Below are 72,089 nucleotides of genomic sequence, written 5' to 3' on the forward strand. Positions count from 1 at the left end.
ATTAAAGCACCGAGAACAATATATTTCAGCAATATTAGTAAATGCTTCTGATCTATGTCACTTTTATTAAGAAAAAAAATAACCATGCCATAATTAACAGCAAAACTAAATGTGCAACAACCGTGATAGAAACAATTCAATTGCATAATTTTATCATTCATTAAGCCCTTCTCTGTTTTGTGGCAAAATATGGCAAAAATACTGTTTATTCAAATGTCTATATTTAAAATCACATAGAATCAGTGGTTTGAAACAAGGCAGCCTTTTGTAACAAGAGCCAATTTAGGGTAAATACATATAGGGATTCTATAGGGTAGCGTAATCCTAACTCTATATACTTTGTAGATTTTCAAGCTTGCTAATCTAAAGGCCAGATGCTCTCTTGTGCCCAAGATGTTTCCATTTAAATTCTTATGAAACATACTTATGAAAGAAGAAAAAGTGCTGGAAATAAAAGAGAAATATATACTTTTTATATTCTGCTGAGATATTGGGCTAAGCTATTGTATTACTATCTAGATGCCCTCCTGGGTTAAGTATAATTCTAGAATATATTAACAAAAACATAATCATTTATGTAAATATACTCATGGCTGTAAGAATAAACTTACTGGCAATATATAGGAAGTTAAACTTGGACAATATGCAGCAATTACCAAACAAACAGCATATACTTTAATATTTCCATTTGAGATCATTATAAAAAAATGCAGTATTTTCTTTTTACAGAATACAGTGGGACCTCCGGTGTCAACCGTAATACATTCCAGGACTTTGGTTGGCACCCAATTTGGTCATGACCAGAAGCAAGATTGACTACGCATGCATGCACACATGCACACACATACACAAATTGGTGTGGAAGGGGAAATCCATGTAGCTGGGAAAATCACCATGGCTGTGTTTATTCTGCACCCAAGGATGTGTTGGTGACCTGAGTGACACATTTATCGGATTTTTTGGTGAGCACCCAAATTGTTTGTGGTCTGAGCCATTCGGGACCTGAGGTCCCACTGCATCACAATTGCTTATGATAAAAATAGTACATTTTAGCAGGATGAATTTTTAGATTAATTAAAAATGTTACAATTTATTTTCCTTTTCTTTATTTTGTTTACTGTATCTTGTTCACAATTCAGTATTATTAAATTTCACTTAAGTCGCTTCTTGTTCAAATTTTAATCTTAATCATTTACTTATGTTCCAAGTAAAAATATGAATGAATATAAATATAAATATAATAAATATAAATATAATAAATATAAATATAATAAATAATATAAATATAAATATAATAAATATAAATATAAATATAAATAATATAAATATAAATATAAATATAAACATAAATATAAACATAAACATAAACATAAACATAAACATAAACATAAACATAAACATAAACATAAACATAAACATAAACATAAACATAAACATAAACATAAACATAAACATAAACATAAACATAAACATAAACATAAACATAAACATAAACATAAACATAAACATAAACATAAACATAAACATAAACATAAACATAAATAATATAAATAATATAAATAATATAAATAATATAAATATAAATATAAATATAAATAATATAAATATAAATATAAATATAAATATAAATATAAATATAAATATAAATATAAATATAAATATAAATATAAATATAAATATAAATATAAATATAAATATAAATATAAATATAAATATAAATATAAATATAAATATAAATATAAATATAAATATAAATATAAATATAAATATAAATATAAATATAAATAATATAAATATAAATATAAATATAAATATAAATAAATAATATAAATATAAATATAAATAATATAAATATAAATATAAATAATATAAATATAAATATAAATATAAATATAAATATAAATATAAATATAAATATAAATATAAATATAAATATAAATATAAATATAAATATAAATATAAATATAAATATAAATATAAATATAAATATAAATATAAATATAAATATAAATATAAATATAAATATAAATATAAATAATATAAATGTAAATATAAATATAAATATAAATATAAATATAAATATAAATATAAATATAAATATAAATATAAATATAAATATAAATATAAATATAAATATAAATATAAATATAAATATAAATATAAATATAAATATAAATATAAATATAAATATAAATATAAATATAAATATAAATATAAATTATATAAATATAAATATAAATTATATAAATATAAATATAAATATAAATATAAATATAAATTATATATAAGATAGATAGATAGATAGATAGATAGATAGATAGATAGATGATATAGATATAGATATAGATATAGATATAGATATAGATATAGATATAGATATAGATATAGATATAGATATAGATATAGATATAGATATAGATATAGATATAGATATAGATATAGATATAGATATAGTGACCAGACGTCCTGATTTTGGCGGGACAGTCATGATTTTCTACAATTTGTCCCGCGTCGTTATCAAAATGTCCCGATTTTTCATTTTTAATTTTGGCGCCTTCTCGCTCACTCACTTGCTCTCCCATTTTTGCCGCGTTGTAGCTCGCTCGCTCCACCGTCCACTTGCACTAAGGCAGCCCAGCCTGCCGCTCACTGATTGGCTGGAATCCAGACTCCAGCCAATCAGTGAGTGGGCTGGGGGCGGAAAAGTTTAAGTTTAAAAGTTTCACGCTGCTCGAGTCTTCCATTTCACCTTCGCCTTCTGCTGCTTCAGGTAAGCAACTCCGGTGGTGGGACTCAGGAGTCTTCGGGTGGGCAGCGGCGGCCTAGCCTTCGCAAGGGAAGGCCTTCGGCCACCGGCGCCTTGAGGAGCTGTGGCGCCGGTGCTGGGAACTTTGCGCGCTGGGCGAGCGGCTGGAAGAGGAGCGGCTGGCGCAGCAGGAGAGCCATGACACCCAGCTGGCCGAGTACCAGGGACTTCCGCGAGGCCATCCGCCATGAGGCCTTCCGCCGCGAGGCCGTTCGCCACTTCTACGGCCGTAGCTTCCGCATCTACATGCGGCAGTGCGGTGGCGGCGGGGCCGAGGAGAAGGCGGGCGGCGGAGGCTGTGGCTGCGAGGAGGAGCGCTGCTAGTGCCCGCTGGTCATGGAGCAGTTCCAGCAGCTCAACACCATCCTCCACAAGCTGAACCTGCTGGAGCGGGTGAGCGCTGACGCCATGACCCATGTGCTGCATGGGATGATCGAGGAGCGCGTGGAGTGGCACTGCCGGGGCGAATACAAGCGCTCCTTGCTCGCCGAGTTCCAAGAGTGAATCGAGAAGGTCATCGGCTGGCTCAGCAGGGTCTTCCTGCAAGAGAATGCTGGGGCGTCCCTGCCCAGCAGCCCCCTGAAGCGTTGGCTGGAGATTCTTCTACCACCTGTATGCCAGCTTGTGCATCGAGGAGCTCTACAGCATCATCTGCAATTTCCCGGAGTCGAAGCCTGCAGTGGAAGACCTGAAGTATTGCCTGGAAAGGACCAATCAGCGGCAGCAGCTCCCGACATCCCTGAAAAGTGCCTTGGAACTATGGCTGCTCCATCCTGGGGGTGAACACTTCGGACATCATCACCCTCTACATTTTGGCCATCAAAGCCCTGTGGGAGCTGGATCACCTTTGTTTTGCGGTCTCAAGAACAGCATTTTAACTAATGTGCTGAGTGTATGATTGTACGACTGTGAGAGTGAATGTGCCCACTTTTAATTTTATTAATTTAATTATTTTTATCACTGTATAGTATTTTTAATGACTACTGTGGGGTGCGTCAGTGCAGAATGTTTGTTGGGTGAACATGATAGGACTGGGGGTGTGACCTGGAGCCCCCTCCATTGAGTGCAGAAGCAGAAGTGGCTGGGGGCCCAGATCCGCCCCTCACCCTAGAGTGAATGGAATGTGTGGCCTGCTGGGAAGAATGGGGTCATGGGAGAGGGGGGTGGGTCAACATATTGGGGAGAGGGTCAGAGGATTTCGGTTATGACTGGGAGGGGCAGATATGACGGGAGCTGAAGTGCTAGCCATTACCGGGGAAGAAGGACTCACTACATTACAGCGATTCCTTGTTCCGGCCCCTCAGGCTCACCTCAAGAACCTGGTGGCAGAGGAGATCAGGGCCCTGGTCTCAGGTTGCTGCTGCTAAATGCCAGGTTTGTTGTGAATAAGACTTCCCTTGTCCGGGACTTAATATTAGACGGGGGGCAGACCTGGCATGTATAACTGAAACCTGGCTGGGCCGAGAGGGAGGAGTCCCCCTCTCAGAAATGTGCCCAGATGGGTTCCAGGTGCTCCACCAACCACGACACCAGAAAGGGGTGGGGGAGTAGTGGTGGTTGTCCAGGAGTCGTTAGTCCCTCGCAGGATCCCTGCCCCGGAGATTGTGGGGTGCGAGTCTCTTCTCTTGAAGTTGGACCTAGGGGTTCAAGTGGGATTGTTCCTGATGTACCTACCTCCCAGCTGTGTCACGACAGCCCTGCCTGTGCTACTAGAGGCAGTAGCCGGGTTGGCGGTAGAGATCTCCAGGCTAATGGTGCTGGGGGACTTTAATCTACTGTCTCTCGGCAAACACTCTGAGGGGGCACAGGAGTTCATGGCCTCCATGACAACCATGAACTTGACCCAAGTAGTTCAGGGTAAAACTCATAGAGCAGGACACACACTCGACCTTGCATTTCTCTTGGGGCAGTGGAGACGTGATCTGGAATTAAGAGGAATAGAGACCTCACCCTTGTCATGGTCAGATCACTCCTTGCTGAGGTTTGACTTCAGGACACTACTCCCTCACTGGAGGGAGGTGGAACCGATTAAGTGGTTCCGCCCCAGGCGCCTGATGGACCCGATGGGATTTCAGTGGGAGCTTGGAGAGATACCTGTCTCCCTTGCCTGCAATCTGACTGAATCCTTAGTCGCTGCCTGGAATGTTGCGGCGACTGAGGCACTGGACTGGATTGCGCCTTTGAGGCCTCTCCATGGCACCTTGGTTTACCGAGGAACTCCAGGAGATGAAGCACCAAAAGAGACACCTAGAGCGACTTTGGAAGACTAGTAACTCTGAATCTGATCGAACACTACTAAGAGCCTTTATTAGGACTTACCTAGTGGCGATACGGGCGGCAAAATGCACACATTTTTCTGCTCTTATTGTGTCTGCGGAATCCTGCCCAGCCGCCCTGTTCAGGGTGACCTGCTCCCTCCTGAAAGGTGAGGAAGGGGGGAACCCCTGCAGGGAAGAGCTGAGGAATTTGTTCAGTTTCTGTCGGATAAAATCACTCCGTTTCAGACAGACCTTGACTCTGCTTGGGCAATACCAGCCAAGATGCCAAGGGTAGGTCTAAGTGGGATTTCCTGGGATGAATTCGAATTTGTCACCCCTGAGGAAGTAGACAAGGCCATGGGAGCAATGAGTGCCTCCACCTGCTTACTGGACCCGTGCCCCTCCTGGCTGCTATCGACCAGCAGGGAGGTGACACGAGGCTGGCTCCAGGCGATTACCAATGCATCTTTGCAGGAGGGGTCTTTCCCGCAACCACTAAAGGAAGCGGTGGTGAGACCCCTCCTCAAGAAGCCTTTCCTGGATCCAGCTGTCCTGAAAAACTACCATCCTGTCTCCAACCTTCCTTTTCTGGGGAAGGTTGTTGAGAAGGTGGTGGCCCTCCAACTCCGACGGATCTTGAATGAAGCGGATTATCTGGATTCCTTTCAGTCTGGTTTCAGGCCTGGGTACAGCACTGAAACTGCTTTGGTCACACTGATCGATGAGCTCTGGTGGGCCAGGGATAGAGGGCATTCCTCTATCCTGGTGCTTCTTGACCTCTCAGCGGCTTTCGATACCATTGACCATGGTATCCTTCCGCGATGTCTGGAGGAGGTGGGAATGAGAGGCACTGTTCTATGGTGGTTCTCCTTTTACCTCTCCGGTAGGTCACAGTCGGTGTTGGTCGGGGGACAGAGGTCGACCTCCAGGCCCCTCAAATGTGGGTGCTGCAGGGTTCGGTCCTGTCCCCCCTCCTATTCAACATCTACATGAAGCCGCTGGGTGAGATCATACGATGGCACGGGATAAAGTACCATCAATATGCAGATGATACTCAATTGTATCTATCTGCCCCATGTCAGCTCAGTGTAGCAGCGGACGTGATGTGCCGATGCCTGGAAGCTGTCAGGATCTGGATGGGGATGAACAAATTGGTACTCAATCCCGATAAGACCGAGTGGCTTTGGATGTTGCCCCCGAGGGACAGTTCAGACAGTCCGTCCTTAATCCTGGAGGTTGAAAATTTATACCCCTCAGAGACGGCCCGCAATTTGGGAGTCCTCCTGGATTCGCAGCTGACACTTGAACACCATCTGTCGGCTGTGACCAGGGGGGCCTTTGCCCAGGTTCGCCTGATACACCAATTGCGGCCCTACTTGGACAGGGGGGCACTTCAGACGGTCACTCAGGCCCTTGTCACCTCAAGGCTCGATTATTGCAATGCAATGCTTGAAAAGCATTCGGAGACTACAGCTAGTCCAGAATGCAGCCGCGTGAGCAATATTGGGTGTACCAAGATACACCCATATTACACCTGTCCTCCGCGAGCTGCACTGGCTACCAATTGGTCTCCGGACGCAATTCAAGGTGTTGTTTATCCCTTTAAAGCCCTACATGGCTTAGGACCAGCCTATCTGCGAGACCGCCTACTGCCATACACCTCCCAACGGCCGATAAGATCCCACAGGGTGGGCCTCCTTTGGATACCGTCAGCCAGACAGCTGGCGGGCCCCCAAAGGAGAGCCTTCTCTGTGGCTGCTCCGGCCCTGTGGAATCAGCTATCGCCAGAGGTCCAGACCTTACCCACTCTCATGGTCTTCAGGAAAGCCATTAAAACCTGGCTGTTAGTGTTAAAGTCCAGCCCCGATTAGAACGTATGTGTGTTGTGAATTTTAAACTATTTTTTTTACTTATTTTGCTTTTCTTTTTTCTTCTTTCGTTGTAAGCCGCCTGGAGTCCTCCGGGATTGGGCAGCCTATAAATTTAATAAATGAAAATTTAATTTAATAATAAATAAATGAAGGCCTTCCTTAGCGAGGCCGCGGGCTGGAAGTAGCTGCCGCGGCCTAGCCTTCCCAAGGGAAGGCTTTCCCTAGCAAGGCTGCAAGCTGGCAGTAGCTTCCGTGGCCTAGCCTTCCCCCCGCCCCCCTCCACACCTGCTTAGTGACCCTAGCCTTGTTGTCCCTCCACAGTCCAGTCCAGTGTCTTACCTGTTCCTGCAGCTGCTGCCTCTCTGCCTGCCTGCTCCCTGTTGCTTCCATTCATCACTGCGAGGATCCATCCCATCGGAGTTCTGCTGATTAAAAAAAGAAAAGAAAAAAACCTGGCTCACTCACCAGCAGGCAGAATCAGAAGAACTCCAATGCAATGGATCCTCGCAGCATGGATGGAAGCAACAGGGAGCAGGCAGGCAGAGAGGCAGCAGGAACAGGTAAGACACTGGACTGTGGAGGGACTACAAGGCTAGGTCACTAAGCAGGTGTGGAGGGGGGGGAAGCTAGGCCTGCCTGCTCCCTGTTGCTTCCATTCATGCTGCGAGGATCCATCGCATCGGAGTTCTGCTAATTCTGCCTGCTGGTGAGTGAGCCGGGTTTTTTTTTTTTTTAATGTATTTTAAAATAATATTTTATTTATTGTGCATAGGATTTTTTAAAATAGTTTTATTTTGTATGGATTCTTTTTTTAAATTGTTTTAGACTATTTGAAAAAAGATTCTATCCAAAATAAATTGAAGTGAAACCATTTTTAAAAATTCTATACTCAATACTTTGAAATGTAATCTGCATAGAATTTTTAAAAATAGTTTTACTTCAATTTATTCTGTGTGGAATAGTTTGAAATGTTTTACTTCAATTTATTCTGTGTGGATTCTTTTTTTAAATTGTCTTAGGCTATTTAAAAAAAGATTCTATCCAAAATACAAAATACCAGCTGCAGTTATTCACTTAAGAACTGTGGCAAGAAAGGTGGTATAATGGGCTTAGTGACCAAAGTTACAATGGCATTGAAAAAAGTGACTGATGACCATTTTTCACACTTAGCGACCATTTTCACACTTAGCGACCGTTGCAGCATCCTCATGGTCACGCGATCAAAATTTTGAACAGCCAGTTTGAGAGATGGTGTATGTAGAATCTTTGTTCCTATTTAGCTATGGTGTCATAACTGGGTATTATATATTTTTAGAAATTGTAACTTTTAAGTTCATAAAACCATTCTGACCAATATACTGTTTATATATAATGCATTTTTTCCTCATCAAAAGGACAGCATTTCCTTGCTTACTTTCTTTACCGTCTTTTCATCTTTCTCTTACTACTCCATTTAGGGCAATTATACACACACCTAAACATACACACACTTTGAAGTTTTCTTCAGAAGGAAGAAACAACAATAACGCACCTCAGTTCTTATTTTTGAAAAAGGGAAAATAATATTTAATAGGCTACCTTTTGAATACCTATAAAATTTAAAAGTTTTGAAGAAAACATAAAACTAATACAAACTAGTACAAAATAGAGATAACAAAAAAGGAGAGAAAGAAACAGAAAAAAATACCAAACAAAAGAAACAGAATGAAGAAGCTTCCAATTACCTCTACAGCAAATATATACACAATTGCAATTAATGCTTACCCTATTTTTTTGTCATTTTTTCCTATCATAAGTACATTTTTCCTGTTTCATGAAAAAAAGTTTATAAAATATTTCCAGTTAACCATAAATGTAGGCATTGTCTTTTCTCTGATAAGAAAGTTATGTCTGCCATGTCTGCAAGCCATGTCTGCAAGTTCCATCATCCTCACCAACCATTCCTCCACTGTGAGTGATATCAAGCCTTCCGCCTTTTGAGCATATAATAGATTTGCTGCAGATTTTATGTATGAAAACAAAGTTTCATGACTTTTTTTCTAGTTCCTCATCTACTAGTCCCAAAAGAAAACTCTCTGGTTTCAGTTGTACTTTAATCTTTAAAATCTTCTAAATCAATGTAGGTATTTGTATGCATATTTTGGTTTTTAATGTCTACCACACATGGTTAAAATTTCCCTTCATGTTGTTCACATTTCCAGCAAACATTAGAAGCACCTTTATACATTCTAGACATAGAAAGAAAAATAGAATATATTGACAAAAGTCCTTAGTCTGGTCAGTTTCAGCACATAGGTTTGCTGGATTTGAGCGCATGTGCTTTTTATCTGTATATGTATTTCCAAGTGAGGCCCACACTGATTAACAATAACTTACAATCATTACAAACAATCATTTTTGAGGGCAAGTGAGAAGTCTATTTGGATCAAAAATGAATACACTTTCCTATCTAAACTCTATCTGAGATCATCAACCAGCATGATCAGTGCTATTTCTATTCTGGAAACTTGGAGCAGTAATACTAGCAAATTATCTGATCCATAGAAAAGTTGAAGGGCATACTTAAATGAGAAAATTCAAAGAAGATAGCCACAAAAAAGCTACATTCGGAGTATAAGACACACCCAAATTTTCAGCCTCTTTTAGGGGGTGGGAGAAAGTGCGTCTTATACTCTGAAAAATACAGTATGTTACAATTTATTTTCCTGTGGAGATTTTAAGTCCACTGTCAACAAGGCCCTGCAAGCCCACCCCTATCCGGTGCCAGTTGTCCAACATGTTTTACATGCCCTGGGAAAGGGAAAGATTTTTGCCAAATTAGATTTAGCGCAGGCGTATCAACAGCTGCCTGTTGATGACGCCTCCGCGGCTGCGCAGACAATCATCATGCACCGCAGGGCTTTTAAATGCCGCCGTCTGCAGTTTGGCATTAGCGTGGCCCCAGGCATTTTCCAAGGCCTCATGGAGCGCTTGCTCCATGGCATTCCTGGGGTCACCCCGTATTTTGACGATATCCTGATCGCCGTGGCGGACAGACCAGGACTCGTCAAAATACTGCGGACGGTCTTGCAGCGTTTCCGCGGCACTGGCCTCCATTTGAAGGCTTCCAAGTGCCAACTAGGGGTGCCTGCTGTTCCCTTCCTTGGCTATTGGATTGACCAGGCCGGCATTCATCCGGCCCCGTCCAAAGTTGACGCCATTCTAGCTACTAACAAGGTTGAGTTGCAGGCCTTCTTGGGCCTCCTCAACTTTTACTCTGCCTTCATCCCCCATAAGGCCACTCTCGCGGAGCTGCTCCACCAGCTGCTGGACAGCTCCACTTCCTGGGTTTGGACCAGCCGTGAGGTGCATGCGCTCATGGCTGTCAAACACTCTTTAACCACTCCGCCCGTCTTGGCCCAATATGATGAGCGCCTACCCTTGCTTCTTGCCTGTGACGCCTCCCCCTTTGGTGTCGGGGATGTGCTGAGCCACGCCTACCCTGATGGGTCGGAGGCTTCCCTTGCCTTTTACTCCCGCACCTTATCCAAGCCTGAGCGCAATTACAGCCAGTTGGATAAGGAGGCACTGGCCGCTGTTGCGGGAGTAAAGAGGTTCCACCATTACCTCTATGGCTGTCCCTTTACTATTTTCATGGACCACAAGCCCCTCTTGGGGATTCTTGTGGGCGACCGGCCGACTCCTCCTATCATTTCCCCCCGAATGTCTAGGTGGGCTGAATTCTTGGTGACCTATTCCTACTACCTTGTCCACAAGCCTGGCCGCCATATGGGTCACGGGGATGCTTTGAGCAGTAGCCCTTTGCCCATCTTGCTGGATAACCCTGCCCCTACTGACTCTATTTGTCTCATCGAGGACCTTCATCTGCCTATGTCAGCCTCTGACATCGTGCAGGCCTCCCTATCCAAACCTGTCCTCCCGGCTGTCATTGATGCCATCCGCCGGGGCTGGCTTGCCAGCTCTGCAGAGCCTTCCCTCCTTCCCTTCTTCCGCTGCTGCAGTGAACTCTCTGTTCTCCAGGGCTGCCTGCTATGGGGCACCTGTGTGGTAATCCCTGCCACCCTCCGCCGCGCCGTCCTCACCCGCCTCCATGAAGGGCACCCTGGCATAGTCCGCATGAAAAGCCTTGGGCGGAGCTATGTCTGGTGGCCCTCCATGGATGCGGACATCCCGGCTTGGGTGCAAGCTTGCCTGGCTTGCCAGAGGGTGTGGCCGGCGCCTCCCGCTGCGCCGCACAGGGACTGGGATCTTCCCCAGGCCCCTTGGAGCTGACCATGTCGACTTCCTTGGTCCCTTTGAAGGTCTCACCCTCTTTATCATTGTGGATGCCTGGTCCAAGTGGGTTGAGCTCTTCCCCATGAATGTGGTTATATGATCACATTTGAAGCATAAGGGAAACAGCTCACCTCTATCACAGATACCCCAAGATCATATGACCATAATTTGCAATTTTGGGGGCCAAAAAACATGTCAATTTGGAAGAGTGGGTTTACACTACAACTGCATTCACTTAACGACCGCAGATACTTGCTTAATGGGCATCACAAAAAAATCTATTCATGTGGGTGCCTCAAAGTTGCAATTATAATGACTAATAACCAGACGTCTGATCCCAGTTGTGATCACAAGCGAGGTATTCTAGTATTAATTTTTAAAAGGCCAGCAAGCAAAAAATCCAAAAAAGAACTGTGAGCAGTAAATGAATCAATATTTGATAGCAGGAAAAGAAAAGAAAGAGTCTAGTTGTCTGATAGCATTGTCTGCCTTTTTTCTACGAAGACTTTTGGAAGGAGGAAAACAAGTTGATGAAGCCAAGGTAGCACAGCTGGGTTTTATTTCAAGTGTAACTGTAGAATTGGCAAAATCCATTCTTGGCTTACCAAATAGATCACACACACAAGAACTGAAAAATGAAAGTGTTTTGGAGTCACTGATATGTGTGTTATTTAAAAGCACAAGAATTATGCTTTCTTTAAAAATCACTCACTGCTGAAAGGAAGGGTCAAATAGTCATTTCCAAATTATGTTTTATGGAGCCAGATGAAAGATGTGGTACACTTAGCCTAATCACTTAGTGGTTATAGCAATTAAAATACCTCTGTCTTATTACAGCAATTGATATTTTTCATTCAAACTCATTTTGTCCTTTATTGTGCTTCCTACTGATGAGATGATAAGTTCCTGGCTGATGCTTTCTCATCAAGACAACTGTTCACTTTCTCTCTCCCTCATCTTTGTTTTCTTTTTCTGCAAGTTGAAGGGTTTCCTAAGGATAAAAGTAGCTGTATATTTGCAAATGAACTGGTTTTACAAAGCTGGTATTAGTTTTAATTAGATCACTGGTACCTAGGTACATTCCACTGCCTAGCAATACATATCATTAAATTCAAAAATAATCAGCTGACCTTTTCAACAAGGCAGTCTCCATGTCAAAATTCTGACCTTCTTAGAACATGTCTTGAGCTTCTGGTACACTAATTGTCAAGTATACAATTAGGGTATATAATAAAGGCAAGGCTTATTATGTCTGAAGTGTTCCATCAAGTACTGACAACAAGGCCTGAAGTGTGTTAAAGGCTCTAATGTAAATTATTTAGATTTTCTGCATGATATGAGCACCTTTTATATTCAACCCTTTTGGCTTGAAGCAATTATAATAGGCAACAACACTGAAACAATCATAGGAGCAAAATTTGGTCATTTCATTATTTTACTATCATAGAGACATAATTAGGGCATATTTTCATTGTCACCATATTTTATAGCAATGCTTTAACCTTGTAGGTTGAAAGTAAGAATTCTTTTAAACATTGGAAAGAATGTTGCGAGGATTCTAGCAGATATATTATGAAGATAATTATCTGGTTTCAGAACAGTATAATACTAGAGCTACTTTCATCCATCATGGCTGCTAGAAAATCTCTTTTAGAGATATGAGCAGTGAATTAAATGCTTCACATTCACAAGAAACCATCTGTCCAAGATTTGCTTCACTGGTTTGTCAATGAGGGCTTCCTATAAATTTCTTAATGTGACATAGTTCACGAATCACAGATGTGAATATTACTACATTTTGAATGCTTTACCTAAAAGTTTGATGTTACCTGTTTTATTTTTAAAATCTAACTATCCCTGCTGTCTAAAATCTCTGTAAAGATACAAATATCTAATCAGCAATGTTCAGTGTTAAAAAAAGAAAAAGAAAAAACAGTAATAATAAGCACATCATAATAAGCAGGTTTTCAAAGTCAATGAGGAAACCACTTTTAATATGAATTAGAAAAGTGAAAAGGTTGTCTTAAAATATGTATTTGGTGAAAGGAATATATTCCAAGGAATGAAATGCAAATGACAGTTCTAAGAATATAAAAAGCTGCCATTGTGTCAAATCTTGTTTTTCTACCTTTTCTCTTCCTCCTCTTTGTTTAGTATGATGTTTTCTCCTTGGCAGTTTAAGAAATAGGCAGTGTTGATTATTTTAACCTAGCTACTATTTCAAAAAATAATATTTTTGCTGAAGCTGATTTAATGAGTCTGGTGATGTGCTAATTAAATTTCTAAAATTAGAACAAATGACAAATGTGATGTCAGAATTTCCTGGTCAAGGAAGAACTTGTAAGTTAATAATGATCAATGAACATTTCTGGCCTTTATGACATTGCACATTCATTTTCTAAATGTTGTCTTTTATCTGTTAATTATTACCATATTTTGAATCAGAATTAAGAGAACTTCTGTGTTTTCCATCCAGTAGGGATACCTATTCAAAAAGAATAAGTATCATTTTGTCAGCATTTTGTGGAAGTGGGTAATAAAACTTAAATAGCCTTTCTCATTCAAGATAGAGAAGTCATTGGAATAGGGAGCAATACCACTGCATGCAGTCATGGTATTAACATACTGTGTCCCCCCCCAATCTTAATAGAATTCAGTTTAGCATACATGAAAAAAGGGCTATTTTTGCTACATTGTGAGAAGAAATGAGAAAATTATTGTCAAGTGCTTTACATATTCAATGAGTCTGTGTTAGAAAAAAAAACCTCACAAAGCATGTTGGGGAGAATACAATGACCTTTTTATTAAAGCTAGCAGGTTATAGCAAGCTATGGATCTTTTGCTTTCTAATGTTTACAAGTAAGAAATATTTATCATTGACAATAAGTTTAACATTAACCTTCAAGTGATTAAAAGACATTAACATAAATCTTAATTTCAGCACAGGAGATACTTAGGGATATTTTATGGCAATTTAGTTATTTAACAGCACCACTTAATCAATTACTGCCTCCAATCCATGTTTAATATGGAGTGTTAACTCGATTATTTGGTGAATTGGGGAAAACATCTCTATGTGAATAAATTACAAACATGAACAAATATCTCTAAGAGAGAAATTCTAAGCATACCTTTCAAAAAGCAATCTTACCGTATTAAAAGGGACAAACAGAAATCATAGTCTCTGTCATAATCAGAAATGTGTTTATGGCATAGTGAATCACAAAATATTAACTGGAAAGAAGAAAATTTGCCTAAACATAGATTACTTTAGGGATGTCATAATACATTTTCTGTGAATAATTTTAATAGCAAATCTGTAATTATTTAATTCATGCTTATTGTTTTTTTTTTTTTTTTTTTTTTTTTTAGGAAATATATTTTATTCAATTTTCACATTCCATTTGCAATCATTTATATACAGGGTATTTACTATAAGAAAAGAAAAAAAAAAGAAAAAGGGAATAAAACGAACAAGTAAAAAGGAAACACAACTCATCATTCACAACCCCACCTAACCCTTGCGTCCTCCATACACCCCATCTACCCCCTCCAACTTTCCTTTCTCCCTCTAACACTCCCCTCCTACTTCCCTTTCCCCTCAAGCCTTCCTTCTCCCCTTACTCCCCAGACACCCTCCTTACATTCCCCTTACTCCTTACATTCCCCTTACTCCTTCCTTACTCCTCCCTCTTCCTTCCCTCTACCTTCCTCCTTGGTGTATGCCTTTATTCGAGTGTTGTTTGATCTGATAAAAGTAAAGTAAACCAAGGAAAATAATAATAATAATAATAATAATAATAATAAAAAAAAGGAACCACCGTATATAAATACATTCTTGTTCTTATTAAAACTATATTAACACCCCCCACCCCACCCCCCACAATCCCCATCCCTAATCCTCCCGACTTCCCAGGGTCCACACCTGGCACTACCTTCTATCTAAGATATCTTGTATACATATGGATTAAAAAATAAAAATAATATATCAAAAAAAAAAAAAAAAAAGAAAAGCAGAGAAAGAAAAAAAAAAAAAAGGAAAAAAAGAAAAGAGAAAAGAGAAAAAAGAAAAAAAGAAACCACTCTTTGTGTTGATCTCAGCCCCCCATCTTTATCTATGCTTAAATAGTATAAATCATTCTATCTATATTTTATTCTCATCTCTTACTTCTTTGCTATTTACCCCGACCTTCTGTAGACTCTCCCGTTCCCTTCCTAAACCTCATGATCCCTTCCAGTAAGATTTAAGCAGCGTAGTTTATGCCATATATTCAAATATAACTTTACAGACAAATAATCAAACTTTCCCATCTAATAAAATTTAAACAACGTAAATGATCTTTCTTTACCCCTTTTTCAAACAGTAATTCAAAATAATCTAACCCGATTTCTCCTTCTTAGTAAAGTTAAGCAGCGTAGATCAGATATTACTTTACACAGGAATCAATTTCTGTAATTCCAACCTACTTCCCCTTCTAATAGAATTTAAATAACTTAGTTCATTCCACATGTATTTTACCCTCATCCCCCACTTGTCTGATATTTACCACTATCAAATTTATACTACCATTTGTTTAAAATATAACTCAGAGCGATTTGTAGAATGAATCCTTCCACATATTCCAATAATACTTTCAGCAAAATTCAGTTAACCTTCTATTTTAAGGTAGTCGCTTCTAACAAAATTTAAACAACATAAATCATTCCACATTCTTTTTACAGTTATCTTAAGATAATCCCAAGCGGCTTCCTGTTCTAATAAGCTTTAAACAACGTAAATTTTGCCCTCATCCCTTGCTTGTCTAATATTTATCACAAATAACGTAGTACTACCATTTGTTTAAAATATAACTCAGAGCGATTTGTAGCATGAATCATTCCACATATTCCAATAATACTTTCAGCAAGATTCAGTTAACCTTCTATTTTAAGGTAGTCGCTTCTAACAAAGTTTAAACGACATAAATCATTCCACATTCTTTTTACAGTTATCTTAAGATAATCCCAAGCGGCTTCCTGTTCTAATAAGCTTTAAACAACGTAAATTTTGCCCTCATCCCTTGCTTGTCTGATATTTACCACAAATAACGTAGTTCATTCCACATGCATTTTACCCTCATCTCTTGCTTGTCTAATATTTACCACTATCAAATTTATACTAGCGTTTATTTGAAAAATAACTCAGAACTATTACAACCAACTTTCCCTTCAAATAAAAGTTAAATAGCATGGATCATATTCAAATAATGCTTTCAGCAAGAGTCAGTTAACCTTCTATTTTAAAATAGTCCCATCTAACAAAGTTTAAACAACATAAATCATTCCGCATTCTTTTAACCACTATCAGATTTATGCTAACGTTACTTTAGAATCTAGCTCAAAGTAGTTTCACCCAGCTTTCCCTTCTGATAAAAATTAGTCCACTTTTTCTACCGGAGAGAGGTCTCAAACCCCCATTCAGTCCTCAACTTTAGGAAGTCTTTTGAAGTATCTAAATTCTCGATCTGCGTTCTTCTGCTTCTCCGAGGGAGGAGGGGCTACCCCCTCCATCTTGCAGCCGCATGGCCAGCCGTTTGCTTTCTCCTTCCGCTTGTCTCTCCTCTCTTCCAAGCGCGTCAGGAAGTCCCGCCTTCAGAATCCTACAATAGAAATCTTGAGCTTCCGAAACAGAGTTAAGACGAAATCTTTGATTCTCAAATGTAACCGTGATGCCGGCAGGGGCCTCCCATCTGTATCGAATCTGTTGACTCCTAAGCTCTTTAGTTAAAAAGGCGTAATCCCTTCTTGCTCTCAACATTTGGAAAGGTATATCTTTGAAGACAATCACGTCCTGGTCATCAACTCGGAGACTGTTATTATGGAACTTTTGCACAATCGCGTTTCTAGATTCTTTTGTAGAGAAATGTATAATTATGTCCCTCGGGAGCTGTCGCTGTTCCGCTATCAATGAGTTCTGGCGATAGATTTTCCGAATCTGCCAATCAAAGTTAAGTCCCGGGCTTCCCAACGCATGGCTGAAGGCTTCAGCAAATGTCTGTTTCAAATTCTCTTGCTCCTTTTCACGGAATCCTCTGACTCTTATTGAAAATGCCTTCCTATCAAAATTTAGCGTCATAAGCTGTTTTTCGTTATTTCTAATTTTTTCTTGTAAAATTTGAATATTGGTAGTCAAATCAAAATTAGCCTTCTCCAGACTTTCCAATCTGTTCTCTATTTCAGCAGAGTAATCTGACAGGGCAGACACGGCTGCAAACGTATTCGCCTTCATTTGATTAACTTTAGATTTTAGATCCTCATAAAGTTGCAATACAAATTCCTTAAGTTCTTGCTTAAGGGCATTAAATATTTTAAAGAGATATTCCTGTGTTAAAACTTCTCCAGTAGAGGGCGTAGGAGACAAAGGCTGAGTTTCCAAAAAAGATTGTTTAAATTCTTTAGACACATTTGTAGCAAGACGTTTCTTTGATCTGGGTGCCATAATAGATAAACAAGTAAGCAGTGCTTCGCTCCCCTCTATTTCCAAAGAAAAAGAGTTTATTTTGTTAAGGAGCGGTCTGCAGGAAGATAAGCCCGGCTAAGTACATCCAGTAATCATCCACGGAGAGAAATCGCCATTTTAAAGTCTATTTAAACAAAGAAGTCTTTAAGACAAATGGTGCTGGTATTTAAGATAGTAATAAAAGCATAAATCTCACAGGGGTGGTACCCTCCCGTATCAACTCTAGCTTGAAAAAAACTTTGTTTTGTCCTGGGGGGGGCTAGCCTGTCTGGGGCTGCCAAAAAAAAAAAAGGCAGCTGAGAAGAACTGGCCGGAGATAAAGGCTCCGCTTCGGCTGGATCTAATCTCTTCCACAGCCAAAAAAAGAAAAAGGCTGTGGCTTACGAATAGACCCTAACCTACGGAGCTATCCTCCCTGCCCCTTTCTTAGCCAAAAAGGGGTGCTATCTATGATCTTATTTAGATATACAGACCAGATCTCTGAGGAGCTCGGTGGAGCCCTCCTCGGCAACAGGCCACGCCCACAGGAAGCCAATTCATGCTTATTGTTAATGCCTGTCAGGGAACTGTTAACAGGCATTTAATTTTCCACACTGAATTATTCTGACTGCCACATGCTTGTCTTTTTAATTGTATATTTTTTCTGACTTGATCCTAGAGCAACATGATTTCCCTCATGTGCTCTCACCTTTCAACTGTGCCAACTGCAAAGATAATCAACAGGATCAACCTACAAAAATAGCAAATATCTCGCTTCCCTTTTTTGTGTAGTTTTTTTGTACAGTATGACATTAGACAATTTAAACTATTTAGATATAGCTACATATGAGATACTGCTTGTCCTTCCTTGATCCTATTTATTGGGGATGTTCATAAGCTTTATAGTGGAAAAACTGGGTAGTTTTAGAGAAGAATTATGCAAATTATGGTAATATAATCTTATTAAGGCTATCAGTCATTACAACCATGTATAATAGCCACAGCTGAACATAGTATATGTCAGCACTCCTTCATTGAGTAATTAGGAAAGAAAACCACAAGACTCCATTGATAGAAATCAAGTGTACTTTTACTAATTATAAATGATCAGAAGCATAGCAAAGCGAAGACTGATTATTTAGGCACGAAAGCGAGTGATATATAAAATAACCCATTCCCCACCCCTTGGCATCCCAGTTGCAGTCCAATCATAATTCTCCCAAGTGTCAGGTGTGAGATAACTTCGAAAGGCATCACCAAGATGGAATGTCGGTGCCGTTGGCCTTGGCGGGAACCTCCTCCGCATGCGCAGTCCGGCAGGCAGCAGAACTCCAGAATCTTCCTCCAGCACAATTAGTAAACCCCTCCCAAATACCATGCCCCCCCTCCCCGTTTCAATGGCAGCTGAAGCAGCAGCAAAGCAGAGGCTGACATCCGGCCGTCCTCTGGAAAAAGGCGGTCAGGCCTGGAAAACGACAAAACACAAACAAACAGACGAACAACAAAAAATAGAAAAAGAAAAAGGGGGGGGGGAAGAGATTGTCAGGAAGGAGAGTCAATCAGGGTTTGTCAGGATATGTAGAATAAAACTGGCAGAGCAGCTGGGAAGTACGGAGGTGGGACTTGTCCATCCATTCGGCATGAGATGGAGGAAAATGCTTCCAAGCCACTAGGTACTGAATCTGATTCCACCTCCGCCGAGAGTCCAATATTTCGCGGACCTCAAAATGCTGTTCACTATCAATCAATAGGGGGGCAGGCGGTGGGTCCACTGGTGGACGTAAAGACGAGAAACGAACAGGTTTAATGAGATTAATGTGGAAAACTGGATAAACACGGCCGAGGTGCTTGGGTAGCTGCAAGCGAACCGAAACAGGATTGATGACCTTGATTATGGGAAACGGGCCCACGTACTTAGGACCCAACTTCTTAGACTTCTGCATAGTTTGAAGGAACTTCGTGGCCAAATAAACTTGGTCACCCACCTTGTACTGATAAGGTTACGCACGTTTCTTATCAGCCTGTTTCTTATGTGCGCGATGCGCAGCATCCAAAGTACTAAGTGCCAAAGGCCAAACATGCCTCAAACGCTCACTCCATTCGGAGACGGACGAAATCTGTGGCTGCTCAAGAGGAACCTCGGGAATAGGAACAAAGTCCTGGCCAGATACAGCTCGAAAAGGAGTGAATCCAGTGCTGCTATGTACGGAATTATTATAAGCCACTTCCGCGTGCGGCAACAAGTCCACCCAATCATCTTGCTGGTAATTGATGAAACAACGTAAATATTGTTCTAGAACAGAATTAGTCCTCTCGCAAGCCCCATTAGTCTGAGGGTGGTGGGTGGAGCTTAGACCCTGGGCGGAGCCAATGCGCTTAAGAAATTCCTTCCAAAAAACAGAAGTGAATTGTACACCTCTATCAGAAATGATGTGATCAGGCACGCCATGCAACCGGTAAACATGAGAAATGAAGAGCTTAGCAAGTGCCTTTGCAGAAGGAATCTTATGGCACGGTATAAAATGAACTTGCTTGGAAAATAAGTCAGTAACCACCCATATGACAGTGTGCCCCTGGCTCTCAGGAAGTTCGACAATAAAGTCCATAGAAATCTCCTTCCAGGGGGCGACAGGGCGGGCTACAGTCTGGAGTAAACCCTGTGGTTTCCCCAGTGGGCGTTTAGCGGCTGCACAAACCGGACAGCTGGCAACATAAAGTTCAATGTCCTTCTTCAAAGATGGCCACCAAAACTGCCGTTTCACCAGATGTAGCATCTTCACAAATCCAAAATGCCCCGCAAACTTGGAATCATGAGGACAACAAGACGAAGAGAGGCAGGGACGTAAAGTTTCGCTCCAATCCATGGCAAATCGTCTCTCATTGTGCATTCACCTTGATGCTGCTGGAATCAGTCATCCTGGGGAAGGGCCTTTTTGAGATCGGAGAGAAAATCTTGAGATACCTCCACCTTAGAGCGTGTCTGCTGCCTAGTAACAACCGGAGCAGCGAGGCTGGACGTGGGAACCACGGGCTGGATAATGCTGAGCTTAGAGCAATTGTATTGAGGAAGTCTGGACAAAGCATCAGCCATAAAATCTTTTCCTCCCGGGATGTACTTAAGTGTGAAATTGAACCAATTGAAATGCTGAGCCCAGCGCATTTGCTTAGGGGAGAGGTGCCTGGGAGTTCTCAAAGTTTCCAAGTTCTTATGGTCAGTCCACACCTCAAACGGGTGCTTAGCGCCCTCCAGAAAGTGGCGCCACGTGGCCAAAGCCCAATGCCTTTTTCTCCCAGATTGCCCAACGTCTTTCCGTGTCTGTGAGTTTACAGGAGGTGTATGCACACGGTTGTAAATTACCTTGGTCGTTAGTCTGAAGCAAGACGGCTCCTATTGCCACGTCGCTGGCATCAGCTTGAACGACAAAAGGTTTGTCCATCTCCAAATGCTTCAGAACCAGTTCCGCGGCAAAGAGTCGCTTCAACTTCTCAAAAGCAGCTTGACACTCCATGGTGCAATTCAATGGCTTGCTAGGCTTAGGTTTAGGTCCACCTTTGGACTTCAACAAATTAGTGATGGGAAGTGCAATTTTTGCAAAAGAAGGGATGAACTGACGATAGAAATTGGCAAAACCCAAAAATTTCTGTAATTGCCTACGTGTACGGGGCGCCTCCCACTCAGTGACTGCCTTGACCTTAGCGGGGTCCATCTCAATACCAGCGGGGGAGATATGATACCCAAGGTAGTCAATTTTCTCCTAGTGAAATTCACATTTGGATAACTTGGCATAAAGTTCAGCGGCTCGGAGCTTCTTCAGGACAGTGCGGACCAACTTGACGTGTTCGTCATATGTTTGAGTGTAAATAAGGATATCATCTAAATATACGATAACGCCCTTGTAAAGGTGGTCATGCAAAATTTCATTAATTAATTGCATGAAAACTGCAGGCGCCCCCTGCAGGCCAAAGGGCATCACCCAGAACTGGAAACAACCCAGGGAGCAGTTGAAAGCCGTCTTCCACTCATCCCCCTCCTTTATGCGGACCCTATAGTATGCTTCTCTTAGGTCTAATTTAGTGAAAATACGGCCCTTTTCCAGTTGGGCCAGCATGTCCTTCATCAGTGGTAACGGGTATAGGTTCTGAGCTGAGATGCAGTTCAAGTTTTTGAAATTAACACATAATCTCAGGGAGCCATCTTTCTTTTCTCTGAACAACACTGGCGCTGCTACCTTGGGCCGTGCTGGCTCAATGAAACCCCTTTCCAAGTTTTTATCAATGAATTTCCTCATTTCCTCCATTTCCCTAGGGGACATTGAATATATTTGGGGCTTCGGAAGCTTTACTCCAGGTAAAATATCGATGGAGCAATCAGTAGGTCTGTAGGGTGGAAGTTTATCTGAAGATTTTTCACTAAAAAACCCCTTCAGGTCCCAATACTCTTTCAGAATCTTTTCTTCCCCCTCAATTTTCTCCTGGCCCCTGGTGGCCAATGCGGGGCTGGAGCCAGCAGGCTCTGGGGTGTTGGCCTCCCCGTCTGGGGCTGTGCTGGTCCGAATACGCAGCCACCCCTCCCTCCAATTAATGCGAGGGTTCCATTTACGAAGCCAGGGGAGTCCCAAAATAAGGGGTCTGTCCATTCCAGGAGCCACAATAAAAGAGATCAATTCTACATGGGTGCCCATTTTCATCTCTAGAGGTTCAGTGTAGAAATGGGCTGGGCCACCCCCTGCAATGGATCCATCGATTTGGCAAAAAACAATAGGGGTTTTCAAAGTCCTCAATATCAAGCCTAGTTTTTCAACCATTGCAGGATTAATCATACATCTACAACAGCCCGAATCAAGGAGGGCGGGAAACTGTTCTGTCTCCCCATCGGGTGGCACCCTTAACTCTATTGGGATCAACATGTGGCCTTTATTCAAACTCACCCAACGAGGTGAGGCGTTGTCATCGGAGTCATCAGAGGAGCTGGTGGTCACGTCCACTTCTTCTTTCGCCTCTTGCCGGAAACGCAGGGGGTTGTTTTCAGCAGTGAAAGCAGCCTCTTTCTTCCTCCCTGGGGCCTTGCTAGTCTTCCCTTCCCTCTTGGCAGGGGGCGGGGCGGTTGCATGAAGTTTAACGCAGCAATCCATGGCGCGATGGCCCCCTTTTCCACAACGGAAGCACGTGAAAGGCTTGGCCTTGCCCGTGGAGCTTCCCTTCCCTTCACCCCTGATGCGGAATGGGGCCCTTTGAGCTGGGGGGGGGTTGATCTCTCTGCTTTCTCCTCTTTCACACGTTGAAGTCTAATCAAGTCGAGCTCAACGTCTGCAGCATTTTCATACCAAGTTGTAACTCGCTTGGGAAGGTGTCTGTTATCGCATTGTTGGTAAATGTCCTCATTTAATCCCAATGCAAACTGATCGAAGAGGAGCGCCTCTACATACCAACCTCTCATATAAGAAGAAAGCTGTTGAAACTCCTGAATATATTCAGCCACCGGTCTATCTCCCTGTTTGAGGGCCATAAATTTCACCTTCCCCCGTTTCTCAATTAGCGGATCATCAAATCTCCTCTTTAGTGCAGTAATAAAGACATCAAAATTCCTCAGGAGGGGGGAGTTACATTGGTGTAAGCTGACCATCCAATCGGCTGCTTTTCCTTCCAAAGAAAGTAAAACCATTCGCACCTTCATCTCATCTGTTTCTAAATCGGGCCCATAAATTTCCATTTAATTCCAAATCTGTATAACAAAGAGACCCAGGTCCCTGGGATTTCCGTTATATTTTACTGGCAAGGGAGGGACTTTTGCCATTCTACGTCTTCTGCCCCCCCTACTCTGGCAGCAGCTCTGGCTGGGGGGGGAAAGCTGTTTCTGGGTTTGTTTGCTCCCATCCCCCCTCGGCCTCTTCACCCTCCCTAAATTTATGCATAGAGTACCTTTGTTCAAATTCTTCCGTTTGCTCTCTTTCTCGGGACCTCCGCTCGGTCATGGCTTCTTCCCAGTCGGCTGCTTGCTTCTTTTGTTTTCTTCTGGTAACTCCAGCATCCAAAATATCACAATCCTCCTTTTGCCCCACTCCCAAAGTCCATCGGGGCCGAACTGCAGGCTCTTCTCCCCTTAGCCCAGCTAGCCTTTCAGGTAAAGATGGTTCTGCAGTTCCTCTTCCAGTCTCCTCATCATCGCTCGCTTGCAATGACATTTTTTTCTCCGTTCCTTCTTTGGAGTACACCCCCCACGGTAGTTTGAAACCTCCTGGTAGGGTGTAAGTGAGTCTTCGCTTACTGTCAGCACTCCTTCATTGAGTAATTAGGAAAGAAAACCCCAAGACTCCATTGATAGAAATCAAGTGTACTTTTACTAAGTATAAATGATCAGAAGCATAGCAAAGCGAAGACTGATTATTTAGGCACGAAAGCGAGTGATATATAAAATAACCCATTCCCCACCCCTTGGCATCCCAGTTGCAGTCCAATCATAATTCTCCCAAGTGTCAGGTTTGAGATAACTTCGAAAGGCATCACCAAGATGGAATGTTGGTGCCGTTGGCCTTGGCGGGAACCTCCTCCGCATGCGCAGTCCGGCAGGCAGCAGAACTCCAGAATCTTCCTCCAGCACAATTAGTAAACCCCTCCCAAATACCATGCCTCCCCCCATTTCAATGGCAGCCGAAGCAGCAGCAAAGCAGAGGCTGACAGTATAACTCTAACGTTACTGGAGTTGCTCATATTTCTAGCATTTGTGTTTATCTATTTTGATGTTTGATTTGGGAAGGAGCATGTTATAATGAACTTAAGATTAAATAAGTTATGGAAACCAGGACAGAAATTGACTGATCACTAGATAAGAAGAAACAGCATTTAATACCACTAGCACAAACAGATTCTTGTACTGCATATATTATCAAGAAAGCTATTATTCTTGCCTGTGTTAGTTTCTACAACATTGGAGCTTCTGGAGAGGAGGAGCCAATGTCACGTCGAGATGGTCGTGCGGTCTCGATGCTCTGAGACCGCAGCCAATATTTGGGTGGTCTAAATGGACCTAAACTATCCCAAAGAGACGGTGAACAGGAAGAATGCATCTTGCTGATCTTAGGGATATCGCAAAATCCCTGAAAGAAGCAAGAGAAGTTCTTCAAGCCGGCGACAAAAATCCAGCCAAGGCTGACAAAGTCGGGGTGGCTCCAAAACGGAAGGATATGGAAAAAGAAAGTGTTTCCAGCTGGTGAGGAACTTTTACTGTTTTAAAAAGAGACTGCCTATAAAAACTTAAAATTAATCTAAATTAGAGAATAGAAGAATCAAGCGGCGGAATTAAATTTGGAATGGTTTTGGACAGTGGTTATCTTACTTTTTAAATGCTATTTTCATGGATGGAATCTATGCAAGCCTTTTGAAACAGATGGATTAAGTTTTCTTCTACTACTTTTTCTTTTATTGTTCTCTATAACCTATAGACTAAAGTTTTCCTCTTTCATTGCTGTGGGTATTTTTCTAATTCATTTAAAGATTAGACTCTTTTTTCTAACTTGAAATACAAAAAAGATACAAAAGGAAACTATTATCAACAGTGTTACCGCTGCTCGGAGGCTGGGAGGATTTGTTGATTGGAGTTGTGTATTGAAAATGGAACACTTTCTTTTTTTCCATGGATTGTTTTGACTTGGCATTACAAGGTTTCACTGCTTGGCTACAGGGAGTGATAAGAAGGGAGGCACACAGATGTCCCTTTGAAGTAAAAGTGGAAACAATGTTTTTTTTGTGAATCTATGCTTTAATCTTATTAACCTGCCAAGCTAGAGCAGCTGTGTTTGTTAGAATGGCACAATTTCAAAAGATAACAGGTCTCAAATTTGCAAAAGATACTTTCAGAAATACAGAAATTATCAAATATATATGAAAGAATAGAGAAAAAACTGGAATAATTAGAGCACATAACAATAAAATATGATGAAAAAATTGAGGATGTCTATCAAATGCAAAATGGGGTGATTGAAACTCAAAAAATCAAAGTGGAAAATGAATATAAAGAGATTAAACCTGCTGATATTTATGGTAATTGGTTGTTTTGAAAATGTAAAGAATGGAATACTGAAAGAGGAATTAAATGGACAGGAAATCTATTCCAGAGGGCAAGATACAGAAGAAGAAAAAACAAAAGAATCTATGAATTTAAAGAGAGAAATTCTATTAGCAAAAGCATTGATAACATGGCTGACAATCAACGATAAATTGAATAAGGAAACAGAAAGTGCTGTTTCCTTATTCAATTCAGCTGCTGAATTGAGTATTCAATATACTCAGCTGCTGTAAAAAAAATCACGCAGACTGATTATAAATTGCGGCACAATTCAGTAGCACAAATGATCCATTGGAATTTGTGCAAAAATTATAATATTAAAACAGCAACAAACTGGTGAGAACATCAGCCTGAAAAAGTCACCAAAAATCAGATGGTCAAGATCTTGTGGGATTTTCGCATACAAACAGACAAAATATTGGCGCATAATACACCAGACATCACACTGGTTGAGAAAAATAAGGTCACAATCATAGACATCGCAATACCAGGTGATAGCAGGGTCGCCGAGAAGGAACAAGAAAAAATCGCAAAATACCAGGACTTAAAAATCGAAATTCAACTACTATGGCACAAACCAGCAGTGGTAATTCCAGTGGTAATTGGCACACTGGGTGCTATTCCAAAAGCACTGGAATTACATTTAAAACAGTTAAAAATTAACAAAATCACCATCAGTCAAATGTAAAAAGCCGCACTGCTTGGATCTGCACGCATATTACAAAAATACGTTACGATGTCCTAGGCCCCTGGGTGGGGCCCGACTAGTAACCAATGCCAAATCTGGCGAAACAACTGGCCGCTGTGATACAATTGTATAATAATAATAATAATAATAATAATAATAATAACAACAACAACAACAACAACAACAACAACAACAACAACAACAACAACAACAACTCCGCCGTTGCCGGTCCCAAGCCCGAATGAGAAAGGAGGAGGGTTGGGGTCAGGTTGGCATCTGGTCCCGTAAAAAAAACCCGCCAACCCATACAATATGGTGAAAAAAACAAATAAGAATTCCATACCGCATCGGTCGTCGAGCGGGTTAACAAGGGCCGCGGCGGATGTTGGGGTCCCTGGTCATCCGTCGACAAGTGGGCTACAAGTGGACCAGCCAACAAAATGACAAAAATATAGTGCAGATGAAAACCGTGCCATAATGGCCTGTTACTACAACTCAGAGCCAGAAAAAAGAGGCTATTTAAAGCGAATGTATGAATTATGGAAACAACAATATCCAGATTCAAATGTTAGTGAACAACGACTAGCAGATCAAAGGCGATTTATTATACGGAATAAAGTGTTTAGTGAAGTTGAACATTAGGAAATTCAGGCAAATTGCAAAACCCAAAAAACAATATCACAAGCGGAAATAACTGATATTCAAGACACAACTAAAGACATTATAGTAGAACTCCCAGAAGAAGCTCTCGGGGAGGAAATAAAATCACCACCACTAGAACCAGTTATCACTGAACCAACTGATGAACTAACTCAAAAACACCAGACATCACATTGGTTGAGAAAAATAAGGTCACAATCATAGACATCGCAATACAATTAAAGTTTTGATTGTTAGGGGGGAAATGTTATGATACAGGATATAGCCAAATAAAGGAGGGATAAGAATAACAACATATATATAGATATGGGTATAACATAAGGAAACTGGATGTAAACTTTAAACATTTGGAAAGGAGGATTAAAAAACTTTGTTATTAAATATTATGGATGTTTAGCTAGAATAGGACATAAGGATTTAGTGTTAGTGGAGGATTTTAAAAATAGTAATTGAAAGGCCAGTATGTGGTTATGTATTAAATTTTGGTATATTTTATGATGAAGGATGCTTAAACAATTATAGTCAAATGAAAATGGAAATATAATGATAGTGACATGTATAAATATTTGAGTTAAAATACTTAAGTTAATATGAATTGTGTTTGTTGATTGTGGAAGAGATGCACGGAAGTCTTTTTGTAACCAACTGATACACTTTCTACAGCATGTAAAGAAGGATGCTGTATGTCTTAAATTAAAAATTTAAAAAATATTTTAAAAAAAATTGGAACTTCTAAAAAAATGGCGGCACATGAACAGATATGAAACAAAGATTTTCATAGTTTTTATGCAGTGAAATGTAGTCTGGATTCCCAAGAGGAAGGGACTGCATTTCAGAGGAACAAGGGACAGTGAAATTTAGATAATTTGTTTGGGAGGAGAGCTCTTCCCTATAAAATCTTGAGATTGTTTTTTTTTAATAATGCAAGCTGTTTGTTTTATGTTTACATGTTCTGGAATTCAGGTGTCAGAAATCTCAGAAATGGCCAGCAGTGAGGAATGGATGCAGTTTTAATTCAATGTTTTTGGGATGGCTCCTTCGTAAACAGGCGATTGTCTTCTGACAGCCTTTAAAAGAGAAGGTTGGTTTCTGTAATTAAATAAATGAATAAATCAATAAATAAAGATAATATGGACTACACTACTGAAAACACAGAGCTCATTCATTTCCTTGCTTGGTTTGTAATTCTATTCATGAACTAAATCCCCCAGGATCTCTCATCAACATCATTTTACTTTTATTTTATTTTAAATGAATATTTTAATTAGCACTTTTGTCTTAATAGATTGGTATTTTATATGTCCATGATAAGTATTCTTTATCTATTGCTTGACCTTTCTTATGGCCAGGAATTTCTTTGTAGTGTATAGAATTTTTATCTTTTCCAAATTCCATTATTTTTGTTGTTTTATTTAACAGCAGCTCTTTTATCCTTTTCTTTGCTAGAAATAGCATAACTTTTCATTAGGCTTATTTAAGTAGGACATTCAAGATTCTTGCTTTTTTATCCCAGAATTTTAAAAAAGAATTGCATAAAAATCTATTTTTATGTCATTGTCAAGCATTTATTTCTGCCTGTTTTAAAATATTATGGTATGAAATGAAAATTAAACTAAAACATGAAAAGGGTATGGCTTTAATTGCTTTATTGTAGAAAATGTTATGTTTTATATTTTTTGCACAATAAATCCAACAGATGAAAAAGGTATGTAATCCTCTCCTCTTAGATTATTATTCTCATTAAAACTGAACATGGCTAAAAATACCTGTTTGTGTATATGAGGGAGACCAGCCATAACAATGTACTAGGGAACTAATTATAAGACTTTCATTGACACCCTTGTCAATCAAAATAAGAAATTCTGTTGATCTATGAGGATCATTGGCGTCTTCACCACCCCATGAAGCCTTTGCATGCAATGAATGGAATATAAACAAGAATGACCTTATGGGAGGAAGGGAAGAAATTCTGCCTAGGAAACACTCAAACAAGAGAGAGCAGACCTCCCAATGGCTAACAGTTAGAGAAAGAAATTTAGGAAAGGCTCACCCTAATTGTTTGGGAAGTTAAAAGTGAGAAGATTAATGTACCTTATAAAAAAGTAGAACAAATTCATCTAGTTATGTTTCCTGTCTCATTTACCTTGGATGTCTGACCTGTACTGGCCTATGAAAATACTAGGTAAGCAGAAAAGAAGAAAAAAAAATAATTAGAATCAAACAAACTATATTTATAGAACTGTTAAGCCTGTTGAGTTTTGCTGGTTGGTAGTTTGGTATAGTTTCTGGATAAATGTTGAACAAGCTATTGCATAAGCAAATAAATAATAAGCAAGCCAGTTATTGTACTTAAATAACTAAGCTTTTGATTTTTTATTATTTTCTGTAATATGAAAGTGCTGCTATGGAGTAATGCATTTAGAAGACTGGCTTGGGAATTCATTGGAGAACACATTAAGTCAAACCCCTCCCCCCAATTTTGTGGGGCAACAGGCATATCTAGAATTTGGTAGCATATAATTGGTTGTCTCCAAAAATAACTACGATATTGGGTTCAGTCAATCACAAGGAACTTTATCAGCAGACAAATTGGTATAATCGTTTACCATCTTAGTCCCAAATTGACCTTGTCCTTAGTGATGGTGAGAGGTTTGACTACCCATGAATAAAGTGTTAATAGTTACTCAATTTTTTTTAATCCCAAAGAATATATATGGGTCCCACATAGAGAGGAGAAGTATTCTTGGAAATAAAGATGTTCCTGAAAGTATCCACAAGGATGGCCATAAGTATCATACTTGGGATAACAGCATGACTTTAATGATAGAAAAACAAAATGAGCTCCTAATGTGGCTAACTTTCATTGGTGAATGCTGTTTCCAGTCAGCATGATTCTCTGATAGAACAATTGCTACAATCCTCTGTCAGAAAATAAAACAGACCTCCCACAAACTTGAATGCTACCATTACAAAGTATCAATGCTGAATGAAACCTCCTGTGAAGCGATAAACAGGAGCTTAAGTTTTTTTTCTCTCCGCAGCAACCTAGGAAGCTGAACTGTACTTGCTAAATTACTATTGAAGATTAGTAAGTAGGCTTGGGATGATTTTATTTTTTAAAGATACGTTGCACAGAGTTGTGGAGGCACGTGCCCTAAAATTGTATAACTAACTAACTAACTAACTAACTAACTAACTAACTAACTAACTAACTAACTAACTAACTAACTCATAAATCAGTAAATAAATGTTTTCATTTCATTTATTTCATGGTAGAAATAAAATGTTGATTATACTATGGCATATGCATGCACATGATATGTATATGGGCAGCTGTAGGTTGCAGTTCTTGCAATCCATGTCTATAATCTTTCCATCCCCTGGCAAATGCTAATTCTTTGGTAGGGCTTTCATATGTAAAATTTCTAATTTTTATGCATCATTTATGTCAAATATAAGATAAAAATATGTTTCCCAAATATGAAACAAGTGACAAACTTTATAGTTAGTTTAGTCTATTGATTAGCTCATATAAAAAAAACCAGAGTCCCAAACACAAATTATTACTTCATAGATCTATCAAGTGCTCATTCCAATTGATTATCTGGGCATTGCTGTTGGTGTGAAAAACACACGTCTGAATTTGCATATTATTTTAAATATGCCGGGTATCATTTACATTTTTAGACCATTCTTCCCTGAAATAGGGATGTTGGATTAGGAATTATGAGAGAATATTAGGCTGGAGAAAGCCGCTTTGGACTGAAAGTCAGAATAGATGATAAGACTATGTATGGCATTACAGTTTGTGGCTGTTAGTTCATTCATAGAGGTGAAAAAAATAATATACTGTAATAGATGCGTATAAGAAAAGAGGTTGAATCAAGCTGCAATCGAATTCATACTCAGCTGGAAACATATACATTGAAAACGATAGAACTGGCTTGCAAATCATTTAAGTAGTTCAAACCAAACATGCCCTTTTTCCTGGAGACCGAGGAGAAAGTGGAAAGGCAGACAGATTGTACTATGAGTTGGAGTTTTGTTCTATTTACTTTGGGTATTTGTCTTCTGCCCTTCAAAATTATTTTGACTGATTAATTGCACTTCTATTCTACCTCACCAGAAACTGAACCTCTTGTAGAGCAACTGCCAATCCTTTAAATTTATTGAATCTAAAATAATAATTAAAACATACTAGATAAATGCTCAAATTACATATACATGTATTTATGCCATGTCTTTATTATTTTGATAAATAACTCAAAGCAGCAAATACACACACTATTCCTTTCTCTTCCTCCTTTCTCCACAACAACCCTGTAACTTAGTGACAGGCTGAAAGTCACCCAGCTGCTTTCATGTCTAAGGCAGTACTGCTCACAGTCTTGTGGCTTCTAGCCCTGTGCCTTAACTACTAGGCCGAAGTTGCTCTCAAACAGGTTTTAAAATTAAAACTTTAAAAACTTCTGTAAATTTAAACGATTACTATATAGATATATTTAAATATATATAAAAAGGCAAAATAACCAGCCTAGCCCCAGAAAGATAAAGTATGTGCCTGGCATATCTTATGGGAAGGCAATTCTGAGATGCGGGTACTACAGACTTGAAGAGACTGTCACTCTATCTCAGTTTGGGAAGAAATAAAGAAAAAGTTCTCTGAGGACAACTTTAGGTACAGGTAGAAATGTACCAGGCAAAGCAGATTTTATTGCTTGAAACAAAAGAGAACAAAGAACCTTGCCTTTTGCTTACATCTATGTGCAAAACTTAACCAATAGTAATAGAATCTCATTTTACCACTGTCACCACATTTCAAAATTCACTGCACCTGAATACAGCAAGATGCCATTGCAGCTCAGAAGAGGTCAGACATATACAGTTTTATTAATTCCATTGCCTGAGGCAACTACTGTGCTGCACTTTCTCTAATGGTAGGAGTGGCCCTTTCAGAAGTAGTTAGTTTCCTGAAAAATATATACTAGTAAATCACTACTCATCATTTGGCCATTTAAATTAAGTGGTCCATTGACTCCCACTTTCTCACTTTTCCTTTCTTTTTCTGTGTGAACAAGCTTTTCAGCATTATTGCTTCTGGGAAGAATGTGCATATTTCTTCACACATTTTTGCCAGCGAGTTAACCCATCTTACCAGCTCATTAAAATTGCTTAAGCTATTTCTTCCTTCTACTGAATGCCCTCTATGCACTAGAATAATGAAAAGAATAGCCTATAATGGGAATAAATAAGCTTATCTGGAGCTCTGGAGTATAAGTAGTGATGACCTGACATATAAAAGAGAGAAATAATCAACTACATTTGTATTAGAATTTTCTATTTTTGTATGAATCAAAGATGGAACTTTTTTCAAAAAATACTATATAGCTGGATTAATTTGTTTTGGAGTTTTTAGTCATAGATCTAAAATTGTTTGTTATAAATATTTTAAAAGATTATAACATATTTTAAGGGTATTTGTAAAGAAGAAGGGCAAAACTGATTAAGACATAACAATTTGAATGTTTGTTGCTTTGGATAGGATATTTTTAATAGCAAATTTACAAGCATCCCTCCAACTTTATACACTGCATTTGATAAACATGTTAGCAGATTCATTCATCCCAAGCATAACTAGTATTTAGCTTGCCACTGTGTTGTAGACCACATGTGTCTACTAACTGGAAAGAGGAAAAAACACATTCACATTTTGTTATGAAGTCACTAAATTCAAACTTGCTGATTTTTTGTATAAGTAGAATGCTTTTATATTATACTATATAATTCTAAATATTATACTCACATTTTTATAAATGGTATAATGCAATTTACATTTAAAAATGCTTAGACTATACAAATGCACCATATTGTACAACTGATGACAAATTATGGAGAAATGCATATGAAAATATATACACCTTATAGGGGTGTACACAGAAGTATAAAAATTAAATAAGTAAATTAATAAATAGATTTTTTAAATGTTTTTTAAATCACAGAGTGTAAGTGATATGACAACCTGAATTGGAACAATTTGAGGAAGCTAAACATTCATTCATACTTAGTATCCAAAAATTTCCATTTTTGATAAATGATCTACAAAGCCAATTCATTAAGTGAAAGACAATTTCAAATAGAATGCCCAACTGGACATATACAGACCTGTTTAATGAGTCAACACTTACATTTATTAAGATCTGAAGCAGATAGTGGGTTGGAGATAAAACAATACAATATGGGAGGATCTAAAAGAATTAATATTAGATAAATCCACAAACTTCACAATAGCAATCAAAGCATGTTCATCAGTAGTTCTTCGTTAAACTGGGTTAATCATTAAAAAGTATCAATTGGGATATCTGGATTTGGCTCTGAGCCTCATTCTTTTTTAAAATTAATGATATAGTTGAAAAAATGAACTGAATAATTATTAGATTTGCAGATGATATCAAAGTGATCATAACTAAGACTGTAGAAGATGTCAATCCCCATTAGGCAGGCTAGACCAGAAAAGCAACTCTACAGGAAGTGCAGTATTATTGGTTATAATAAAAAAGTAAGTTGATTATGCTGTACCACCCCACAACTTTATACTCCAATGAATCAAGAAAGTGTCTACATGAGCCACTTCTGAACATTATTATATTTCTTATAACTTAAAGTTACAATAAGAAACAAAAGAGTTTTCTGCTGCAGACATCATTAAAACATTGTTAGCAGAGGGCTAGGAAGGGCAGATAACCAAAGTAACAACAGACTAGTGTTCCACAAGACATAGTACCTGATATGATCCGTAGATTTATTGTTTTCCATCCTGGGTGGATCTGATTGGACTCGATATTTTATGAAAGTTTTAGAAAAATTGGGACAGGGTCAAGAAAGATAACAAAGATGACAAGGAATCTGAAAGTTAATCCCTATGATGAGATGTTGAAGAAACTGAGATGCTTAGTCTTGGAAAAAGGCTGGCACTCTATCAGCAATTAAAGAAATGCCACAGAGAACACTATTATCTTCAAGTTTAAAAGATTGGGAAGGAATTTGGAGACTATCTAGTCTAATCCCTGGTTCAGTGAAGAATCTGCTACCACAAGATCCCTAGCATACCTATAACATTTTTGCTTAAATGACTCCAGTGAAGAAGAATCTGCCACCTCACATTGTGAACAGGTCTTCCTGATAAGTTTTTTTTCATGGTATCCAACTGAAATCTATTTCCTTGCAATTTAAGCCCATTGCTTCTTGTCCTGTCTTCTGGCAGAACAATTCTACCTTATCTTCTACATGACAGATCATCAGATACATGAAGACAGTTGTTCAGATTCTTGAAGACAGTTAGGGCCTATGAAAGATTCATTGTCTGAAGAGGAAGAGATGGATGATGGCCAAGCAGTGATTTCATTGAGAGGCTGATTAGAACCTGTATTTTTAAATACAGACTCCTATACAAGAGGCGCCATCTGTTTAAGAAAGTAGTTTGTAGGGCCTAAGAGAGGCTTGTAGAATAACTGATTGCTAACATTTGTTCCATAATAGCCAATGTCTGACTATTTATTTAAGGACATAATCTATAATCCATTCCCAAACTTAGGAAGACCAAACCTAGAAAGAACCAACAGTTTGTTTTGCTATCCAACCCTTGGTTTTGAACTTTTTGGTTTGATCATGGGTATTATTTTTGTAATTCTTTAGATGACTTTTAAAAATTCTTCTTTTGATTCCAAATGTCCCCGAACTGTTTTACAACAATGGAATATTTTTTTGGAAGTTTTACTGGAATTTTTAGATTATAAGCAATTACATGAAATCAGATTTCAACTGCATGAACAGTATAGAGGAATGCTGAGATAATATTGGTGAAGGAATGAAGATGTATTAGTAGAACTGAGAGTAAAAATGAAAGCAAACAAAGGCTTAGTTCTGAAAAAGATACTAAAAATAACCATGCCTTGATTCTGCATGGTATGAAAATGGACAGAAAGAAACCCTGGAAGGTTTTCACAATTCTGTAATTGTATCTATAACAATAAAGCAGAGTTCCAGTGTCATTGTGATGTGTGTTTCCTGATGTGGCCTACTTTCAGTCTGACTCAATATTAGGAAAAACTAACAGTAAGAATAGTTTGATAATGGAAGCAATTACCAAGATAGATTATGGTTGTTTGTTTTTTTTAAATCCATCCTTGGTTATGATGAGCAAAAGAAAGGAACAAGCATTAGGAAAAATGAATTACTGTTAAATTATGTGCACTGAGCCCAGGGAATTCTGTAGTAGCCAGCAGAAAGTCCTACATAAAATATACCTCATGTTTATCAAATTCAGGATTCTGATAAAGAAGAATATTTGTAGTTCAGGGTTGAAATGAGGGGTTCTTGGTACTCTCTGAGCTTAGTTGTTTTCTTGCTGACATTTCATTACCCAAATTACCTGACCTAACCAAATACACCAAGATTGAAACATTCAGAATGATTAATTTTATCAACTCTGCCTAACCACATATTTTCAATTCAATGGATAAATATTGTATATCAACAATTCAAAGGAACACCCATGAAATCATTGTTTTGAAGACTCATAACGAAGGCCATAATGCAACACCTGGAATTGATAGCACTCCCATCCATACAACTGAAAATATGGATCCGGTATGTAGATAACATCTTTGTCATAATAGAAAAGGAGCAAACACACATGAAACCATCAGTAACATATTAAAGAAATACAATTTAAAAGGAAAGAATAAAACAACAACATGCTATCCTTCCTGGATCCTCATCAGCAGAAACAGTGATGGCAAAATAGACACATAGGTCTATTGAAAAAAGCCACCAACTGCTTCACTACCACTACTAACAATCCAACCTCTCGCAAGAACAGCTGTGAAAGAACACTACTTAGATTAGTACAAATATACTATGCAACCCTGAGTATCAGAAAAAGGAAACTGATAATTTATATATCTTCCAACAAAATGGATATTCATGCAACTTCATCAATGTTCCTGGCCACTCAACCCAGTATAGCACAACCTACACAAGCTGTGAAAAAGATAACACAGCCATTCATCAAAAACATCTCAGAAACCATCAACAAACTATAACAACCATGAGGCATAACCATAACACACAAACCAACTAAAGCCATCCAAAACATCCTAAGTAAACCGAAAGAACCAGCATTCCCAGAAGAAGAAAAAACAGGATTCATTTACAACATACAATATAAGGACTGCAACAGCCACTTTGTAGAACAACAGGTAAAAACTAGCAGAGCATATCCATGAACACAAACTAGCAATCAGAAGACATGATGAAATCTCCTTAATGTCCACAACATACGGACAGACTAACCCACAATTCAACTGGGAAACTGTGAGCATCCTAGACCAAGTCAAGTCCAAAAACTCTAGAGAATCCCTGGAAGCATTGCACTCTGACAAATTAACCATCAACAGGCATAGACATAAACAATATCTACATACCATTTAAAAGAGACAATCAACAATTTGAAAAAGGGAATAGAAAGTCTAGAATATATCCTCATGATTGATTAACACCCACATGAGCAGAGATTAATACCAAGATTAACAGTAGACTAACGATTAAGAAGCAAACAATATCCCAATCAGGGAACTGCCAAACAGCTAAGCCTAAACAGCCCAACCAAAGAATCACCAAAACCACTTTCAACCAACACTGACAGGGCAAGCCACTAAAATGTAAAATGAGAGCAAACTCCACTCCCTACTAACAGTGATGATATTACCTATTTAGGGTAATGAAACATCTGCAAGAAAATGGCAGTTGGACTTACCTGAACTGCATGTTTCGACGAGAAGGGTGGGAGGAGTAACCATTGGGTATTAACCTAATCTGATTGCCTATTGGAGATTGAGGAAATCTTTGGAAGCCACACCTCCTGCTGGTCCGGTGGCCACCCACTTTAACCGAACGTCTGAACGGCATCTGAAAGGAAGCAAAAAGAAACAGCCAATACCAATTCTTCCTAGCCGTTGCTTGAACCTGGGCGTGCTCAGGCCCTGCTTCATGGCATGGGGCGCCATAACGGGTGGGAAGTGACTCCTCCCACCCTTCTCGTCGAAACATGCAGTTCAGGTAAGTCCAACTGCCAGTTTCCGAAGAGAAGGTGTGGGAGGAGTAACCATTGGGACATACCAAAGTTAGTTGTCCTGGGAGGGAATGGACGGGCCTGAGCCCCCTTGTGAGTCTAGGACGCCCTGAAGGACCCTTCTGCCGAAGGCAGCGTCCGCTGAGGCGTAGGCGTCCAATCTATAGTGTCTAATGAAGGGAGACGGGGAGGCCCAGGCGGCCGCTCGACAAATCTCTTCTAGGGGAGCCTGGGAAGACCAGGCAGCTGAGGTGGCGGCACTTCTAGTGGAGTGTGCTGTGATACCCTGTGGGACCTGAAGACCCCGAGCCTGATAGGCCTGAGAGATGGCCGCTCTGATCCATCTGCTGATGGTGGCTGAGGAGACCTTAGCCCCATGGGTGGAAGGCTGGAAGGACACGAAGAGGGCCTCTGATCGTCGAAAGGGAGCCGTGCGCTTCAGGTAGATGCATAGGGCTCTTCTAACATCTAACTTATGCCAGGATTTCTCCCTCTCCCCGGAGGGATGGGGACAGAAATCCAGAAGGATGATCTCTAACCCTCTGTGGAAGGGGGAGTTGATCTTGGGCATGAAAGAAGGGTCGAGTTTGAGGACGACCCTGTTATCTAGAAAGGTGCAGAGGTCTGCTCTGCTGGAAAGGGCGTTGATCTCTGAGACCCTTCTGGCTGAAGTGATGGCTACCAGAAAAATGACCTTAAGGGTCAGAAGCTGCAGGGAAACCTCTTTCAGAGGCTCAAATGGAGCCTCCGTTAGAGCCTGGAGGACTGTGGGAAGATCCCAGGAGGGGAATCGATGGACCGCTGAGGGTTTCAAATTTGCCGCCCCCTTGAGAAAACGCCTGAGAACCGGGTGTTGAGATAAGGGGGAGCGTTCACCCCCCCTAGGACTGTGGAAAGAGCGGAAACCTGATGCCTAAGGGTGCTGGTGGCGAGGCCCTTCTGGTGACCCTCCTGGAGGAAGTCCAGAACCTGAGGAACCGAGGCAGTCGTAGGACAGATGTCTTTACCCCGGCACCAGTCTGAGAAGGCCACCCACGAGGCATTGTAGATGCGAGTGGTGGATTGTCTCCGGGATGCCTCTACCACCTTGATGACCTCCTCGGAGAACTGAGCCTGTCTCAGTTGTTACCGCTCAAGCGCCAGACGGTCAGATGGAGCCACTCCGGGTCTGGGTGCTCTAGGGATCCCTGGTGGAGCGCCACCTCCCCTGCTGGTATCCTCCAGGGAGGAGCTGTGGACAGGTCCACCAGAACTGCCAGCCAGGAGCGGCGCGGCCAAAAAGGAGCTACCATTATCAGATCTGCCCTCTCCGCTACCACCCTCCTCAGAACCCCGGGGATGAGGGGAAGGGGGGGAAAGGTGTAGAGAAGACCTGGTGGCCAGCTGCAGTGTAGGGCGTCCATGTCCATGGCTCCCGGGGTCGGGAACCTCGAGACGAACTTCGGTAGCTGGGCGTTGTGCGGCATCGCAAACAGGTCCACCGTCGGATGGCCGAACCTCTCGCAGATCCTGTGGAAGATCGAGGGATGGAGCTGCCACTCTCCGTTGTCGATCGTTTCTCTGCTTAGCCAGTCTGCTTGATGGTTCTCTGTTCCGGAGATGTGCTCCGCTTTGATGGACGCCAGGTGTCTCTCCGCCCAGTGACCCAGATGCAGTGCCTCGTCGCGGAGAGCCTTGGAGTGGGTGCCTCCTTGTCTGTTCACATGTGCCTTGGCCGCTACGTTGTCTGTCAAGACTAGGATGTGTTGACCTCTGACCATGTCCTTGAAGTGTCGGAGGGCCTGGTGGATGGCCCTGAGCTCCAACCAGTTGATGTTGTGCCTTAGATCTGTTGGAGTCCACCGACCTTGGGCGATCTGGTTCTCCAGGTGGGCCCCCCAGCCGAAGAGGCTTGCGTCGGTGGTGAGCGTCATCCTTGGTGGATCTCTGAAGAGGCAGCCTCTGTTCAGAGCTTGGGACAGCCACCAGCGGAAGGCAGCACCTGGGGTGATCCTCGGATCTTGAAGGTCGCGTCGCTTGTCCCAGCCTTCTGATGTGGTAGCAGGAACCACTGGAGCTCCCTGGCGTGCAGTCAGGCCCAAGGGATGATCCCTATGCACGAGATGAACTTTCCCAGGATCCTGGAAAGAAGAACTACAGGGACACAGCGTGACTTGTGAACCTCATGAATCATCTTAACGATGCTGTCCTTACGATCCTGAGAGAGGAACACCTCCCCCGCTACAGAGTCGATAATGGACCCTAGGTGAAGCAGCCTGGTGGAGAGCACGAGGTGGCTTTTCTCCAGGTTAATGGAGAACCCCAGGGATTTGAGAGTGTCGATGGTAGTATTCAGATCCCTTGCAGCTGAGGCAGAGGACCTGGCCAGGACGAGTATGTCGTCAAGGTAGCAAAATAAACGGACAGGGAGAGAGCGCAGGTGACCAGCAGCTGCAGCTAGCACCTTGGTGAAAGTCCTGGGAGCTGAGGCCAACCCAAAGGGCAGGGCTCTGTATTGGAAATGGTTCCCCTCATGGGAGAACCTCAGAAATTTACGGTGTTCCGGGGCGATCCTGATATGCAGGTATGCCTCTGTAAGGTCGATGGAGGCAAGGAAGTCGCCCGGCCGGATGCCCTCCAGGATGGATCTTAGAGAAGCCATTTTAAATTTACGGTATACCACCCTGGAGTTGAGTAACTTAAGGTCCAGGATGGCTCTCCAACCCCCCGAGCTTTCAGGCACTAGGAAGAGGTTTGAATAAAATCCTGACCCCTTTTTCCCACTCTGGGACCCTCTCGATGGCCCTGATGTCGAGGAGATGTTTAATGGCCTTGGCCTTAAGGGCCCTCTTGTTTGAGTCTGAGGCGGAGGAGAAGGTGCGGAACCTACTGGGAGGAGAAGAAGGTGCGGAACCTACTGGGAGGAAGGGAGCGGAACTCCAGGCGAAGCCCGAGCCTTACCATCTGGAGAACCCACTCATCTGATGTGATACGCTCCCAGGCATCCGCAAACATGGAGAGGCGACCGCCAATGGGGTGATCCGGGGGCGGATCACTTGAATCTGTGGAAGGGGCGACCGCCTCCTCCACGAAAGGGCCGCTTCCCCTGGTGTTGGCCCCTGAATCTGTTCTGAAATTGTCTATCCCCCTGCCTCTGAAATCTGGGGTTTTGGTACCTCTGGCCTTGGCTGTCTCCTTCAGGTGGTCTGTAGGAAGTCCTCCTAGGGTACGGTGCATGGCAGAAAACCGACCGCTTGTTCGTTGACGGGAGGATCTTCCGCTTGTTTTTATCCTCCACAAGGAGAGGATCCAGCGCCATCCCGAATAACTTGTCCCCGGTGAAGTCCGCGCCGGTTAGGTGCCACTTCATTCGGGATTCCGCCTGCCAGTGACGTAGCCAGAGTAGTCGCCTAGAAGCAACTGAAGAAGACATAGCATGCGACGCATACTTTACCGCGTCCAAGGTGGCGTCCGCCGAGAACTGCGTTGCCGCAAGCATCTTGGAGATGTCCTGCAGGAGTCGCACTTCAGAGGCTGGGGTCCTATCCCTCAGTTGCTCCAGCCACAGGACCGTGGACCTATTAAAAAAGGAGGCAGAGGTGGCCGCTCTGATAGCCCAGGTGATGGCCTGGAACGTCTTGCGCAGAACAATGTCTGCTCTCTTATCCTCAGGCTTGAGGCAGTTAGCGGTGTCTCCTGCTATGACCGTTGAGGAAGATGCCAAGGTTGCCACCGGGTTATCCACTTCAGGAATCTGCAAGGCTTGGGCAAAGGCTTGGTTAAGATTATAAAACTTTCTTTCATTCCCCCCTGGGGTTGGAAAGGACCCTGGCTTTACCCACTGAGTTTTGAGCACCTCCATAAACATATCTGGGGTGGGGATTTCCTCCTTAGCTATGGGGGGCCTATGGAAGGGCCCCTTCTTCCTCTCAGCTGCGGGTTGGGGATCCGGGGGTGGGTCCAGATCAGCTGTGGCTACTGCCTTGTGTAAAAGGGAGCTGAATAAGGAGGGGGGGAAAGGCCCGCTATGGTGGAATCCTCCTCTGCCTGGGGGTCTTCATCCGGTTAGATCAGGCAGTGCAGGTTGAAGCTCTGGTGGTTGGGAATATTCCCTGGGTTCAGGGGATAGAGGTGCTAGGCGAGGCCGGGCTGGGCTGGCTGCTCTGCGGCCAAAAGGATCCGCTCTCAAATCCAGTAAGGGAGCAGGGGAGAGAGGAGGAGAAAGAGAGCTGTGCCTTCTCAGAGATCCCCCTGGAGAGGCTGGGGATGGTGATCTGTGTGTAGCCTGGGCAGAGGCCCTGTGTGGGGAGCGTGATCTGGGGGGAGAAGGGCTGATGGTGGCCCTGTACTCCCTGGACGAGGCCCTGGTTGCTCTGGCCTCCTTCCTGGGGGATGGATTCTTGGGGACCCTGGCTTTGTCCCTCCTAGATGGTGATCTGCCTCTGGGAGCAGGGGGACTCGCTCTGGAGGGCCCTTCCTCTGGATCCGCACCCCCCAGCGCTCTGGGCCTAGAGTTTTTGCTCCTAGTCGCCTCCGCCATTACTCACGGTTCGTTGCTCACCCACGTGCTCCTTCTGCAGCCGGCTGTAAATAAATTCCCTTCCTAGGAATAGGATCCGCCGCTCTCTAATCGATTGCAGGCTCTGCTGCCGGCAGGCAAGGCCCTGAATTCTCCCCCTGGATCACCGGCGGGGCAGAGCAGAAAGGAAGCCTCTTCCGGCTTCCTACGGCCTCATGAGTGCTTTCGGCGTCGGAACGCTGTTTACGCACTCCCACGTGCTCCCAAGATGGCGACGATTCAAAATGGCGACTGCTGGTGCCGTCTGGAGTCTCCTTCCTCCGCTGGAACCCTCTTCGCAATCCTGGAAGGGTTCTGGGTTCTCCGGCTTCCCTGGACTCCTCCGATCATCGCCTGGAAGTTTTTCTGTGGTCCTGGGCCTTCCTGGGCCTTCCACCCCCTTTGGAAAAATCGGGTGGCCCTGCAGGACTCTGAGCACGCGCGCTGGCAAGCCGAGGCTTGAATGAGCGGCGTGGAGCACAGCAGAAGGCAGGTGAGGTTGCTTTAAGTTGAAATTCCTTGCTGAGGCTTTGTTGAGAGTAAAAAAACTCCTGAATCTCGGATAGAAAGGAGAGCAGGAAAAAACACTCGGATCAGGCTGAAGATTGAGGTTAAAGTGGGTGGCCACCGGACCAGCAGGAGGTGTGGCTTCCAAAGATTTCCTCAATCTCCAATAGGCAATCAGATTAGGTTAATACCCAATGGTTACTCCTCCCACACCTTCTCTTCGGAAACCAATCAAGTTCAGATAATGCCAAGGACCCTTCAAATTCAAGATTTTATATATAATATAACATAATATAAACTAAAGTATTATAAAGTTAAACTCAGGCAATTTTAAGTTTGATTTGGGTGTTTGGTTGAACTTTTCACCTACTTATTCGGCAATTCATAAGTTTGTTAAAACTCTGAAGTATGAAAATGGAGTCATCTTGGAATTCCTGGTTTATTGCAAAGACAACTGTCACTCCCAGATGAATTTCTAGATAAGAAATGAAGCTGTATATATTTATATATTGATTATTTAATTAGGACTATCTTTCTTTGCCAATTTCTGGCAAATAGATGGGAAAAAAGGGAGATAGTGACAGATTTTATTTTCCTGGGCTCCAAGATCACCACAGATGGGGACTGCAGCCAAGAAATTAAAAGACGCTTGCTCCTGGGGAGGAAAGCTATGGCAAATCTAGACAGCATACTAAAAAACAGAGACATCACTCTGCCAAAAGTGTCTATAGTCTGAATGGAGTCACCGAAGCAGTCACTGTACAGTTATAGAGACTAACTTGATTCTGAATTTAACAACGGCAGCAAGATTGTTGGTGGCGTAGTACTGGAAGAAGGAAGAATTGCCTACCATTCAAGAATGGATGTTAAAAGTAACAAACTTAGCAGAGATGGCTAAAATAGCAGCATACCTCAAGGGCCATTCAGATGAGAAATACAAGCTGGAATGGAGAAGATGGATTGACTATATTCAAAATAAATATGGGACTAAGAAATTTCAGTTAGCTTATGAATGAATGAACAAGGAATGTTACAATTTATCTAAAGTTAACTTTACAAAAGGGTAGTTAAAGTAGAAGCGAGGGATGATGCTAAAGTTAGTTTAACATTTGTTAAATGTTTATACCCTGTATTTGCTCTGGGAGGTTGGGGGGAGGGGGGAGGGGATGTAGGATTGGGGGGAGGGAGGGAAGGGGAAAGGTATATAATTGTAAAACTTATTAAAACTTTTAATAAAAAAAGTGTGTATAGTCAAGGCTATGGTTTTTCCAGTTGTACGTATGGCTGTGAAGGTTGGACCATAAGAAAGGCTGAACACCAAAGAATTGAGGCCTTTGAACTATGGTGCCGGAGAAGACTCCTGCAAGTCTCTTGGACTGCAAGATGATCTAACCAGCCTGCCCTATTGGAGATCAACCCTGACTGCTCTTTAGAAGGCCAGATCCCACAGATGAAACTCAGATAATTTGGCCACCTAATGAGAAGGAAGGACTCACTGGAGAAGAGCCTAATGCTGGGAAAGATTGAGGGCAAAAGAAGAATGGGATGACAGAGAATGAGGTGGCTGAATGGAGTCACCGAAGCAGTAGGCGTGAGCTTAAATGGACTTCAGAGAATGGTAGAGGACAGAAGGGCCTGGAGGAACATTGTCCATGGGGTTGCAATGGGTTGGATACAACTTTACAACTATCAACAACAATCTTTGTTAGGTTTTAACTATCATTCTGCTCATCCTTTATTATAGGTCATCCACTTTTGCAATAAAAGTTATTTTTAGTCATCATTTTGTTCATCATTTAAATCCTAGCTCTGAGAGGCCAATTCTTGTTTAAGAAATTATCTCTTTGTTTCCAGTAGATGAGAATGGTGATCCATAGATGGAACTCACTACCTGGAGTGTCATTTGTTTTTATGTACGAACACGAATGAGAACAAAAATAGCTACAACTTTTATCATTTGTCTGCCATCAGTGATCATTAAGACAAGGGCTCATGATGTGGTAGGCATCAGAATATGTGCAAGAGGATATTCCCTGCAGGAGCTGCAACCTCCAACAACACTACTATCAGTTGAGAAAAAGAATATCTTTTAAATGAATTGAATATCTTTTTAATGAATTTATTAAGAATTGGAAAGTAAATGTTTGAATGATGCAGTCATTAGAATGTACTCTGTATTTAGTCTACATAGCCTCTGTCAGCTACCCTTTTTTCCTGGCTACTTTATTCCTGCAGTACTTTTCTAAATAAAATATATGTTTTGATCTAGATATCATGCTTTGCAAAGATATGTTGAATTATTAAGCTGAGAATCTAATTTCCTTTTATCTACTTCAGTGTCTTTGTCACAACCCTGTACTTTAAAGCTTCTCTTATCATAAAAGCATTTACTTTCTACTTCTGTTTTGACTGTAAATAAAGTAAAAGCAAAGCACCATAAAACATTTTATTTTCTTTGAGTTTCCTTTTAATTTTTATTAAAACTGTGTCATTTTTTTCAAATGTCCAAATATGTATTGTTTTGATTGATATTAATGCCTGCAAAACTTTCTTTTGAAGCATTCATTTCATTCATTCTATCAAATTTTAATTGACTGATTTTCAGCTTTTGAAATTCTTCTCACAAAAATTTTGGTTTGTTATGAAAACTTACATTGAAGACAATTCCGTGGAAAAAAATTAGTCTACCTTTCCCTTTTGTTAAGAGAAGATCAAGAATTCCTTGAAACGTTGCAAGATCTTTTCCAGTGGTTAATGTTGTTGGATAGCTTTCCTTCTTTCTTATTGTTTTAAAATATTCCTGAAGTTAGCTGGCTTCATAACTTTGTTTCAACAGGGAGTACAGATCAGTAAGAAATAGTAGGAGACTGAAGTTGTATTTTTGATCTGTTATCTAAACAGCATAACTCACCAGTACTGTTTCCATGCTATGCTTAGATTTGTAGTTTATATTCATAGGTTTTGGAATTGTCCACATTTTATGTTATTTCACTCTAACACTTGGCTTCGATTGTTTCTGTTCATAAAATAGAGAGTAGAACCTGCTGCCTTTTTCAGGACTGTGGTTTGTTTTTGAGGTTCAATCAATTTATTACATCTATTGGCTTTCCTTATATGAATCACAGGAAGCTGCTTTTGTACTGAGAGATTACTGATTCATTCGGCTTACTATAGTCATCATTTTTAACAGTGGCTTAATGTAACCGTTCAGGATTTCTGCCAAAGTTTTTCCAGCCCTAGATGGTATCAGAAATCATCTCTGTTCAAAGTATCCAATAACTCATTTGTAGAGCATAGGTGGTACGTACAAAAGTAAAAAAGTGAAATAAAATCTCTCTATATCCTTGGTGTGATACATCAAGAGACTTTATATCTGTAGAAAGCATAGAGGGTGGCTTTAATGGAGGAACGTAAGATCCAGTATCTAGAAAACGAACAGATAAACATAGCATAAGCCCATAAAAAGAGAAGCGTTTACAAAAAATATTTCTTTTTTCTCAAAAAGATAAAAGTGGGAGAGGGGACTTGCAAGATCCTATTATTATAGCCTTTCTAATGAAAGCAATTTTAGATCTTTGGGGTGCCTGTTTTTCGGTCTAGTATACCTTGAGGGCTGAAATGGCAATGGAAAAGAGTCAATCAGGTTTTTTTGGTCTAGTTTAAAATAAGGATATTACCGTAGGTTCTGGGATTGATTTTTTTCTTTCTTTCACCAGGAGCAGGATAGGAATAGCCTGTCTTCCCTTTTCTTTATGCATCTTAGCATGTGTTGTTCTGTCCTGGACTTTTCAGGATTAATATCCAGAAATCTTGTGCTTTCAGTGATATTTAACATTGTCCTTGGACTAGAACCTCTGCCTGAAAATTTTGTCTTTGCTTTCCATGGCCTATTTGGCTATCAGAAGAGAATAGATTTTCAGAGCTGTTAGCTATTATTGGAAACTGATACCTATTTATGGATGCAAGACCTTTACAAACTAGTCTTTAATTATTGGCTTAACCTTAATAAATGCCCATATAGTACCTTCTTAGGAAGTGCTTACCCGAGCAACTCCAAGTTTCTACAAAAGTCACTTCTGGCATCTGCTTATGATGCTGTTGCTGCAAAAAAAATATGGATCTGTCTGATACTTACTTTACACATTTAAAATGAAATTAATGTTTATGTAAATTGTCACAAATTGAAGTCAGTCAATTCCAATATTTAGAGGAGGCCTGATGAGAGTTACTTCTCCTTATAAGGTTTGTGAAATGTGTGTGTCCTGTAAGATGGACCAGACCAGGAAAAAGCTGAACAAAAAGACTAGAACTATACTTTATTGAGACAAACTATAGAAACAGAAGGGAAATGGTGGCTCAGTGGCTAAGACACTGAGCTTGTAATCAGAAAGGTCAGCAGTTCAGCAGTTCGAATCCCTAGCACCGCGTAATGGAGTGAGCTCCTATTACTTGTCCCAGCTTCTACCAACCTAGCAGTTTGAAAGTAGAAAAATAGGGACCACCTTGGTGGAAAGGTAACAATGCTCTGTGCGCCTTCAGCGTTTAGTCATGCTGGCCACATGATCATGGAGATGTCTTCAGACAGTGCTGGCTCATTAGCTTCAAAATGGAGATGAGCACCATCCCATAGATTTGGGAATGACTAGCACGTATATGCAAGGGAAACCTTTACGTTTACCTTTATAGTAATGTAACTGTACGAGTTCGAAGGATAGAGACGTGAGGCAGCTAAGGTGAGTTGAACAGCTATTTATTGTAACACCAACAGATAACTGTTGTGGCCCGGCAGGAGCCGGTGGAGCTGCCACCAGACTCCGACAGCGAGGGGTCTTATGAATCGGCCCTGGAGGAGGTGGAGGACCCTGGACAGGGTGCCGATTCCAAGCAGGGCGAGGAGAGACTGGTTGGCCACCAGATGGCAGCGGAGCCTTGGATCAGAGGGAGTGTTCAGGAAAACACTTGTGAGTTGTTTCGGGATGCACACCATTGAAGGGCTACTCGGCGGCAAGAACAACTGTGTAATTACAGGAGATGATGTGCTTAGCTGATGCTGATTAAGATCCCCCCCTGATTATAAAAGACACTGTTTGTGCCATGCCCTTTTGCAGAAGTCAACGTTCATGATTCAGAGAAACCAACTTGGAGAAGTGGTTTGCTCTGAGAGCTTGTTTGCATTGCCTAGGTTGGTAGTAATTGCTGCCAGAGTGCTTATCTCTTTGTTTATTTTGGACTTGCACCCAACGAGAGTCTAGACTGATTAAAAGTATTCTTATTTACATTTGCTTTTGGCTTTCATTCCTGGATGGAGGAGGGGGATCAGAACAGATAACTATGTACAGATAGGATTCAGCACCTCGCCCTGCTTGACAGCTATTTATACGGGACTTGTTGAGGACTTTAGGACCAGTCACAAGTTGAGGACTTAGCACTCCTTCCCCCCTAGCCAGGGCGCATGCATGAAGGTTGTGCATGCATAATCACTTAAGTTGGTGGGCCAGCAGTTCCAGCAGCAGTGGTGATGGGGTAAGAGATCCCTGTAGAAGCTCCTCCCTGAAGGGAGTGTAGCTGCAGGTGACGTCATATGGGCTTACCCCAAAGGTGGATTCAGTGGCACAGTAAGGTGGGGCGAGGGGGCATGTCTGATGGAGGCGGACCAGAGTGTGGCTGCCGGTAGGCGATGGCCGGGTAGGCGAGGCCTGATTGGGTGAAGGCGTCAAATTGGGGAAACCCAGGAGGAGCGATGACAGATGGAACTGGAATTTGGAGCGGCTGCCGGCAGGCGGTAGCAGGGCAGGGGAGTCCTGACTGGGGGAAGGCCTCAAATGGAGCTGCATTCGAAGGGAGAATTGCGGCCGTGGCGGTACTGAGGCCGGGTGCTGGGCGATGGCAGCTGAGCTCAACGGGCCAGATTGAGTGCAGGCCTCGGGTGGCAGGCAGCGCCTCAATTGATCCACATGGTGCCTCTACTCGGTGCCATTTGGGAGGGTGACCCTGTAAGAGCGGGGACCAGTTACTGTAGTGATGGTGGCAGGCACCCACTTTGGATCCCAGAAAAGCTCCTAGCCCAGACAAGGTCCCCATCCCTGAAAACGCGCCCCCCCCCCAGGTTGCCAGGCTGTTCCCTGAAGTAGAGTGTATGCAGCTTATCCAGGGTAGTCTGCAGGCGCCGGCCCATCAGCATCTCGGCAAGGCTCTTGTGAGAGATAGGGCAAGGGGTGGAGTGCTGACCCAGAAGGTAAGCGGCCACCCTTGCCAGCCAGTCGCCCCGATCCATCCTGCCCAATGCTTTTTGGCCGAGCAGACAGCTCGTTCCACCCAGTCATTGCCAGATGGATGGTAAAGGGCGGTGGGTGCATGGCGGATGCCTTGTGCAGACAGGAACTCCTGGAAAGTTGTGGATGGAAACTATGGCCCATTCGTGGACACGACAATGTCCGGCAAACTGTGGGTGGCGAAGAGGTGCCGCAAAGCCTGCAAGGTGCTTTCCATGGTGGTGGACAACATGAGGATGAGTTCCACCCAGTGGGAGTATGCGTCCACGACTATCAGGAACATCTGGCTGTGAAAGGGACCCACAAAATCCAGGTGGAGTCTTGACCAGGGCCCCCTACGCACCTCCCAGTCTTGGGATAGCACCGCGGGTGGTGTGGTACAGCTGGCATGGGGAACACTGGGCCACCCACGCCGCTATCTCATCATCCATGTGGGGCCACCAGACATAGCTCTGAGCTAACGCCTTCATGTGGGCTATGCCCGGGTGGTCCACATGGAGGCGGGTAAGCACCTGGTGGTGGAGGGGAGGGGGAAATGATGACCCTATCCCCTCAAAGCATCCCCCTGCTGTGGATGGACAGTTCCAAGTGGCAGGTCTTGAAGGGGCACAACTCCTCTGAGACCCTGCCCATAGGCCAGCCCCTCAAAACCTATACCACAACCTGGGAAAGGATAGGGTCAGCTTTGGTGTGGTCTGCCATGTCTGAGGCTGTCAGTGGAAGGTCAAGGGAAGCTATGGACAGAATCGACAAGTAAGGCACCGGCTGCGGGTCAGCAACAGGGAGGGGGCAGCGGCTGAGGGCATCAACATGCCCCAGCTGCTTGCCTGGACAGTACCTCAGCGTATAAGAATACACTGCCAGGAACTCTGTCCAGCGGGTCATCGGAGGAGAGAAAATGGGAGGGATAGGACGGTCACTGGCCAGAAGTCCAAGGATAAGTTTGTGGTCAGGGAAAATGGTGAAATGCCGTCCATATAGGTAGTCATGGAACTTTTTAATCCTGGACATGGCAGCCAGAGCCTCCTTGTCGATCTGGCTATAGTTCCTCTCAGCCGGAGAGAGTGTCCGGGAATAAAAAGCTATGGGGGCTTCAGAGCCATTGGGAAGGACATGGCTCAGGACAGCCCCCAGACCAACAGGGGAGGCATCACATGCCAGCAGCAGTGGCAGCTTGTCACTATATTGCACTAAGACAGCTGCTGACATAAGCATAGCTTTGACAGCCGCGAACACATGTGCTTCACGGCTGCCCCAGCACCAGCCCGTGGATAGGTCGAGCAACCAATGCAGTGGCTCGGCTAGTGATGCCTTATGAGGCAAAAATGGTGCATAGAAGTTTAAAAGGCCGAGGAATGCTTGTAGCTCTGCCTTAGAGGCAGGCGTTGGGGCGTTCCTGATGGCAGCAACTTTGGAAGGGGTAGGGTGGATGCCCTGGGCATCTATCAAGATGCATTTCAAGAGCATTTGCTGCACTTTAGTTTTAAACCCGCACCCCTGAAACACTCGAGGACCTTCCTCAACACTTCGATGAGTCCTGAGCAGCTGTGTGCAGCAATCAGGACGTCATCAAAGTATGGAACCATGCCAGGGAGCCTATGGAACAATCGCTCCATGAGGCTCTGGAAGTTCCCCATGGCAACTGAAACACCGAGTTGAAGGTGGCGGCAATGGAAAGCACCACTGTGGGTGATGATGGTCTGGGCTGCCGTGGCCTCATCATCCACCGGGAGCTGCTGGTAGGCCTGCACCATATCCAGTTTGGCAAAGATGAAGCCCTGCCCCAAGGAATGGAGCAGGTGCTGCACCACAGGGACTGGATAGGGGTTTGCCTGGAGGCCGAGGTTGATGGTCAACTTATAGTTGGTGCAGATACTGATAGACCCATCGGCCTTGACTGGGACCACTATGGGGGTCTCCCATTTGGAGTGGTCGATGGGCTCCAGGACGCCATGCGCCAACAATTTGTCCAGTTCCACATCAACTTTCGGCCTCAAGGCAAAGGGCACCCTGCGAGCCTTCAGCTAATTGGGGCAACCTGTGGGTCTAAATTCAGGGAGATAGTGGTCCCCTTGTATTCCCCCAGCTTACCATCGAAGACATCAGAGAACTCCACAATGACGACTTCAATGCTAGGGGAGACTGCCGCCATCTGATGCACCCACACAACTGACAGGCCCAGCGAGGGGAACCAATCAAGCCCCAATAGGGCTGGTAGCAGCTTCTCCATGAGTAGAACAGGAAGGCTGCCGTGAAACCCACCCATAATCTACCCTCACAGCATGACAGGGTGGGAATTTGAGTCCCCTGGTGGTCCTTCAGGGTAGTGTCTGGTTGTGACAACTGGTCACAGGTGACGTTGGGACATAACTGCGAGAAGGTGGCCCAAGACAGGAGGGAACGGAGCCAGAGTCAACCTCCATGGTGCAGGGCGATCCCTCCAGCAGCAGGGACACAACAATTTTCTTAGAGTCGCCCGTCGGCCTGCTGACCGACTCTGCAGGGGTGTTTGGAAGGGCCCGGTTGACAGAGAAGCAGTTGTCTTTCCTCCGCTGCTGGCGGCAGGGCTGCTGGCGGCACGGCTGCGCCTACTGGCTATAGAACTGCAGTTGGGTGTCCAGTTGCGAGGGAAGCGGCAATGTAGCCCGGCACACCTGAGTCAGGTGACTCTTCTTGTTGCACCTTCGGCAAATGGCTGCCTTGAAGGGGCATGTGGAGTGAGCAGGGTTGCCCCCGCAACTGAGGCAAGCAGTGGAGGCTGAGTGGCTAGGCTGCTGCGGTGGTAGGCGTCTGGGCGCTGCTCTCAGATGGTCCACTTGGTCCTCTTTGAGCTCGTCGAGGGGCACGAGCTCATCGATGAGGCAGGTTCCATGGGGCAGTGGAGGCAGTAGCTGGATGCGATGCATCTCAGCTGTGGACTGTTCAGCTAGTTCAGTGGCTCTCGCCTCCTCCACCGCCTGCTGCAATGTTATCTCAGCCCTCGCCAAACAGAAGTCTCACATCCCGCACATGAACTACTCCACAAGTGAGTCGTCGAGGTCGACGAACTCGCACTGGATCGCCGCCATCCGGAGAGACTGTAAGAACTGGCTTACAGTCTTGGACTCTTTTGGACACACTGACAGAACGCGTAGCAGAAGGTGATCCTTGAAGGTGTGGGAGCGTAATGATTTCTCAGCTTCGATATGAGGGTGTCCCAGCTGAGCTCATATACGGCCTGAGGTGAAGCGAGAGCCCTGGCTGTATTGAACATTTCCAGACCACAGGAGCTCAAAAAGAAACTGCACTTGCGGTCCACATGTTTAGGTTTAGGTTTAGGTTTATTAGATTTATATGCCGCTCTTCTCCCAAGGACTCAGGGCGGCATACAACATTAAAAGAAACACATAATACAAAAGTTAAAAAAAATTAAATAGAATATCCCAAACAAACCCAATTACATAATAATAACGTGTTTTTTTTAAAAAAAAACAAATTAAAATTAACAATGATCAATAATTTATTTTATTCTTTTCAGGCCAGGCTGGCTTGCTGGAAAAGCCAACTTTTTAGGGCGCATCGGAAGGACGGGAGGTCGGGGATTATACGAAGCTCCGGGGGCAGCTCATTCCAGAGGGAAGGCGCTCCCACAGAGAAGGCTCTCCCCCTGGGGTCGCTAGCTGACACTGTCTCGCCGACGGCACCCTGAGGAGGCCAACTCTATGGGATCGCACTGGACAGTGGGAGGCTACCGGTGGCAGTAGGTGGTCTCGCAGGTATCCTGGCCTAAGGTCATAAAGGTCATAATTAGTACCTTGAATCGCACCCGGAAGACAACCAGCAACCAGTGCAGACCGCCTAAAAGGGGTGTAACATGAGAGCCCCTAGGTGCCCCCATGATAACCCCCTCAGCCGCATTCTGGACCAGCTGAAGCCTCCGGGTGCTATTCAAGCCCCATGTAGAGAGAGTTACAGTAGTCCAGGCGAGTCACAGGCAGGTTGTGGTTGTTGTTGGCGATTAAAAAATATTCAAAACGCTCCAGGAACCCAGCCCAAGACTCACCGGCAGTACCGAACGGAGCGAAGGGTGGAAGCGAAGCCATGACCGAGTGTGAGGACTGAGTGTGAGGTAATCGCCGTTCTTTTCAGAGACAGGGAAAAAAACTTAACTCCCTTGTTCTTTATCTTTTCTAGCACTGTTCAGGCAGGCACCTTCAGCATCCCATCCTCATCACCAGTGTAGGAGTTTGAAGGATAGGTGAGACGTGAGGCGGTTGAGGTTAGTTGAACAGCTATTTATTGTAACACCAATAGATAACTATGTACAGATAGGATTCAGCACCTCACCCTGCTTGACAGCTATTTATACGGGAGCTGTCAAGCAAAGTGGCCAATGGGAGTGCCTTTGGCAGCCCACGCTCAGCCAGCCGCGTCTTAGCTAATCAGGCATGGCTAGGCAGTTGCCGGCTGCCAGTCATAAGTCGAGGACTTGTGGCCTGTTGTAAGTTGAGGACTTTAGGACTGGTCACAAGTCAAGGACTTAGCAATAACTGTTTGTGTTCTAGTGTCTTCTTATACCTCATGGAGGCTGAGAGGAATTAACCTGGGTCTTTTGCTAATACTATCTCCATTTTGAGACTGAAGAATACTTCTGCCTGATATCTGAATATTCTGAATATTTCCATGGTTCTTTAAAATGTGAGATGATGGGCCTTGTTTGAAATAGGTCCATATTATGGCATACATTACCCTCTTCAAAGAGTCAGAAGTTATTTTCATTACTTGTTCTGAGATATATCAAGAAAACCTTCCTTTTTCAAGGGCCCTTCAGTGCCAACCACTCGGTGCATGGAGTTCTTCTGTAAGTGAATAATTGTGTTATACTTTTTGATTATTAGTTTGTATATAAACCTGTATTTTACAAATACAATAAATAAACAAATACTCATATTCAGGATATCTGTTTAATATGGAATATTTTTCCCAGTTTTTAGCAATAAATACTTTAGCAGGGTTTAAGGTTCCAAAATTCTGATTAGTTCAAGAACTCTACTTAAGGAAAATGAATAAATTTGACCTAAGCAGGGGAATAATACTAGGAAGTTTTGATTAATATCATTGACAGATTTTTTTGAAAAAAATGAGAATAGTTCCATAGAGGGTCTGATAGCCACACAGAAGACCTTCACTGTTATTTTACTACCCCCATCTCAGAATAACTGGGATAAAAGTATTGAAAACTTTGCTCAATTACAGGATTAACAGAAAGACTAAAAAAGGATTTACTTTATGATTTAAAGGTTGCTGGATTAATCTCCAGTTTTATACTAGAGTTATTGTAACAATCGGAAAAAAATGCTGAAATGGAGGTACCCTGGCTGTTGTTTTTTTTAAAGAAAGAATAAAGCAGCTTACAATTTACAACAATAAACAGTTTGCACAATTGATTTAATAGTTGCACATCTAAATAGACTATTGATTATTGTTTTATGGTAGGATTTATATAATTAAGTTTGAATATCCTAGGGATATTTGGAATCTTATATTGGAAAATAGGGGTTTATCATGTGGTGAATACTGTATAAATATATTTTAAACTTTAAATATGATTGTAAACATGGGTATTTTTCATTATTTCATTTTAATGTCAAATGAATTCCCTCCATCCCTTTCTCTCCCCCCCCCATTCTTTTGCCCCCCCCTTTCTCTCTTTTTATCTTTATAATCTTTGGGTTGCTCCATTTGTTTTACAAATACAATTTTGGCCATTCTATTGTCACCAGGCCATGTCCCTGGATTCCAGGAAACTATTTTAGTTGCATTCATTCATGGTGACTGTTTCAGATGTAGCATTAGTAAGGTGACCAGATTTTCAGATTGGTAAAGAGGGACACCATTGACCGGGGGGGGGGGGGGGCGCTTGATTAAAAATTTTATGTTTTGTCAAAAGGTCACCCCAGGACACTGAAACCAGCATAAATACGAATCTGTTGCCAAACAAAATTTTGATCACGTGACCATGAGGATGCTGCAACGGTCACTAAGTGTGAAAAATGGTCGCAACGGTCGCTAAGTGTGAAAAATGGTCATCAGTCACTTTTTTCAATGCCATTGTAACTTTGGACACTAAATGTTTTCCCCCTCCCTGAGACACCTCACTTCTTCCTTCATTCCTCTTGCTTATCTACCTTCACCTTATCTGTCTTCTGCTCTTTCCCTCTCTTCCTTCCTTTCTCCTTCCATCCTTTCTTCTTTCCTCACTCACTCCCTTCCTCCTTTTCTCTTCCTTCCTCCTTCCATTCTTTCAGCTTCATTTCTTTTGCCTATCTACCTTCTCTGTCTTTCTGCTCTTTCCATTTCTCTCTTCCTCTTCGCTTCTGTTCCTTCCTCCTTCCCTCCTTTCCTATTTCTTCCTTCTTCCTTCCTTCTGCCTATCTACCTTCACCTTCTCTGTCTTTCTGCTCTTTCCCTGTCTTCCCCTTTCCTCCCTCCCTCCCTTCTTTCCTTTCTAGTTCCATCTTTTCTTCTTTCCTCTCTCCCTCCCTTTTTCTTTTTTCCTTCCTTCCTCTTTCCTCTTGCCTATCAACTTCATCCTCTTTGTCTTTCTGCTCTTTCCCTCTCTTCCCCTTTTCTTCCTACCTCCTTCCCTCTTTTCTCCCTCCCTTCTTATTTTTCTTCTTTTCTTCTTCCATCTTCCTCCTTCTCCTCCCATTCTTTCTCCTTCCATCCATCTTTTCTCCTTCCATCTTCTCCCCCCTCCCTTCTTCTTTTCCTTCCCCCCTCCCCCCTCCCTCCTTCCTTCCTCTCCTTCCCTTTCTCGCACACAGGAAGGGGAGGGGAGGCTTTCTAGTCACTTTCACAGCATAATTTCTTTATCTAACTTTTAAAAAACAGTGTGCAAATCAAACTTGAGATTTTCGTAACCTGCGAAGCACCAAGTTATTATCTTCTGTTGTTACAAATTCGCAGCTACTCCATTCTTTCCGATAGGGAACTGCATTTCCCAAGATGCCTCAGATCCTCAAAGCGCTGAACGCGGTTTTGCAATTGACTCCAGCGAGGCCCGGTAGCCGCCGGCTGGGGTGGCTGTCAAGGCGCTGACAGCGGAGCAGACGCGCCGTTTGTTACTGCTTCCAGCAATCGAGACGGACGAGGGAAGCGGCAGTGGCGGACGTCAGCAGCGACTGTAATGACCGCGCGGGCGAGGTGCGGAGGAAGAACGGAAGGTCCCTCCCGCCCGTGACGACAGCTCCAGCCATGGACGAGCAGGCTGGCCCCGGCGTCTTCTTCAACAACAAAAACAACGCGCTGCTCTTGCCACCACCTCCGGGTGGGAAGCAACCACGCCTTGCAGACTCGCTTCCCACCGCAGCACAGGGGCCGCACAGGCATGGTTGCTTCCCATCCGGAGGTGGCGGCAAGAGCAATGCGTTGTTGTTGTTGGGGCCAGCCTGCTCGTCCATGGCTGGAGCCGTCATCGCGGGCGGGAGGGACCTTCTGTTCTTCCTCCACACCTCGCCCGAGCAGTCGTTACAGTCGCTGCCGACGTCCGCCACCACCGCTTCTAATTAATATAATTATTTCTCCCTCTCTTTTTCACTCTCTCTCCAGCACACAAACGCAAATGCATAGGGCAGCCCACCTCACACACAGGTAATTCCAGGCGGCTTACAACATGATGCACGTCTCCCCATAGGAGAGGAGATGGGGAAGCCGGGGGCCCGGAGATCACCTGGGGGATGCCGAGGATGCCTTAACCAATCGAAAGCCGGCGTACCTCGTCATAATGGGGGATGGATTTCTTGCCAGGAAACACGAGGGTTGGACAACGGCGGAGGCTCAGGTTTTTTTTTTTCCCCGGGAATAAAAGTGAACATAAGACTTCTAAATCCCCAGCAAGAAAAGAAATGCAACTGTAGTGGTCTCTCCCCCCCTTCCTCTAAAGAACAAACGTTATCCTGCCGCAGAAGTGAAGAAATCTCAGATTTCGCCCTTCTGCAACAGCCTCCCTCGGGATCCCACTCCTCAGCTACAGATGCATTGCGTCCCAACAGTGGAACTTCACAGCACCAAACCCAGTTTCGGGGTGACCTGTCGAGAGACTAACTGCTTCTTCTCCCCACCTCGAAGACTGTATTTCCCCGCCGCTCCCTCCCCCCGCCCCGCAAAGCTCTCTACAGCCCTTCCAAGCCTACCCAGCACCAAGTCCTCCTCTCCAGCAAATCCTACACGCGCCCGACGCTCCTCAGTGCACACGTCCCTTGCCGGCTCCGGGAGAGCTTTTTGGAAATGCTCAGCTGCTGCTTCTCTTTCAAACTACACGGCTCCCAAGCGCTCCGTTTTCAGAGATTTTCCAAAGCGCTCGCCCTCTTCCCACCCGGCCGTCTCCTTTTAAGCCCCCCCCAAGTAACCCCTTCCTCAGGCTCTCCGCCAGCGCTCTTCAACTTCATCCCCACCACTGCCCGCTCCTCCAGCCCCTAAAAGCGGTGGGGCTGGGGACCGATCCTGAGCTAACCTACGCCACGAAGGCCGCCCCTCCCCGGTACCTTTGGTGCATCCTCCCATCACTCCCTCCCCCCGCCCCGCAAAGCTCTCTACAGCCCTTCCGAGCCTACCCAGCACCAAGTCCTCCTCTCCAGCAAATCCTACACGCGCCCGACGCTCCTCAGTGCACACGTCCCTTGCCGGCTCCGGGAGAGCTTTTTGGAAACGCGCAGCTGCTGCTTCTCTTTCAAACTACACAGCTCCCAAGCGCTCCGTTTTCAGAGATTTTCCAAAGCGCTCGCCCTCTTCCCACCCGGCCGTCTCCTTTTAAGTCCCCCCCCAAGTAACCCCTTCCTCAGGCTCTCCACCAGCACTCTTCAATTTCGTCCCTACCACTGCCCGCTCCTCCAGCCCCTAAAAGCGGTGGGGCTGGGCACCGATCCTGAGCTAACCTACGCCATGAAGGCCACCCCTCCCCGGTACCTTTGGTGCATCCTCCCGCGACGCAGCCCGACTCGGGGCCTGCTATTGTTGGGTGGTGTGGAGGCGGAGGCCGCAGAAGGAAACTCACGGCTCGGAGCTCTGCCTTATCCATCTCCCCACCTCAGCACAGCCCGTCTCGGTCCAGACCCTCCGCGGCTCTGCCCCCCACTCATCCTTTTCGCAGCTGAAGGAAGGAAAGGGGGGGGAGGCTTCTGGCGGCTCCCAGGCAGCGATCCCACTGCCATCCGCCCGCCCCAGACTCACTCCCTCCCTCTTGCAGCCCACCCCATGCGAATTCCTCCCCGCATCTTCTCCCAGGTTTCTCTCTCAGGGTAGGGAGGCCGCGGGCTGGCAGTAGCCGCCGCGGTCTGGCTTCCCCCTCGCCCCGCCTCACCTCGCCTCCTCCACTAGCCTTTGTCCCTCCACAGTAGGGTGGCTGGGGGGAGGAGACGGCCCGCCCGCCCAACTCCGCAAAGGGGGAGAAGGAGAGGAGGGCCGTCTCCTCCCCCCAGCTGCCCTGTGGAGGGACAAAGGCTAGTGGAGGAGGCAGGGTGGGGGGGGGAAAATCCAGACTCCCTAGGGAAGGCCTTCCCTTGCTAAAGGCTGCCGCTGCCCACTCTAAGCGGCAAAGCCTCCCGATTCCCACCGGTTACTCACCAGTGAAGCAGCAAAAGCAAACAGCGAAGGCGAAATGAAATGGAGACTCGCGCGGCGTGCTTAAGCGGACTCCAGCCAATCAGTGAGCTGGCTAGGATGCCGCATGCTTAAAGTTTTCCATCCCAGCCAGCTCACTGATTGGCTGGAGTCCAGGCCAATCAGTGAGCGGCAGGCTGGGCTGGCTTAGATTTTTAGTGTAGAATAGAATAGATGGGGGAAAGGAATGAGCGAGCTAGCGGCAGCTGATGATGGGAGGGAGAGCCAGCGAGCGCCGAAATAAAGCGAGGGTTTTTGAGAAGCGGGCGGGACGCGGGAAAAATGATGAAAAATCGTTCCTGTCCCGCCAAAAGCGGGACGTCTGGTCACCCTAAGCATTAGAGGTAATATTTTAACACTGTCAGTTGCAAGGGAAACTTTTCCATTAAAGAAAAGGCAGTTGTGTTTTATACGCTTAGCAATTTCTGTAGTTACCCATCTATTAATTTGCTCCAAGAAGCCCACACAACATAAAAATAGAAACCAATATTAGGCTACATAATTAAAATGCAGTAATTACAATACAAAGTGTCTCTGCAGAACCAACAACTGACCTTTCAAGGGTTTTAAAGCTTTTAAGGGGTTCAGGCTATTCCAGGCAATTCTGCAAGGGACAGTGAAAACAACATCCTGAAGGAAACAGAAACAAGCCACTTTCATTGTTGACTTCAAGTAAATGACATAGTTGTGTCCAAGAACCCTTCAAGCTTGAGTCTGATTTGAAGGAGAATTTCCTTTCAACAAAAAGAGTAACACAAAACATTTTTTTAAAAAGAGGATTTTTAATGATAGCATTCTCCCTTCCTCAAGTGGGCAATTTAGATTATTAGAAGCACACAACTGTTACTGCAAATCTATTATTTCAAAATAAAAATTGTGAAGACTTCAAAAAGACCATTAAAAATATACCACACGAGTCACCATGGCTAAGATATTCATCAGTCAGGATAATACAATTTGTATCATTTGACAGGAACACATGAAGCACCATTATTGAACCTAACCTTTAGGTTCAAAGATTATTGCACGTAAACATTTAATATGATGCATAAGCTATATCGTTTGGAGCTTGATTTAAAATTCAACTGAGTACTACTTCTTAGGGAAGGTTAATATATTTTATAAGACCTTGTGTTGTTTTTTTTAAAAAAATTGGACCTGAAGATTTTCCAGGCATTATTGCTGTTGACTTCAAATGTGCATAAAAATAACTGTAAAGTTGTATTTAACTGTCTCTCTGCATGTTTCCTCTTAGCCATATTTTGGAGATAGTATATAAGCAGTTTGGATTTTCCAACTTTATTGTATTTCACAAAAACAGGTGGAGATGTCTCATCTCTGTTTTGTTTCTAGATATCAGCAATTATAAGTCTTGTTTTCTCAAATATGATGGTCTAGTTCCTAATGAATGGTCATGCACCTGAAAATTATGAGCCTGTAGTCCAAAGTACTATATCTGTAGTTCAGGAAAGCATATTGTATCCATTGGGATTCTTCAGTTCTGTTCCAGTGCAGTTAAGACAATATGGCCCAAAGTGATTATGGCTTTGTCATTAGAATTGCAGAGCAAGAGAACTTTGCTTAAGTATAGAAAGTGTCATAATTCAAGTTTCACATGGTTGCCCTGGAACTGGGCAGACTTCCCTTAGTGCTAATCATAATTGTTGTGTTTCCTATGCTCATAGGGGGGGGGGAAAGCTTCTCTCTTCCACAATGCCTTGGTTTAATGCAAAGCAATAACCCAGCTGCTAACACAAATGCTACTATAGCGAAACAAGCTAAACAAAACAAGAAAAACCCTTAGGAACAAAAGGAAGTAGTTACGCATGGCTAATGGTGATTCCCACTCTTTAGAAAATGAGACCATTTATCTTATCCATGGATAAATTAGATGATTTTCCTATTACTATTAATTTAGGTGCCTTTTAGCAGACTGCAGAAATTGAGAAAAAAAATCTATTCAGCTATAGATTAGAGACACCCGGAGTTTCTTTTTGAAGAATGTATCATGCAAGCATAATGAATCATTTCCTGTTTATGATCCCACACAATTGTATGTCCTATTTCTCAGGTTTTTTTTATTTATCAGGGGTTTAATAACCACTGATAATGAAAGTGCACTTGAGCAGATTTCAAGAGAGAGAGAGAGAGAGAGAGAGAGAGAAAACCCCTGTATTAAAGTCTTAGCACCATTTTATATATCAGTGGTGGGTTTCAAAAAATTTTGGAACCTACTCTGTGGGTGTGGCCTGCTTTGTGGGTGTGGCTTGCCAGCCATGTGACCAGGTGGGAGTGGCTTGTCAGCCATGTGACCGTGTGGGGGTGGCTAAGACAATGTCACTGAATTATTTGCCTCAATGGATGAACTACAATAAGATTAAAATAAGTACAAAAACAATAAAAGAGCTACTTACAGAAGGAAGATGACTGTTCTTGCCAGTCTTCAGTATCACTGACTCCAATGAATGGACTGCCCAAAGAAGAGACACAGAAATGAACTCTTTCATTGAATATACTGCATTGGGATAAAACCAGCACACAAAATAATAGAAAAGGAAAATTACTGTCCTTTTTTGCGTCTTCTGCACCACCACCACACCACCTTCCTCCAATAACCTGCACAAAGGAGAGACACAGATAGCAAGACTTTAATTGCATGCGCTGCATTAGGATGAAACAAGCACACAAAATAATAGAAAAGGAAAATTACTGTCCTTTTTTGCGTCTCCTGCACCACCACCTTATCACTTTGCTCAAACAACCTGGACAAAGGACAGACACAGAAGGCAAGACTTTAATTGCTTGCACTTCACTATGTCAAGGATGAACACAGCACAGAGCCCAGCAATAAAGACAGCTACTTACAGAGGAAGGATCACTGGCTTGCCGGTCTTCTGCACACCACCTTATCACTTTGCTCAAACAACCTGCACAAAGGACAGACACAGAAAGCAAGACTTTAATTGCTTGCACTTATACCTTACATAAGAATAACACAACAAAAGAGATACACTCAAGTACTTGTGTTATTGCTTTCCTGGTTGTTGATATTTCCATACTGTTCTTAGGCTTCCAGGTTCCTCTGTTGCAGCTTTCCTGGTCTTTATTCTACTTTACTTTAGCAATTTTACCTGCACTTCGATGTCTGAGAATGGATTACATCTTTGCGCCAGATCGTAAACAGTAGAAAATATTGTGCAAGTACCCGATAAATATTTATCAGTTGACTTATACAGGGATTTGGTTAAAGCTTCCTGCTCCTGTTGCTTAATGCTGTCCACGCAAATAAGGTGTGCTTTTGATTGAAAATGTTCCCTTAATTTTTTTCTGAGTGATGCTTGTTGCGTATCCTTGGTTTTCCCTGCTGGCACAACCTGGAAATGTTTCCACTTTCTAGAAACATGAATACCTTTCTCTAACAAGAACATGGGTTTTGCACAGTACTCACAACCCACCTTCTTGTCAGATACTGCCAGTCCATCATACTTGTCCTAGAAGTGTCTGTATTGTTGCAAATTCCAGCAGTCAGGAAGTTGTGGACTTCAGTGGAGTAGATGGACTTGCTGCTTTCTCTGACCTTAAGTGGTGGTAGTGGCTGTGCTGGTGGTGCTGGTGGTGCTGGTGGTGCTTGTGTTGGTGCTGCTGGTGCTGCTGGTGCTGCTGGTGCTGCTGGTGCTGCTGGTGCTGCTGGTGCTGCTGGTGCTGCTGGTGCTGCTGGTGCTGCTGGTGCTGCTGGTGCTGCTGGTGCTGCTGGTGCTGCTGGTGCTGCTGGTGCTGCTGGTGCTGGTAACTGTGTGGATCAGCTGATTCCTCAACTCTTGGTTTTTTGGAGAAGAAAGTGGTCATACTCTGTTGCCTCTTCTTCATTATGCTAAGTAATACTAACTGCCTGCCAAAGAAACAATATTGGACTCAATTATGGTTGTAAACTGGGGACTACAGGTAACAGAAGGGACCTCTGCTTTCAACCAACAATGTACAGTCTTTTCAGGAAGGATGAGAAACAGGAAAGATATAAACAAACAGGAAATATATAGTCTTTCATCCAACAAGATAGTTCAAGAATGAATGTCATATTCCCAGAGCAATACAGATTTCCTTTTTCTGAAATGTAGTTCTCAGTTCCAAAAAAACAGGAATATATGAATTAGGTTCAGTACTTAGGTCAGTCCAAGTAGCTTCAGTAGTAATTCAGAAGTTAGTGGTTAGAAGCAATGGTAAAGCAAGATATGGAATTAAAACCAGAAAATTTTGTTGGCTATTTGAAAGGGAGTACAATATATATTTAATTTTACACATGTTAGCAGCTGCTGGAATTGTGTTTGCACAACAGTGGAAAAAGAGAGATATGAAAATGAATAAATATTACAATGTGCAGGAATAAATAAATTGACAATTAAAATCAAGAAGGCTTTGAATATTTTTTCACGTGGGATTTGTTTTAGCAATTGTTAACTAACGGAAACAGAAATTAGAAATCCAAAAGTATGAAAGAAAACACCAATTATGTAATGAAAGTTCCCTAAAAATGTATCAGCAAATATTACTAGATCATTATTAATGCGTAGATAACTGCGGGACATTATACACCCACCCCCCCACAAACTATCTGTCAGATCCTCTCCATTTATTAATTAGGAAAGAAAGACCATGAGACTCCATTCGTAGAAATCAAATGTACTTTTACTAATTAAAAATGGTTAAAGTCAATGCATAGCGAAGTCTGGTTAATTAGGCACGAAAGCAGTTGATATATAGAATAGCCCATTCCCCACCCCTTGGCATCACAGACCCAGCCCAATCATAAGTGTTTCAAGTGTCAGGTGTGAGATAACTTCAAAAGGCATCACGAAGATGGAATGTCGGTGCCGTTAGTCCAGGCGGGAAACACCCACGCATGCGCAGTCCGAACAGTCGGTGAACTCCAGAACTTTCCTCCAGCACAATGAGTAACCCCTCCCAAATACCATGCCCTCCCTCCCCGTTTCATGGCAGCTGAAGCGACAGCAAAGCAGAAGCTGACACTATCACAGTGCCAGGAAAACACCAAAAAATAAGAACCCCCCCCCCCGACTGCAAATGAAACCAGTTTTTTTCCCTAACCCTAAGGACAGGAAAGACAAAGCCACTGGAATAAAAAACATCAAGGCATAGTGGGAAATTATAAAGGACAGTGCCAGGAAGCTCACAGAACCATCAACCACCTCACAACAAGGGTGAAACACACGAAATCTGGCAAAGCTGCCTTGCACCAACCTGGCCTGCCCATAGAAAAGCAGCTACTTTGAGACACATAAACCTGGTCTGAACACTTAAAAGCAACATATTGCATCACAAAGAAAACATTTGCAAAAAGGAATAACATTTCTTGTAGTAAATATATTTTATAAATAATAAAAAATAAATATTCCCAAAAATAATTAAAAAAAGATATTCTGTAAATAAAAAAATCCTTTAAAACCATTGTTAAGTATTCCACCAGCAAAAATTTATTCTGTAACCATTTTAAGGTATTTTACCAGCAATAGTATACTGTAACCATTATTCCACCAGCAATATTTTATACTGTAACCATTTTAAGGTATTGTAGTTGTACCAGTCATAGTATACTGTCTGTAACCATTATTCTGGGAGCAATAATTTATACTGTAACCATTTCAAACTATTCCACACGCAATAATTTAAAATGAAACCATTAAAAATATTCCATACACAATAAATTACAATAAAACAATTTAAAACAATTCTATGCACAGTACATTTTAAAGTATTGAGTATAGAATTTTTAAAAATGGTTTATTTTAATTTATTTTGGACAGAATCTTTTTTAAATAGTCTAAGACAATTTTAAAAAAGAATCCACACACAATAAATTGAAGTAAACCATTTTAAAATATTCTATACTCAATACTGTTAAGTAAAACTATTTTAAAAAATTCTATGCACAATAAATAAAATATTACTTTAAAATATAATAAAAAAAATAAAAGAAAAAAACCCGGTCACTTACCAGCAGGCAGAATCAGCAGCTCTCCGATGCAATCGATGGATGGATGCAACAGGGAGCAGGCAGGCAGCAAGGCAGCAGGACAGGTAAGATGGACTGGTCACTGGAGGGACAAGGGTTGTCGCTAAGCATGCCGCCTGGCAGTCTTAGCCAGCCAGGCAAGGCTAGAGAGGGGGGAGGGGCTTTCAGCCACGTGGCATATGCCAGCCCATGGCTTTGGCGAAAGCTAGGCTGCCACCACCGCCCACCCACTTTCAGTCACGTGGCGTATGCCAGCTCACGACTTTTGCCAGGGAAAGCTCGTGAAAGCTAGGCTGCTGCCACCGCCCACCCACTTTTGGCCGTGTGGCATACGCCAGCCCACGGCTTTCGCCTGAAGGCCTTCCCTCGCAAAAGCTAGGTTGCCGCTGCCACCACCGCCCACCCACTTTCAGATGCGTGGCATGTGCCAGCCAGTGGCTTTGGTGAAAGCTAGGCCACTGCCACCGTCACCGCCCACCCGCTTTTGGCCACATGGCATATGCCAGCCTGTGGCTTTTGTGAGCTGGCCTAAGCTAGCCTTCTGAGTCCCGCTGCCCCCCCATGCTTAGTTGCTTACTTGAGGGAAGCAGCAAGCTTCTGGAAGGCAAAGGGACTTGAAATGGAGGACCCACGATGCAACAGCTGCTCGGGAATGAAAGACTCTTTTGAAAAGAGAAGTGCCCAAAAGAGAAAGACTCTTTTCAAAAGAGGAATGTTGGCTGTTGGTGCCACACTTTTAAATGGGTCACCTCCAGCCCGCTCACTGATTGGCTGGACTCCAGCCAATCAGTGAGTGGCGGGCTGGGCTAGCCTAGTTTAGTGTGGACGGGTGGGGTAGCGAATGAGCTGCGATGGGACAGCAAGGGTGATCGAGCGACAGGGCCAGTGCAGGCGTTCCCGGAAGTTACTTTCGGGTCCACTGGTCGAACCTCCTCTCCCCGGCTCGCTGAATTTCATGAACTGGTTCGCCCGAACCGGTGCAAGCCAACAGAAACCCACCACTGTTGTATATGTATAAAATATACAAGAATCACTCAAAAGTCTGTCCTCTAAGCAGTATCACATATACAGTAAAACACTTTGCTACAAATATCAAACCTGATCCGTATTTTCCAACAACAGATAAAGAGAAATGCAGGCAAAGGGGGTCATCTGACTCTACTAATTTCTGTGTTGAAATCTATTCCCAATTTCTTCTCTATCAAAACAGTTTTTGTTCTCCTTTCCCCCCCTCTGGGGTGCTTTAGAATTTATTTTGGGTGAGCTGATAGGAAGGGCAATACAATCTAGTAGAGCTTACTCTGTTTTTGCCTCTGCCTATCTTTTTATTGTTTTGCAGTCTCCCTGGCTGATCATCCCCTTGATAAGAACAAAGATAGCAAAAAGAGATGTTCCATCAAAATGGAATTTAATTCAAATGTGGGAAGATCAGGAATCAGCAGGTTTCTTAGGAGACAGTTATACAATGAAAAACACAGCACTTTCATATTCTTTCATCTTGACTCCTTTTTAACTAAAGCAAAAGGCCAACACATCAATCATGAAGATTTACTATTTTTTCAAAGTGAACTTGAGCAGAATGGTAAAACCAACAAGGAAATAGATTCCAGCAAAACATTGGTTCTGCCCATATTAAAAAAGCTATGCATTAAAAAAAATCTGGCATAAGGTAGCAATAAGTTTTCATTCTGCTGGCCTGCTCTAGTATACACACATATTCTATACTAGTGATGGCAAATCCTTTCAGCACCGAGTGGGTTGATTTATTGTAGGTGGCCAAATCATGTTCCTTTTTAAAAGCGATAAAGAGTACCACCGTCTTTTTGATTGAACCATTTAACATGCTTTAATACCCTTATATTATTTAATACTCTTATGTCACCAGGCTCGAAATTTTGGCCTTGGACAATCTGGAACTGCTCTGCCTGTGGTCAGACCTAAGCATAGTACAAAAAATTGTCTGCTATAATGTCCTACCTGTCAATGACTACTTCAGTTTCAACCACAATAATAGACGGGCAAACAATTGATACAAAGTCAAAGAAAACTGGTCCAAACTCAATTGCAGAAAATACGACTTCAGCAACAGACTGGTCAATGCCTGGAATGCTCTACCTGTCTCCATTGTTACAGCCTCAAACCCCCACAGCTTCAATGTTAAACTGTCTACCATGGACAGTAAGAGGTCCGTAAAGGGGGCCTGCATAAGCGCACCCGCGTTCCTACCGTCTCTGTCCTACTGTCCCCATTTACTTGTATTCATTTCCTTTGTTCATGCTTATACCTGCTATCCTGTACATGTTTGACAAACTAATAAATAAAATAAAATACAAATATTAAAGGCAACATACATGTTTTTTAGAAAGAAGGAAATAAAATGTAGTAAACTCCTGCCTTCCTACTTCCACACTTGGTGAATCCCACAGATACTAAACCAATGACAGATAGTACCGATGGATAGTAAAATATTCAGCATCAGCTTATTATATCATAGAATTCAAGCTGCAATGGATTCTTCAAACCATACAATCTTTCATTTTTATAATCTGTCACATTTGAGTCTGTTGCTATTTTATGATTTACTGAGCACTTCAGGTTTTTTTTCCCTATCCTTTGGTATCTTTTCAAGGAAAAGATTACTGGAGTGTTTTATCACTAACCAAATCAAATTCTAAAGTTGGACTATCATTCCTATAGCAAGTTGTTCTTCACTAGTTTCATTTATTTCAAAATGAAGCAGAAGTCACTCCAGTCAATGTCTTCTATGAATGAAGCAGATTTTTAAAAAATCAAATATATTCTCTTCCCATACAGAATAATTGTAATAAATACCTGATCTGGAGTAGGGAGACATCCAAAGTAAAAGGGAATTCATTCAGATTTATTTCAGGTTCATAGTGGGAGGAAGGAAGCAAAGAGAAAAGTGGGTCTCCTCTCCTCCCTCCCCTCCTCTCTTCTCTTTCCCAATGTTGGAAAAAGGATCAGTTTAAAAGAATTTTTTAGGAAAACGTAGCATATTATATTCTGTTTCTGTTGGCATGTTTACGTGCACCTGTAAGCATGTACATATCTCAACCCCTTTCAGATCTAATTATCCCAGCAAGCCTTGTGGAATATGAACCACTTCATACGCATTTTCATTTGCAACTTTCCCTGTGTGCCATTATGATACACAATTCTCATTGAAGGATACAGTTGTTAGTGTAATGTCCTCCAGAAACCAGGAATGGTTTCTGGAATTCTTATTTCCCATATGTCATTATTTCTGTGTACAATTCTCCAATGCAGAATTTTAAAACATAAATATCCAAAAGAGCCATGTTGACTTTTTAAAATCTAAGTGCTACTAAGCCTATGTGATGCCACCACAGTTTGTTCAGTGAGTATTTTGTACAGTGAAGGCAAAAATATTCAGTCTGAGGTGCTTCATATTGCTTTGGGATCTCCTCTCGCATTTCCAGCAATTGGAAGTACCAGAGAAAGCCCCTTAAGTGTTGTAAAGGGAAGCAACAGCAACTTCTTTTTATTTTTTAGAAACTGGAATCTGCCTTGCTTCATAAAGTATGTTTGAAGAGGTGCTTCACTTAAAGCATCATTGAAGCAATGCAGTCCTTCAAAGCTTTGATTTGTTGGTTCATGATTTTGAGTGATTTCTGTTAAAAAAAAGATGCTCCTCTTATGAACAAGTTGACTGTATGAGTGGATATGTGTTTTAAACTAGAGGAAGACAGATGCTGGCTAATTTGATTCAGTGCAGTTCCCCATGCCATGGAGAAATCCATTTTGATAGATCTTAAAACTCAGTTCCTTTAAAACTATGTGATGGGATTCTTTGCATTGTGATTGCAAAATTTACATTTTTCAGAGACAATTCAATTGATCTGCATATTCTTTAGAGAAACAGTCCAAGAGTCTTTAGTGAATGTGCATATTTTGAATGTTTCTTGTATCCTGAGAAAAAAAATATTAGCATTCACTGGTCAATGTGAATAGTCTCCAAGAGGTAATCCCATTGAGATTTAAACTCAAATAAATGTGTAGGGCAAATGTATATCTATGTAACTGCTTGGTTTTATTTTCATTTGTGCATAAAATAATAAAGGAATGTAGATTTCTTTTTTTCTATCATGCCAGCATTCTTTTCATTGATTTACCCTTTTCTTTGAAGGGTGGCACACATTTTTAAAAGAAATATAATCAGGGCAGTTTGAAATAAAACTTTTTTTCTAATCACTTTTCAAAATCCAATAAAGGAGAATATTTGTAGCTCAGAGTTGAAATGAGGGATCTTTGGTGGTCTCTGGGCTTGTTTCTTGCAGATCTTTCATTATCCAGTCCAATTCAATTCAATTTAATTTAATTTATTACAGTCATAGGCCAGGGATCATTATCCAAACTAGGTAACATCCACAGTGCTATTTTTCCAAAATTGCTTGTTAGTTGCTTTTAAGCTATTAAAAACTTTGGGTTGACAGATTTCACAGTACCAGATGAGCTTCCTTCAAACCTTAATGAAAGAAGTTTTAACCACTAGTTTAAGAACTTAATTTTTTTTAGTAAACAGCAACAGGGTGATTAAAATTTTAATTTGAAAAGGTTACAAACACACTAAAGGTCCAGATAGGAGGTTGCGACCATCACAAATATCTGTCGGTTGCCAAGCACCCAAATTTTGATCACATGGAGATGCTGTGCCAGTTCTAAGTGTGAGGTCCAATCATAAGTTATTTCTTTTCAGTGCCATTGCATCTTTGAAGACTTGTTAAATGAATGGTTGTAAATTGAGGACTATTATATTGTAATCTCTGGTAACTCTTAGTGGAGGTTTTACTTTTACTTTTACTGAGATCAGGACTGAAATTAGAAGGCCTAAAGCAGGGGTGTCAAACTCAATTTCATTGAGGGCCACATCAGGGCTGTGTTTGACCTAGTGGGGGGCATGGCCACCTTGATGTCATCAACAGCTTGATGTCTGTTTTCAGCCACAACAGACTCCTGCTGCCCTCTGCCAAAGAAAATAGAGCTCAGGGGGAAGGCTGCATGTCCCAAGCTCCATGTTTGTTGGCAGAGGCATCATGGGCCAGTCCTTTGCTGTTTCTAGGGTGGCCACATGGGCCAGATCTCAGCACCCCGTGGGCTGGATTCGGCCTGTGGGCCTTGGATTTGACACCCCTGACTTAAAGCATTTGTTTTCATTTAAGAGATAGGATATTGGAAGAAAAGACCATTTGTTGTATTTTACAAAAAAATGATGTTACTAAAATTGTTTATGCTTGTGATGAAGGGGGAAGTCATTTCTTCATGTATTTATTTTCTTTTTCCTTGGATTTTCTTTCTTTTTTCCCCATTTCTCTTTGCCTTTTTTCCTTTATTTTCTACATCTTCTTTTTCTGTTTCCTTTTAATTATTTTTCCAGTTTGTATTACTTTTTTCTGTTGTAATTATAATCTTTAATAAAATTACTATTAAAAAAGAGAATGCAAAGTACATCAATGTATATCACAAAGGATTCACATACTGTAATTTCTGTGCAAAATGGTTTTAATGAGACCAATTTTCTTTAGATTTCTGTATTTTAGCCAGCAATAAAACCACATAGTTTGTATAGTAACACTAATACAAGTCCAAAGACTTCAGGATATATTTTGCTCCCATTTTGTTAAGAAAAGGAATTATTTCTTATTCATTGGCTTTGGCTAGAAGTCATTAATTTTAATATGCATTTGGGTGACAATATTTAAATTGTAAATAATTCTACAACTCTGCTCTACTCCTCTTTCTTTCTCTCTCTCCCCCAGTCATGTTTAGCATATTTATAAGACAATTTCATAACAAGATGAAGCAGGACAGATATAGCTATGGGTAGCTTCACATCCTGTAACTCTGCTGCAGCATCACCTAAGGTTTCTCTGGTTGCACTTTAGCACCCTGTAACATGTCACACCATGCATATCAACAAGCCCCAGAGCAAAATTAAACAGGATCATACTAAAACATATCTATCACCATATGCTATTGTGCACATATCTTTAGGACAATTCACTCTCCAATAAACACAACTAAGTTTGCAAGTGGCAACATTAACCATAAACAGATGTCATTAATATTTGGGGCAGCTGTATCACAAAATGTCTTGCATCTGATAGACCACAGATTTTTTCCTCAAGGGTACTGTGAGTAGATTTATCCTCCCTCCCTTCCTCCCTCCCCCAAGCCAATTTCTGCAGATTTAGAACTGTAGCCTTCCTATTTGTTGTGTAAGAACTCTGCCTTTCTCCTGAACCTCAGTATTATCACCATCATCAATAAATATGACCAGATAAATTGGATTATAGCTCTCTTCCATTTCTATCTAATTATAAGTTCCCTGGTATATTTTAATATAACATATGGCTTCAAACCCCAACTTCCGGTGCATAGTATCACCCAGGCAATAGCAAGAGGCCACTCTTGGCAATAGATAAATCATGCACTTCATATGGCCTACCAATGCAGTCATGATCTGAAATGCCAGAAATGGAAATTAGTACATGTTTATATTCTGCATCTGATTATTTAAGAGCCAATCTACGAACCAATATAAAGGATATTCATTGGGAGTCTAAACAAAACTCTTAAGGATATTTCTTGTTGCAATTAAACATCTTCCAAGCATTTTCCATGATGGCAAACCAGCTCTCTTACATGATTACCATGTTTTAATGAAAAACGAAAAGTATGAAATTGTTTGAAAAAAAACACCTCTTTGGTGCCAAGGAGGATTAAATACATATTCAGAAAACTGCCCCCTTCTACATTCTTCTTTATGTAGCAAATTTCTTGCTGCCATGTTTGAACACCTGAGTCCTTTTCCTCTTTTACTTCTGGTAGTATTATCATTCATTGTAGTTACACCTTACAAGCCATAGTCTGTCTCTTGCTTACATCAAGCAAAGTAACGATAATTTAAATTTTCCATCATTTAAATAATTGCCATTTATTTATAGTTATTAAGCTATTTGCAGATTACTTTTTTTTAAAAAATGCATTGACTATGCATTGTCTGTCTGGTCTCTCTCTCTCTCTGCCCTATTTTAGATTTGATTTTCAATATTTTCCTCTAAAGTACTTTTTTCCTCCTAAAAATATTTATATATTTGAAGTTTAAATGAACATGCACATGTACACAGTCTTCCAAGGTAGTCCAGACAGGAAACCAAAAGGTAAGGCTCTCCGTCCTGACTCCCAGGGTTATTCTCATAGCTCACTACAGGTAGTCCTCGATTTACAACCATTAATTTAGTGACTTTCATTGAAAGTTACAACAGCACTGAAAAAAGTGACTTTTTAACACTAACAACTGTTGCCATATCCCCATGGTCACATGATCAATATTTGGTTGCTTGGCAACTGGCATGTATTTATAATGGTTGTGGTGTCCCAGGGTCATGTGATCACTTTTTCCAATCCTCTGACAAGCAAAGTCAAGGGGGAAGCTAGATTGACTTAACAGTTGTTACTAACTTAACAACTGCAGTGATTCACTTAACCTTTGTGGAAAAAAAGGCAAAACTCACTACCTTGCTTAGCCACATGAATTTTGGGCTCAGTTGGGGTCATACGTCAAGGACTACCTGTATACATATGAATACAGACCTGTTTATTAATCTGAAATGAACTTGTTAACTTCAGAAGCAGCTACAGTGTGTTGGCCTGCTTATATGTGATAGAACATGATGTGTTCAAAAGGATTATTTTGGTACTAAAGCTATATTCAAACCCTTTCTTTGTAATTTTATCTTGTCCATAGAGAGCTAAACTGGGAATGAAATGGAAGAATAATCATGAGTCTTTTACAAGTTGCATAGCGGAAAAGCTGGGTGTAAGACAAAGGAAAAGA

The sequence above is a fragment of the Thamnophis sirtalis genome, unplaced genomic scaffold (genome assembly GCF_051295495.1).
Source record: "Thamnophis sirtalis isolate CommonGarterSnake01/CBP01778 unplaced genomic scaffold, rThaSir2_p1.2 scaffold_2, whole genome shotgun sequence".
Taxonomy (NCBI): domain Eukaryota; kingdom Metazoa; phylum Chordata; class Lepidosauria; order Squamata; family Natricidae; genus Thamnophis; species Thamnophis sirtalis.